The 72,089-nt window shown below is 43.9% G+C and overlaps 2 protein-coding genes across 2 annotated transcripts; both read left to right on the top strand.

Annotated features, from left to right (window-relative positions):
* Window positions 1-25,108: 25,108 nt before the first annotated feature.
* LOC142768272 (uncharacterized) lies at window positions 25,109-25,822 on the top strand. The gene has a single exon (XM_075870228.1). It carries the CDS (start codon window positions 25,109-25,111, stop codon window positions 25,820-25,822), a length of 714 nt encoding a protein of 237 aa, XP_075726343.1.
* A 4,461-nt stretch (window positions 25,823-30,283) lies between these two features.
* LOC142769109 (male-specific histamine-binding salivary protein-like) lies at window positions 30,284-49,610 on the top strand. Its single transcript, XM_075872047.1, has 5 exons — window positions 30,284-30,554; window positions 32,410-32,570; window positions 35,759-35,841; window positions 37,428-37,532; window positions 49,304-49,610. The coding sequence occupies exons 1-5, from the start codon at window positions 30,432-30,434 to the stop codon at window positions 49,495-49,497; spliced, it is 666 nt and encodes a 221-aa protein (XP_075728162.1). The 5' UTR covers window positions 30,284-30,431; the 3' UTR covers window positions 49,498-49,610.
* The last annotated feature ends 22,479 nt before the right edge of the window (window positions 49,611-72,089 follow it).

Raw genomic sequence — 72,089 nt, 5'->3', positions numbered from 1 at the left:
CCCGCAGTGGCCAGGTCGGATGCCACGACCACGGTAGCAGGAGCTACCGGAGAGTAGCTCCTGCTACCGCCATGGCTACTGGAGAGTGCGTCCGCTCCGTAGGACGGTTTCTTCACGCATACCGTCGCTCACAGGTTCGTTGAACGGCTGCGCCATTGTAATAAGCGAGACAGACACAACACCCGTTCGTCGGGCAAGCTGTTCTATTCTACCTCTTCTTTCTCGCTTTTCAGCCCATGGCCCACAGCTGCCGTGCCGCTCTTCGTTACATTGTGCATATATATATATATATATATATATATATATATATATATATATATATATATATATATATATATATATATATATATATATATATATATATATATATATATATATATATATATATATATATATATATATATATATATGTATATATATATATATATATATATATATATATATATATATTTACAAAAGTATTTACAAAAGGATATATACAAAAGGATCGTAGTAAATACGATCATTTTCTTATGTGCTATCTGCAAGTTAATTCAATATATATTTATGTATATATATATAGTTATGGAATATTGCACAACGGGAGCGTTGTCAACAAGGATAAATATATTTATTTCCCAACAGTTTCGGCAGGGGTCCTCCCTTCATCAGGGTATGAGTTATACTGACTTGAACTTCCAAACTTCGTTGCTGCCACGTACCTCTCGCCTTGAAAGATGTTTGCGAGAGTGAGAGGGAACTAAAAAAAGGAAAGAAAGAAAAAAAGGGGAAGAAAAAGACGAAAAAGAAAAAAGAAAAAGAAAGAAAAGAAAGAAAGTAAAAAAGAGGAAGAACCACTGTCAACACTGAGAACGAAACCAACTGTCCGTGTACGTCCACATACGGTTCTTATCACGTGCTGTTCAGTTCTCGACGTGTGTCGGGCCACCCAAGATTGTCGCCGCGGTGGCGGGAGGGTCTGTGATGGCGTGCGTAAAGAAAGGGTTTCCCCTTAATGGGTCAGTCAGCTCTTTACCTTTAATCTTCGTCCGTTTTCCTTCAATGGTCATCAAGTGGTAGGCGAACGTAAACACTTTGTATCTGCATGTGGAAAAAAGAAAAAAAGGGAAGAAAAAAAAGGAAAGAAATAAAAGAAGAAAAACAAAAACAAGAAAGGATAGTGTACACGTACGAGTCAGTCAGAAAAAAGCATGGTCTCCAGCTATAAATCTTTGTCACCTATTTCCTCCTGGCTTACTTCTCGGAGGCAGTTGAGTTTTCCGGGGTCCTCGTTGATGCCGGCTACTAATGTTCAAATTTGAAAATAAAATATGCCTCCCGCTGTTCGCGCTCGCGCCTGTTTGAGAAACCGGACTGCAAAAGAGTTACGCTGATATTTTCAAAACTGTGGTTTGGCAGGCGCAGATGTCTAGATAAAGGTAGCTTCAGCAGTGAAGTGGCGTGGTACCGGTGATCATTGAACCGCAGCCGAAATGGCGTGTCTGTTTGGCTGATATATTCTTGTCCGCAGATGTTGCAATGTAGCATGTATATTACGTTACTGGAGTCACAATTAAGGCTTTCAGTTATGCAGACTTTGAAATCCGAGAAGTTCGCTTTGGATTCACGTGTTGTGACCATCTGTGGGCACACCTTGCATCGAGCTTTTCCGCAGGGATGGCACCCTGATTGAAATTCGGGGGTGTTTGTTTTTGCTCTGACAAGAATTGCCTTCAGATTTTTATTCCTGCGGTACACGACGTGAGGTGGCTTCGCGAAAATAGAAGTTAGTCGTTTGCTTTGCCTTATTATGTTGAAATGGCGGGAAAGTATGTTGTTGATTCGTGGCGCTGATGAGGAGTAAGTTAGTACAAGGTTCGTTTGGGAAGTCGTTTTATATACTCTGTTTGGTCCCTTAATTATATCATTCCTGTTCACGTTGCGAGCACGTAGTATGGCATCGTCAATAATGTCTTCCGGATAATTTTGTTTCAATAAGGAATGCTTTAGGTGTTCCGCGTGTCTGTCAAATTCCCGCATATCGGTGCATATTCTTCGGTACCGGTAGGCCTGAGAATAATGAATACCCGTTTTGCAATGCTTTGGGTGGCTGCTTTTGAAATGTAGGTACATTTGACGGTATGTAGGCTTTTTGTAAAGGTTTGTTGACAAGCGGTCATTTTTGACCGTGACAGTGAGGTCCAAAAAGTTAATGCTAGTTTTGGAAATTTTGTGCGTGAATTTTATTGACGGGTGGCACTTGTTAAAATCCTCTATGAAGCGGAAAAGACTTCCCCCATCATGGTTCCATATCATAAAAATATCGTCTAAGTATCTTCTGTAGGGTGCGTCCCTCAATGAATGGGATTTCAAGTGAAGCCATAAAGGTGCTCGCGAAGTTTGGGGCCATTTTCGTGCCCATTGCAGTGCCACTGACCTGAAGGAACTGCTTGCCATTGAACTCAAAATGGTTATAATTTAGTACAAGTTCAAGAAGTGTAAACAGTACCTCGCCACTTACACTAGTTGATGAGTCAGATTTTACATAATCAGAAACCATAGCCGCTATTCCGTCATGGTGGGGTATGTTGGTGTACAGTGAGCAGACGTCCATGGTCACCAGAAAACTGCCGCCTGGGATGTTGAGACTTGAAGTTTTGCAGATGAAGTGGTTTGTGTCCTTTAGGTAATAAGGAAAATTTGGGGGGATGTTTTTTATTAAGGAATTGATGAATTCTGATAAATTTTCTGTTGATGTGCTGTTAGTGGATACTATCGGACGTCCCGGATTGCCTGCCTTGTGTATTTTGGGGAGCAAATAGAATCGACCTGGAACAGAACGGGCCGGTAACATTGCTTTTAACATTTTGCCGGTAATTTTCTCGTCCCGGCGGAGATTGTTTAGGGTTACTTTTATCTCCCTTTCAAATTCGGGATTAGGGTCCGTTGGAAGTTCTTTGTAGAATTTTGTGTCTGATAGTTGTCGTTCCCCTTCCTTTAAGTAGTCCGACGTGTTTAGAATTACTATGCAGCCCCTTTTATCAGCCGGTTTGATAGTAATTCCAGTGTTTTTTCGTAGTTCATCGAGTGCCCTTCGTTCTGACTTTGATATGTTGTTTCGAAATGGACAATTTGTTTCATACGCTCTGATGATATCTTTTTGAACTGCTGATATATACATATCGAGGTGTTTGTCCCTCTGCTTACCTGGACACCATGATTTGTCACCACCAGTCAATCTATTCTCGTCCGTACAGTCCTTGCGATCATGAAAGTATTCACGGAGGCGGAGATTACGCGCAAAGTTATCGAGGTCTTGGTACAGTTCAAATTCATTGAATCTACCGAATGATGGACAAAAGGTTAAGCCTCTCGACAAAAGTTGAAGCTGAGCGGGTGTGAGTATTGTGTTTGACAGATTGAGGACATTTTTCTCATAAGTTTTCAGCTGCTCTTGGCTACCACGTGGCACGGGAGTGTCAGCGTCATATTCGAGAGTAAGGATGTTTTGATTAGCATTGCACTGTAGTTTCGAGTTCCCATTTTTCTCCTCAAAGTTAGGTTGTGGTACGGGTGGTCCCTGGCGTTCTTGTACGGCCTCATTCCTATTTTCCTGTTGCAGAGCAGTGGAGCTTCTGCAGTCCCGCTAGAATGTTCTATCTTTTACTACTGAAAATTCGCCTCTCTTTTTTAATTCATATCTTTCCAGTTCTCTTGCCTCTTGCTCTCCGAGATTAGATACCAATTTCTGCGTGGCCTCCGTGACACTGTATTCGGCGGCCTTACGCTCACTATGGTCCGCAATGACCCGAGTCAGTTGCAAGGACGCTTCTAGTAATATTTTTCCCACTTCCCCCTTTCTGCTTCACTTAGTGTAGACATTGAGGTTGATTGATTGATATGTGGGGTTTAACGTCCCAAAACCACCATTTGATTATGAGAGACGCCGTAGTGGAGGGCTCCGGAAATTTTGACCACCTTGGGTTCTTTAGCGTGCACCCAAATCTGAGTACACGGGCGTACAACATTTCCGCCTCCATCGGAAATGCAGCCGCCGCAGCCGGGAATCGAACCTGCGACCTGCGGGTCAGCAGCCGAGTACCTTAGCCACTAGACAACCACGGCGGGGCAGTGTAGACATTGAGGGGTTGCAGGCTAGGCGGAGGCCCTTAGGTGCAATTTCGTGAGATAGATATTTGGTTAGTTGTTCTGCGCGTTCCGACACACGTGTTTCGACACACGCGTGTTCCGACACACGTCGAGAACTGAACAGCACGTGATAAGAACCGTATGTGGACGTACACGGACAGTTGGTTTCGTTCTCAGTGTTGACAGTGGTTCTTCCTCTTTTTTACTTTCTTTCTTTTCTTTCTTTTTCTTTTTTTCGTCTTTTTTCTTCACCTTTTTTTCTTTCTTTCTTTTTTTTAGTTCCCTCTCACTCTCGCAAACATCTTTCAAGGCGAGAGGGATGCGGCAGCAACGAAGTTTGGAAGTTCATGTCAGTATAACTCATCCCCTGATGAAGGGAGGACAACTCCCGAAACTGTTGGGAAATAAATATATTTATCCTTGTTGACAACGCTCCCGTTGTGCCATATCCCATACCTTCACGAACACTAACTGGCCCATTGAATTGTTACTTCCACTATATATATCTATATATATATATATATATATATATATATATATATATATAGATACATATATATAGATACATATATATATATATATATATATATATATATATATATATATATATATATATATATATATATATATATATATATATATATATATATATATATATATATATATATATATATTGTCACGCAGTTTTTCACGTACAGACCTACTGGAAGGCCGAGGAACGCCAGAAGAGCGAGGAACGCCAACAGGCCGAAAATACAAAACAAACGCAAGCTCGGGTCGCGCGTGCACCAACGCTGTGGCTTGCCGTTTCATGCTGCTTCTTCGTCGTTCGCATAGTTCCCTACATTGGCCCCCGGTGAATAGCGTAGCCAACCTGGCGACTCAAGGCGTAGTCACTATAGCGGGGTCGTAATACGGCTTCAGGCGACTCACATGCACAATTTCTCGGCCACGACGGCGTAAGTCATGAGACTGTGTCAATGGCTCAATCTCATAATTGACGGGTGACGTACGGGCGAGAATGCGGTAGGGCCCGTGGTATCGTGCCAGTAATTTCGACGAAAGGCCAGGAGTGCTCGGTGGAACCCAGAGCCAAACGAGAGCACCAGTCGTGAAAGTAGAGAGATGTCGGCCGGTGTCAAGCCGTAGCTTCTGGTGGCCTTGGTCCTCGGTTGTCAGAGAACGGGCCAATCGTCTGCAATCTTCTGCGTACCTGGCAACATCAGAAATTGCAGTGTACTCAGAGGAGTCGGGCGTGTATGGGAGGATAGTGTCTAGCGTGCACGATGGTTCGCGTCCGTACAACAGAAAGAAAGGGGAGAATCCTGTTGTCGCGTGAGTAGCGGTGTTATACGCATACGTGACGAATGGAAGGACAGTGTCCCAATTATTCTGGTCTGAAGCTGTGTACATCGTCAACATATCACCGAGAGTGCGATTAAATCGTTCTGTGAGGCCATTCGTCTGCGGGTGATATGCTGTCGTCAGGCGATGAACCATGTTGCACTGAGCGAGCAACGCTTGAATGGCGTCAGACAAGAAAACACGCCCCCGGTCACTCAAAAGTTCGCGGGGAGCACCATGGCGAAGAACAAAGTTGCGCAAGATGAAAAACGCAACTTCCCTCGCGGTTGCTGCGGGTAGTGCTGCTGTCTCCGCGTAACGCGTGAGGTGGTCCACGCCGACAATTATCCACCTATTTCCAGAAGACGACGTGGGAAGTGGTCCGTATAAGTCGATACCAACGCGGTCAAACGGACGCGCTGGACAAGGCAGAGGCTGAAGTGTACCGGCAGGGCGTTGAGGTGGGACTTTACGTCGCTGGCATGCAGTACAAGCACGTACGTACTTGCGGACAAATGTGTACAAGCCGCGCCAGTAGTACCGCTGACGTAGACGGTTGTACGTTTTGAGAGCGCCAGCGTGAGCGCTTTGCGGGTCGTTGTGGAAAGCAGTACAGATTTCCGAGCGCATGTGGTTGGGTATCACTAACAGCCACTTCCTACCTTCAGACGTGTAATTCCGCCGATAGAGTAGGTCGTCTCGAATAGCGAAATGTGTGGCTTGACGGCGGATAGTTCTTGACACTAAATTAGCTAACGGATCAGTCAAAAAGGCGAGGAGTTGGGAAATCCACACATCTTTGCGTTGTTCCGATGCCATGTCTGTGAAGTCGATTGGTGTTATGACAGCTGAAGAAGGTGACGAGGAGGCTGGGTCACCCGGTAGCGGCGAGCGGGATAGCGCATCAGCGTCGGAGTGCTTGCGGCCGGATCGGTATACAACACGAATGTCGTATTCCTGTAGGCGAAGCGCCCAACGACCAAGGCGCCCCGACGGGTCTTTGAGCGATGATAGCCAGCATAGAGCGTGGTGGTCCGTAACGACTTCGAAAGGGCGGCCATAAAGGTATGGGCGGAACTTCGTCAAAGCCCAGACAATTGCGAGGCACTCTTTCTCCGTGACGGAATAATTACACTCGGCTTTCTTGAGGGTTCGACTCGCGTAAGCGACCACGTATTCTTGGTGCCCTGGTTTTCGTTGAGCCAATACAGCACCAAGACCAATACCACTGGCGTCGGTGTGGACCTCCGTAGGCGCATCAGGGTCAAAATGTCGTAGAATTGGAGGTGATAATAATAACCGCCGAAGCGCGGTGAAGGATTCGTCGCACTCTTTTGACCAAGCAGAAATGCCTTTGGAAGTTGTCAACAGGTTGGTAAGAGGCGCGATGATGGAAGAGAAGTTGCGCACAAATCGACGAAAGTATGAGCACAGGCCAATAAAACTTCGAAGCGTCTTGATGGAATTGGGCTTCGGATAGTCGGCCACGGCGCGGAGTTTCGCCGGATCAGGGAGAACACCCTCTTTGCAGACGACGTGACCCAGTATGGTGAGCTGACGTGCGGCAAAATGGCACTTCTTGATGTTAAGTTGAAGGCCAGCAGAGGTGAGACACGTGAGAATAGCACGAAGACGAACAAGGTGAGTGGAAAAGTCGCGAGAAAAAACGACGATATCGTCTAGGTAGCAAAGGCACGTGTTCCACTTGTAGCCGCGAAGGATGGTGTCCATCATCCGTTCGAAGGTAGCTGGGGCGTTGCAGAGTCCAAACGGCATGACGTTAAACTCATACAGCCCATCAGGTGTTACAAATGCAGTCTTCGATCGGTCAGGATCAGCCATTGGAACTTGCCAATATCCTGAGCGTAAATCTAAGGAGGAGAAATATTCTGCCCCTTGCAAGCAATCGAGAGCGTCGTCGATGCGTGGCAACGGGTACACATCCTTCCGAGTTATCTTATTGAGCCGGCGGTAGTCGACACAGAATCGGATAGACCCATCCTTTTTGCGCACAAGTACAACAGGGGACGACCAAGGGCTCTGCGATGGCTGGATGACACCACGCTTGAGCATATCGTCGACTTGTTCGTTGATAATACGGCGCTCTTCCGCTGAAACTCGATATGGTCGTTGGCGTAAGGGAGCATGAGTACCGGTGTCAATGTGGTGCGTGATGTTCGCTGTGCGACCCAAAGATGGTTGAGCGCAATCGAAGACAGAACGGAACTCTCGAAGAAGGGACAAGAGGTCGCTTCTTTGTGTCGGCGATAGCTCAGCGGCAACAGAGGGCTGGAATGAGTCTGGCGCGGGCACTGTGGCCACAGGTGGCGTCATAGCATTGAGCTGGAGGTGAGGTGCGTGTTCGGCGAACTCTAGAGGGCGCAAGAGGTCAACGTCTTGTATGTTACCCAAACATTCTCCGCGAAGTAAGGTAACTGGCGACGATAGCGAGTTCGCGACGAGCATGGCGGTAGCACCGGATTCCACGGTGAGTACGGCAAAGGGCAGGTGTAGGCTACGGCGGCGGGTAAATACGTCAGACGGAGTGAACAAAACAGTTCCGGCTGGAGCGGCCGTACAGGTCAGGGCTACAAGGGCGGATGTTCTCGGTGCTATTTCCGTGTCTGCAACAACGACAAGTTTGTAAGGTTCAGGAAGAGAATCCACAAAACAAGAGGTTGGCAGCGGTGTAAGGGCAACTTCTGCACGTGAGCAATCTATGATGGCCCGATGACGCGAAAGAAAGTCCCATCCAAGAATGACTTCGTGGGAGCAGGATGCCAGCACAAAAAATTCAATGGCATAAAGTTCACCTTGGATAATGACACGTGCAGTGCACACAGCTGTAGGTTCTATGCACTGCGAGTTGGCCGTGTGGAGCATCAGGCCCGAAAGAGGCGTCGTCACCTTTTTCAACTTGCGGCATAAGGGCTCACAGATTATGGAAACGGCGGCCCCTGTGTCGATAAGCGCTTGTGCGGCGGTCCCTTCAACATTGACGTCAATAACGTTTTGCGGCGAGAAAGATGGAGGCCTTAAGCAGTTCGAATTGTATGCAGCTGTTGCCTCCGGAGCTGCAGCGATCAGTTTCCCTCTTCCGTAGCAGGTCGGCGACGCATAGGTGACAGGGAGCGTCGTCGTGGCGATGGTGACCGTTGGTTTGCGTAGTGTCGAGGACCGTCAGTGGTGTACCTTGATGGCGTCCTAGACGACGACGCCATTGGCCGGCCCACGGCGTCGACTGGAGGGGGATCTCGGCGACAGTGGCGGGCGACGTGTCCAGCGATACCACAGGTGAAACAGATGGGCCTATTATCTGGCGTCCTCCAAGCGTCTGAGCGACGATAAAATGGAGCTGGAGATCTCGCGTAGGGATACGGCGCCGCAATTGGGGTTGTAGGCACGACATAGGGTGGCGTGGCAGGTTGAGCATACGGCATACGCTGTTGCGTAGGCCGAGCAGCGACGGCGGCGTACGTGAGAGGCGTTGTGACTGGTGGTTGCTGATGCACCGGTGGAAGGGCTTCAGCGACTTGGGTCCGAATGACGTGTTGGAGGTCCGGTGCCAAAGCTTGCGTCGGCTCATGTGTCAGTGGCAGCAGTGACAGCTGGCGCGCTACCTCTTCGCGGACGAAGTCCTTGATTGTCGAAAGCAGCGGCTGCTGGTCGGTAGGATGGGCAGCTAGGTGCAAGCTTGCGAGCGTGTCTGGCGTCGTGAGGGCTTGACGAGCAATTGCGCGCTGCCTACGCAACTCATCGAAGCTTTGACAGAGGGAAACGAGGACTGCAATTGTGGGGGGATTTCTCGCGACCAACATCTGAAAGGCGCCGTCGTCAATGCCTTTCAATATGTGCCGAATTTTTTCTTCCTCAGGCATGGTAGAGTTGATGCGGTTGCATAGATGCAACACATCTTCAATGTAGCCCGTGTAGGTCTCGCCTGGTTGCTGTGCACGGTGACGTAGACGGTGCTCGGCTTGAAGCTTGCGTGCCGCAGGTCGTCCAAAGACGTCCGTAATAGCCGTCTTGAATGCAGACCACGTAGTAATGTCAGCTGCGTGGTTATTAAACCACAGCTGCGCGGTGTCCGCAAGGTAGAATGTGACGTAGCCAAGCTTACTTGGGTCGTCCCATTTGTTACTTGCGCCGACTTTGTCGTACCTCGCCAACCAATCTTCGACGTCCGACTCAGTGGAGCCCGTGAAGATAGGAGGGTCTCGTTGAGGATACACGGCACCGCAAGTGACATGGACGGTCGAAGGTCCCACCTGGAGAGGCGTCTCGGTGGCCATATTCGTGTCACGTAGAGGGGGAAGCTTACGGGAGCGAAGTTCCAGGTTTGTACGGGAGTCCACACACCTCCACCAGATGTCACGCAGTTTATTCACGTACAGACCTACTGGAAGGCCGAGGAACGCCAGAAGAGCGAGGAACGCCAACAGGCCGAAAATACAAAACAAACGCAAGCTCGGGTCGCGCGTGCACCAACGCTGTGGCTTGCCGTTTCATGCTGCTTCTTCGTCGTTCGCATAGTTCCCTACAATATATATATATATATATATATATATATATATATATATATATATCTTTCAGCAAAGTACGTATAATGCAACAAAACGTAATTGCGTTAATTTGTAAAGCATTTTAGAAGCAACAAGTAACAGCAATGCAAAAAGTCAATGAGCACAGCCAAACCACAGAAGTAACAAATGAAGAAACGATAACAAATGAGATTTTTTGCTTGCAACTATTATTATCTTTTCTGATTCAGAACCTGACAATGTGGCGCGTTGTTGGTGCTACATTCTGCTTGTAAATAATTTTCTTACTACAAACTGTATTAGCGTATAATAAATTGGTATGGCTTTAAAATTCCGTTGTTATTTTTCCACAACAAGGAACAAGGATATGGCGTTACTCTTTTGCAAAAAATTTATGTATGCTGTTGTGTTCTGTGTTGCCCTACTGTTATCATAATGCATGGCTGACATGGCCCCAGTCACGCAGACAATGTTCTGCCTTCAACCTGGCAGCCCAAGACTCACTCTGTGTCAAAAGTGAGCAACCATATCTAATAAGCAGACTGGAACTTAGACACACGCTGTATGGTAAAAATAACGATGTAGGAACAGCCGCAAATGAAAAGGCTGAAGTCAGAAACCTCCCGACTAGAAACTACGCAAAGAACAGACGATAGCTTACACAAAGACGTACAGAATAGTGCTATTGGCAACATGAACTACAGTGTGGGCGATGATATCTGAACATCAACACCTGTAAGGAGGTCCGAAATTAGCGCCATCATAAGGCACGCCATTTGTCAGGGGAGGCTGTCACCAATGGTGACCAGTTTTCGAAATTTTATCAACCATTTAAATTATATATGGTTGAATGGCTGTGGGAGTACTTTTAAAATTGCTATGAAAAAGACATGCGCACCGACTGCAAAGTTATAACTCAAAAGACAACAGCAACAATGAACAGACTTCCTTGGAGTAAACATTATTAGGCAGCAAAAACACTGCATGCTGGGCAAAAAACTAATCGTACCTATATTCCGCATTGCATTGATCACACATGCTCTTAAGAATTTGGAACATATGAAGGAAACGTCAGGCCTTTGAAGTACAGCATGGTATAGTTACAATCGCATGACTTTTTTTTTCCTGCCGAATAGCTAAAACTTGCACTTCCAAAAAAACAAGTAAAACGTATTCTTGGTACCACAGTATTTTTAGAAACTCTGGTCAGCCATTTTCAACATAATTTTCCTATATTTCGATGGGCATCTCGATAACATCTCATGAATTACCACATGTACACATCTAAATGTGAAAACTTGCCTCACAAACTCTAAGCGCTCTGTTCGAAGCATGTCTGTTCGAAATTGTTCACTATGGCCACAATATTTTTAAGCCACATTGGCCACAGCGCATCCTACTGATCAGTTGGTTAGAAGACTGCAGAACAATGCTTTTGCCAGCAACTTACTTATCTTGTATCGACAGTTTCAATTAACTCCAGTGACATACTTGAAGACGCCGTTTTTTTAAAACATTTTTGGAATTGCCAGGCTGATTTAGCAAAAACAAGTCTTGAAGCTCACAGCACCTGCAATGAGAGTAAATCCACGAAAAAGTTAGAAACAGGTTCTGCTAATGAGTCCTGCTAAAACATCATTAGTATATTGTCTGCGAACGTAACTGTACCATAAACGATGCTCTGTTAACCTATTCATAAGACAGTTTTTGTTCATAACCATGCAGCAGCAATACGTTCAAATGGCTTAAGAGCCGAACGCCGTTCTTCTTGAACAAACTATGGCGATAAACCACTACATTTTCAAAGGGCTTTAAGCATTTACTTGTTGTATCACGTGCTGCCACACTGGAGTCTGATTTTTGTTCGTTCATTTGTTTTCTTTGTACACAAACGCCAACGCTGGTCAGTAGCCTGATGGTAGCCTTCAGTGACACTGATCATTACTTGATCCACAGTGACACCAAACCAAACACAGCGAACGATGAGTGTACTTGTGTGTGACAGCCTTGTGGGACCACCGAAACAGATGAGTGGCTCAGCGCAAGTCACACCGACAAAGGAATGACTCGAATACTTGTGCTCAAAGGCATGCATCTCCATTGGTAGAACCAAAATTTCACTGCTGCTCCGCTCTCCTTTTTCCAACTACGTCGCGCTGAGCCCCTTAGATAGTGGTGGTGGTGGTTGAGATGTTGCAGAAGCGGGGTTAGCCTGGCCTCAAAGGCCGGCGTTTGTTCCACCTGGGCATCTCTTAAATTAAAGGGGTCAGTCATTGAATGTCACTCAGCCCAGTGTCTCGCGGGAAAGTGCAAGTATGGAGCAATAAAAGCGAGAGTGGACACTTCTGCACTTCTCCCGTCTGGTTGTGCACGTGTATGGCTGTGCCTGCCTGCCTTTTCATAATCGGCGTAAGTTTTACGAGCGGCTACATTCATTACTAGCACACTTCATAATTCGGCAGGCATGAATCCTTGCCTCATCGTAGTTTAATGGAGGAATGCTCTATTTCGCAAATTGTGTCCACGGTGTTCACCATGTCGACTACTAGTACGTGGCGTCAATGGCTTGATTTTTAAATAGTTCTCTATTGGATGATAGCAAGGGCGTTTCCTCAAGTTCTACTGCACTATAGGGTTAAAAAGCAAAGTTAGAGCTGTGTTTCTTTGCGAAGCACCAACTGCGAATAGAAAATTCGGTGATCCAGCTCACATTGCTTTCGATAGCACGTTTTCACTGCATGTATTGGCACGTGATAACTCGCATGCCGCTTCATTGCTACATGCTGTAAATATCTGCTCGTATTATATATACACTGACTCGATAATATACACTAGTATACACCGATTCATTTCGCAATTCATGCGCAGATATACATGCATGTAAATGTGTTGCTAGAAGTGTAGTGTTTAGGATTTATTTCTAGGAAGAAGCGGCGACATGTTTTTTTTCCTTGGATGTTCTCACGGCATGAACGAAAAGCGGGTGCAGTGGCGGGTCCAGAAGAAGCGGTAGTGTGATCGTCCCCCTCACAAAGGCTGTTAGCACCTCTTCTTTCTCTCTTCAGTGCTTGCTGTCTACCTGACATCACCAATTAAAACAAATGAGGGGGTAACGTTGATAATAAATAACAATATGGTATGACAAAGCTTTTGCGCTAGTAAGAACAAAAATGTATTGGCCAACCCCACATCCTCCAGTTAGTGACCCCCTTCCCACTCCCACCAAAGAAGTGCCTTTATCCACCCATGAGTTGGTGATGGTACATCCACCGCAGTCAACGTACACACTTTTTCCCTAGTGCTTTGCAAGCCCGTGGAGGGATCTGGGATTGCTTGAAAATGGCCTGTCGCGACAATAAGGTCATAAGCCCCACCCCGGTGGTCCAGTGGCTAAGGAATTCGGCTTCCTACCAGCAGGTTGCGGGTTCGAATTTCAGCTGCAGTAGCTGCATTTTCGATGGAGGAGAAAATGCTGTAGGTACAAGTGCTGAGATTTAGTTGCACGTTAAAGAGCCACATGTGATCGAAATTTCCGGAGGTCTCCACTACAGTGTATTTCATAACCATATGGTGCTTTTGGGACGTTAAACCAACAATAAATAAGACGATAGGATCACCTGCCGAGAGCAATACGAATCCTAATTCAGATATGCATAGCTCTATCCACGCTGACTCAATACTTCTTTGACTGTCAATGGTGCATATGCATCTTTTAGAGAATAGCAGAGTTAGCAGATAAAACAGTACATGCATGAGCTACACTGCAGTTCAGAATAGGCTAGAAACTACGTGCTGTAATAATATTGCTACATGCAATAATATTACATGTTGCTACATGCATTATTATTACATATTGATATTCTAGGCAGTGACGTGCGTGTGCGCCTGACGAGGAAGACGATGGGTTCTCTCCGCTCGATCGCTGGTGAACTTCTCAAGCCATCACCGCTGGTCTTTGAATACATCTAATCCCCAGCCTCGTCGATACGGCGTCTCTTCTTTTCCGTAACAATATATATGTATATTTATTTTCACTGAATACCTAACTTAACCGTCGAATGTGTGGGCACTCGTTATCATCATCACCATCATCATCATCGTCATCATCATTATCATCATCATCAGCCTGACTACGTCCACTGCAGAACAAAGGCTTCTCCCATGTCCCGGCCGTTAACTCCGTCCTGTGCTCATCTCATCTGCCCACCTAGCCTTCTGTCTCCCCCTCACTAACTTGCGTTCCCTGTTAACCAGTTAGTTACCCTTAATGACCAGCGGTTGTCCTGTCTACGCGTTCCATGCCCAGCCCATGTCCATTTTCTCTTCTTGATTTCAACTATTATATCCTTAACCCCCGTTTCTTCCCTAATCCACTCTGCTCTCTTCTTGTTTCTTAAGGTTACACCTGCCGTTTTTCTCTTTCCATTGCTCGCTGCGTCGTCCTCAATTCAAGCTGAACCCTCTATGTAAGTCTCCAGGTTTCTGCTCCGTAGCTAAGTACCAGCAAGATATAGCTGGTATATACGTTCCACTTGAGGGATAGTGGCAATCTACCTGTCATAATTTGAGAGTGCTTGCCAAATATGCTCCACCCCATTCCTATTCTTCTATTTACTTCAATCTCGTGGTTCGGCTCCGCGGTTATTACCTGCCCTAAGAATACATAGTCTTTTACAACTTGAAATGAACAATTACCTATCTCTAAGCGCTGCTCTCTTCCGAGGTTGTTGTACTTACTGTCGTTTTCTACAGATTAGTTTTAGGACCATCCTTTCTGCTCTCATTGTGCAACTCCGTAATCATGAGTTGCAATTCGTCCCCTGAGTTACTCAGCAATGCAATGTCATCGGGGAAGCGCAGGTAACTAAGGTACTCTCCATTAACTCTTATCCCTAACTATTCCCATTCTAGGCCTCTAAAAACCTCCTGCTAGCAGGCAGTAAATAGCAATCGGGAGATTGTAATCCCGTGCCTTACACGCTTCTTGATTGGTATTCTGTTGCTTTCTTTATGAAGCATTATGGTAGCTGTTGATCCCCCGTTGATTTCTTCCAGGATGATTATGTATGCTTCATCAACGTTCTGATTCCGCAGTTTCTGCATGACTGCTAATATTTCTACTGAATCAAACACCTTCTCGTAATCTATAGAGGATATGTATAGTGGTTGGTCATATTCTAAGCATTCGTCTATTACTTGAATGATAGTATAAATGTGGTCGATTGTTGAGTAACCTGTTCGAAATCCTGCTTGTTCCTTTGGTTGATTGAATTCTAACGTTTTTTTTTACTCTATTTGCAATTACTTTTGTAAATAGCTTGTATACTACAGAGAGCAAGCTAATCGGCCTGTAATTCTTCAAGTAATTGTCATCTCCTTTCTTATGTATTAAGATGATGTTAGCGTTCTTCCAAGACTCTAGTACTCTTCCCGTCAAGAGACACCTCGTAAACAGGGTGGTTAGTTTTTCAAACACAATCTGTCCTCCATCTTCCAGCAGATAAGATGTTACCTCATCCTCACCAGCAGCTTTGCCTCTTTCCATGCTCTTCAAAGCTTTTCTGACTTCTTCTATCATTACTGGTGGGGTGCCATCTGGGTTACTGCTAGTTCTTATAGTATTAAAGTCGTGGTTGTCCCGGCTACTGTACAGATCTCTGTAAAACTCCTGAGAACTGGCTAACCTCCCTGTCCTTCCTCATTTATTCCTCCTCCTCTGTAAAACTCCTCCGCTATTTTAACTATCCTATCAATATTGGTAGTTATTTAGCCTTTTTTGTCCCTTAGTGCATAAGTCCGATTTTTGCCTATCCCAAGTTTCCTCTTCACTGCTTTGACGCTTCCTCCGTTTTTCAGAGCGTGTTCAATTCTCTCCATGTTATACCTTCTTACGTCGGATACCTTACGCCTATTATTCAACTTCGAAAGCTGTGCCAGTTCTATTTTGTCTGCTGTACTCTAGACTTTCATGATTTGACGCTTCTTAATAAGATTATTTGTTTCCTGGGAAAGCTTGCCAGTGTCCTGTCTAACTACCCTGCCTCCAACTTCCACTGCACACTCCATGATGATACTCGTCAGATTATCATTCATTGTATCTATGCTAAGGTTGGTTTCCTCACTAAGAGCCGAGTACCTGTTCTGAAGCGAGACTCTGAATTCCTGTACTTTCCCTCTCAGTGCTAGCTCATTGATTGGCTTCTTGCGTGTCAGTTTCTGTCGTTCCTTTCTCAAGTCTAGGCGAATTCGAGACCGTATCATTCTATGGTCACTGCATCGTACCTTGCCAACCACTTCCACATTCTGCACGATGCCTGGGTGTGCACTCATTGTAAAGTCTATTTCGTTATTATTTTCGCCATTAGGGCTCCTCCATGTCCACTTACGGTTTCTTCGTTTTTGTTAGAAGGTATTCAAACTCCGTAAATTATTGCGTTCTGCAAATTTTACTAGTAGCTCTCCTCTGGCATTTCTAGTACCGATGCCATAATCTCCTACTGTCTGGTCTCCAGCCTGCATTTTCCCAATGTTTTCATGAAAGTCACCCATCAGTATAGTATACTGTGTTTTTACCTTACTCGTTGCCGATTTCAAGTCTTCATAGAAGCTTTCAACTGAAGCGTCCTCATGATTGTATGTAGGCGCTTAAGCCTGTATTACCTTCATCTTGTATCTCTTATTGCGTTTAATTACAATACCTACCACCCTTTCATTAATGCTATAGTATTCCTCTATGTTGCCATCTATGTTTCTGTGAATTAGGAACCCCCTTCCCAGTTCCCTTCAGTCAGCCAAGCCCCGATAGCAAAGGACGTGCCCATTCTGTAGCATCGTATGGGCCTCAATTGTCCTCCTGACCTCACTGAGCCCTATTACATCCCATTTAACGCCCTCTAGCTCATTGAATAGTACAGCTAGACTTGACTCACTAGATAAAGTTCTAGCATTAAACGTTGCCAAGTTGGGGTTCTATTGGCGGCCTGTCGGGATCCAGAGATTCTTAGCACCCTCTGCTGCGTTGGAGATCTGACCACCACCGTGGTCAGTTGCTTCGCAGCTGCTGGGGACTGAGAGCCATGAGTTTACTGACGTATACATGTGGCAGGTAGTGGCCAGATACTGCACCAGGGTGCCCAATCTTTCTCTGGTGAGAACACCCCCCCCCCCCCCCGTTATTTCGTGCCCATGGTGTCTCTACACTCCAAACGCCTGCTTACGCACACGCCCCTGCAGAACTGGGCACTATGTTATATATTTAGGTTTCGCCAATTCGTTTGCTTATATAGGTGCCTCGAGCGCTTATAATATTAACACGGGCACATTTATACATCACATTTCAAAACTGCAGTTGTGTGTCGAAGTTCCAGAATTTGAGCTGGAATAACATCATACGTACATAAATATAAATTCTTCTCCAAAAAAGTAAGTGACTCATTGCACCACTTTTTGTTTCGACCGCCCCGAAAATGACACCTTTTCATTGCTGTTCTATTCACGTCACGTGATATCAAATTGGATATATGGGGAGCTAGCGAAACGGTCATGAGCACGCTATGAGTCTAGCATGTAGTCATGTGTAAAAGGACACGCATAAAATGATTATCATGTTAAGACGTAATATTTACCTTCGTCATCCATTCACAACACGTAATACCAAATTTGGCATATCTTGAACTAGCGAAGTGGCAGCGAGCACGCTAACAGCACAGTATCGTCATGTTTTTCATGACACGCATATCATGATTCTCATGTTTGGACATCTCCTTTCTCCCTGTGTCTATTCGCGCCAGATGATGCCAAATTTAGTATAAATGGAGCTAGCGAAGTCGCCGCGAGCTTGCTATGAGTGTAGCATGTAGTTATGTTTTACATGACACGCATGTCATGATTATCATGCTTAGATTTGTCATTCACCTTCGTTGTCTAGTAACGTCAAAATGCCAAATGTGGTAGAGGTGAAGCTAGAAAAATGGCCACGAATATGCTATAAGCGTATCATGTAGTCGTCTTTTACATGAGAAGCAGTTCATGTTTATCATGTCTTTATGTGCAATTTGTCTTCCTCATCCGTTATTGCCACGTGATACCGAATTTAGCATATGTGGAGCTTGTGAAACGACCGTGAGCATGCTATGAGCGTAGCATGTAATCAAGTCTTGGATAACATGCATGCGATGATTATAAGGTTGGACGTGTCTTTTACCTTTGTCGTCCATTGACATCACGTAATACCAAATTTGGTGTATGAGAATCTAGCGAAACGGTCGCTACTGCACCATGACCGTAATATGATGCCATGTTCTTACATAACACGCATGTCATGATTGTCATGTTGAAACCAGTCATTGATTCACGCCCCATAATAATAAATTCGGTATATGCGAAGCTAGCGAAACGACTACGAGCGCACTATAAGTGTAGCCTGTAGTCCTTACTTATGGGACATTTGTATCATAATGTTCACGTTAGGCTCTGTCACTTACGTTCGCCGTTCAGTGACGTCATACCATACCAGTTTTTCAATATATCATGTGAAGGAAACCACCGCAAGAGCAGCAAGAACATGAAATGTAAATTATGGCGTTCATGATATACAGGTCATATTTTTTATGTTATGACTAGTCACTTAGGCTCGTCATAGAGCCATCTTATGTCATAGCAATATTGCTATCGATACAATTATCGAAACGGCTAGGATAGCTAAAAGTCATAGATAGATAGATAGATAGATAGATAGATAGATAGATAGATAGATAGATAGATAGATAGATAGATAGATAGATAGATAGATAGATAGATAGATAGATAGATAGATAGATAGATAGATAGATAGATAGATAGATAGATAGATAGATAGATAGATAGATAGATAGATAGATAGATAGATAGATAGATAGATAGATAGATAGATAGATAGATAGATAGATAGATAGATAGATAGATAGATAGATAGATAGATAGATAGATAGATAGATAGATAGATAGATAGATAGATAGATAGATAGATAGATAGATAGATAGATAGATAGATAGATAGATAGATAGATAGATAGATAGATAGATAGATAGACAGATACGCCCAAAGTCACCGAAGTTTCTTAAGAAATCATTTATTCTGCTTTGCGGTAACGTGCATCGGAATTTTCGCAAGATACATCGGAGGTTGTGCATTATTACGGGTGCCTACGAGAGCGATTGCATGAGCTTGAATATCGGTGCGCCACGCGTAATCTCAACAGAATGGTCTCAGAGTACTGTAGAACTTCCCGATAATTGAAACAGGGTGTACGCCGACCGTTGTTGACACGTTTTGTGGGTGTGAGTCATATACGTGAACATCAAGCAAGAAACGTGCTTGGGAACTCACCAGTCTAACCTTAAAATTCTTTGCCATAAAAAAGAATGTTAACAAGGAGCAACGAAAAAGTTATGTGTGCCATGTGGAAATCTGCAAGACTGACCACTTACCCTTCGGTTCTTAATCTCTCTTGTGAATGGCACCAGCAGTTTCCACTGTTGGCAGATCGCTGCCGATTGAAATTGAGGAACGAAAGCTTCAGTCAGCGTGTCTTTAAAAAGAAAAAAGCCTTTGGAAAGAAAGGTGACCTTATCTCATTGGACGCTTGTGAACTTTATAAGTATTTCACAGTGGTAAAAATAGCATCCCTGCTTCTTTTCCCATTCCTTGTTACTTATTATGCAGCTGGCTGCACCTCATTCATCTGTGCACGCGTAATGTGACTCCTCATTATCCACTCTGTTTATATTGATAAAGTTAGCATACTGACTGCAGTGGCTTCTCCAATCAATTTTGATATCTTGCCATTCTTTTTATGTTGCAACGAGTTATTTTCTTTTCTAGTTTGGTCGTTATCTTACTCGTGAGTTTCTGTGCTACCCTTCTTATTTCTGCTCTCTAGATAATACTCGCAGAATGAAATAGTTCTAATTTTTTATGCACTGACAGGTATAGCTAGATATCTGAAAGTTTCATCAGCCATCTTCTAAATTTCCCAACGCACAATATTTGTCTTGTAAGGAAAGCCTTCTCTCAGCACACCAAATATACCTTGACGGGGCTGTTTTTCTTGCAAGACAATCATGAATACTGTGCTAGATCTAGATTTTGGAAAAAAAAATATTCAACACCTTTGCTTACGACGAAGTAAAAAGTCTGCGCATCTTCACGGAGTGAACCATGACATGTTGGCCGAGCTCTGTGTGTCGCATGATTTAGTAATCTTACTGTACTCGAGTGTTGCCGCCCCTATTTTGTAAGTTGCCTGACAAATCATATGCAGATATTTTAGCCTATCTCGCTTTCCAGTCGTCTTATCTCGGTTTCCAGTCGTATTTCGCTTTCTATTTGTGTAAGAACACTTGGCGAATAGCTGGAGTGGAGGATATCCTTTCAAAGTGAATCCTAGAGCCCACCATGTTACTGGTGGCAAGGTATAGCAGTTTATTACGGGTAATTTGTTGGAACACATAGTGCTAGGCGCGTGTCTTTGGGTTACAGGTTTCCTTCCGAAACTTCAACATCCAGGCACATGTTAGTAGCGATCTACCCGTCAATACCTTTCTTGGTAGGTTATTTTCACCGGGAACACTGATCTCCTGCCTTGTTCCAAATCTGTCGACGTTCAAGTCTATTATAAATCTATTTTTATGTTTCACATACGTTTTGACTATCAGAATGGTTCTATATTGTGACAACCACAAAAAACAAGACTAGGTGCTATGGTGTTTTAGCCCTAAATGTCAGGTTATACACCTAATGACTTCTTTAGACCGCATCAGCGAAAATCTTCTTTATTTTACACAATTTATTTTCGGCTGATCAATATTTGTAAATCAGGCAGAGTGTCCATGGTCTCTTCAAATGAGAAGCCAACTGAGAAACACTAAAAGCAAGGACAAGTAAACGCATTTTTTTCCTACAAGTTTATGCTAAGGTTCTGGCTGGCAAAGGCGTAGCCTGTTTTAGCCAGTGTACTTTGTCACTCACCTTGCTGTGCTCAAAAGCGCTTGGAGTTTTTTTTTCAACTTGTCAAATTTATTGCAGCAGCGCTCAATCCATAATTGAAATTCCACAGCAACTTCTTGGAGTGAGGTAAAAACTCTTCAACAATCTTCTCGAGCTTCATAACTTCAAGTAATACCATAATGTAGGCGATCACCCGAGCGTGCAATAAACAAGTGTCTGACAATATACTGATTACCCATTGCCCACAAAAAACAACAAGACAGCTGTTGTCAGAGTCAAATGATGCAATGCTGCACTATACCCTCCAAAAAATAGAAAGGTTATTGAATATCTGGGATAGGAAATCGTATTTTTATGACAGGATAGCCTTGACAGTGTTTTTTTTTTTCCTACAAGAAACACTGCTGAAACGTTGTCATGTCATTCCTTCGCACATACATATTCATAAACGAGATGAACTTATTGCCAATTTTTTATGACGTGGAAGTCCTCTGTTATTTAGATATTTACACAATATTGTTTTTTTCTTCAATTTAGTAAAAATAGACACACACTGTTTGGGTTTATTACAAAGGTAAGGTCAGGGGTGTCACCACTCTACTACATAAAATATTTTGCTACAAAAAAGCCTGCTAGCGTTCCATGAAAACAGCCGATAAGTTATATTTGGGAGAGTTGTCCGCCAAACAACCTACGTAAGAAAGTTCGAGCATTCATTCAAACAATGCAAATGGCTTCATTGTTCATTTTTCGATGGCCACACTTTTTCACTGGATTCAACAGTGAGTTCGAAATGAAATTTACTTCCTAACTCACTCTTGAATTTACTTGCAAAGTGTGGCCATTGAACTGAATATAGAATGTGTCAACTCTTGAAAAAGCAAAACTGGACGGCTCTGATGTGACAATGCAATATAGAATGTGTCACAGCTGCAATAGCAGTGCTTCTGACATCCAAGCGCAGTGACCACTTTGTTAGAATGCACTATAAAATGTGTCACAGCTGCTATAGCAGCTGTGACCCAGGTTATATAGCAATGTAACAATGTGGTCACCGCTTTCGGTCGTCAAAAGCACACTGAATAAAAGTGAAATTCACAAACCACTGATGACTAGGCATTGCCTGCAGACCCATAAGCTCATGTTTTGATTCTACTGAAAGGCGTTGTACGATTGCATGTTTCAGACAGACAGACTCGCCCACGTTCCCACATGGGGCCTATGATGTTTGCCAAGTGCCTTGCTATCCTGTGACTTCCTCAGCTTTGGAATTCACAATACCATAGACCAACTTTTCAAAGCTCACCGAACTGCAGAAATTGAACGATTGCGCGGCAGTAGGACTGGAATATGTTTACGCCAACGTATCGCATTTTCTCGTCATCAAGTTTACAAGTTTACAAGACTTGATCTTGCTACCACCCCTCATCAGACAGCACTTCATTGTGCAGCCGTTGCCGAAGAACAAGCTGGCTGGCATTCATAATGATAAACAATCGGCCCTCGCGAGAAACCTTCACAGTACCTACGATACGAACAGTAAGGTGCTAACGTCGACGCTGCAAGAGACCCGGCCCACAGAGAAGCCTATACAGTCAAAATGTCATCGAAACGTACCCCAGCCGATAAAAAGCCTACCAGGATGTGCGCCTGCTCCATATGCATACATGACCATACCGAGGCCTAAGAAGCCGTCATAGCACTCGCCGCAATAGCCATATTTGAAAAAATCATTGGACACTACAAATCTGTCATCATCCGACTTGCCCCTGGCACCATCTCCCCAACCACAGTGCGCATACTCCGTCTTATGCCCCGAGCTGCACGCAACGCCTCAGGTGACACTGCTGCCAGCAGCACCGACGACGACGATCTCCGTTTAATCCAGCTCGTCTGGGTTCCAGCACACGCAGGAAACCCGAGTAACGAAGCCACCCACAAACAAGCTCAAGGTCTCGTACGCTGAGCGGTGGGCCAAGTTTCGGACCACGAAATTGTAGCAACCAAACCACTCATTACCTTTCACGATATCACGCAGTACTACAAGCTATCAAGGCAAACCAAACCGCCCTCGCACCCTCAACTAAAGAAAGATCAACAAATCACTTGTTGGTGGCTTCCAACCAACTCATTCCCTTCCCCGTACATATACAGACACATACGCCGCATTATTCCCATATACGCGCACCCTTTGCGAGATACAGACCGCAACGTCGGACCACGTCATCTAGGGTTGCAGCAAGGACCCTCTCCCACCCAACCTCCTAGGACAGTCACCTTCAAGTGAGGACTGGCAGAGAATCTTCATGACAACAAGCCTCCAAGCCCAGGTCAGGGCCATTAAATGCGCTGACGATGGGTTGGCCAGGCATGGTCTGACAGCCCTCGTTGCTTAAGAAACTGTCAGCTGCCTGAATAAAGTAGTTTACTACTACTACTTGTTATCCTGCGTTAGCTAGACTGAAAGGTGGCAGTGGATATACGTAAGCTCCCTGGTTGAGGTCTTACTCTTGCTATGTGGAGAACATAAAAATGGAACAAAAATAAGTGAAGCTATAACAAACCTCTCGAATTCCTCTTCTCCCACGAAAATAGATTAACTTGCACTGAGGGGCGCAACCTCGGAATCAGCAAAACTAGACAATTCTGAAGTGTCATCTGATAGCGTGTAGGTTGTTGCTAGGCTTTCACTTCGTGACGCTGTGTTTGTTCTATTTTCCTTGTAGGTCACTGTTAAGCTTTAGCTAAGTGAAGCTGCGATGTCTGAATGTTTATTCTCAGCACATATTCTTAGCAGCAGCGGCAGCAAGCCGTGAACATCGTCTCAAAAACTGCTCTTTTTGCAGTGTCGTCTACGTCCGGACCCGCAGTGAACGGAGTGCAAGAAGTGTTTCGCCGGACCGCTTCTGCGAATTTCACGTGGATCTGCCCTTGGGACGAGGATTCACCCGCAAGTCGTCTCTGCACATGCGCATCTAGCCAGCTCGGCACAAGAAAAGCGGAGCACGGTGACCCGCCCACCACTTAGCAGCAGCGGCAGCAAGCCGTGAACATCGTCTCAAAAACTGCTCTTTTTGCAGTGTCGTCTACGTCCGGACCCGCAGTGAACGGAGTGCAAGAAGTGTTTCGCCGGACCGCTTCTGCGAATTTCACGTGGATCTGCCCTTGGGACGAGGATTCACCCGCAAGTCGTCTCTGCACATGCGCATCTAGCCAGCTCGGCACAAGAAAAGCGGAGCACGGTGACCCGCCCACCACTTAGCAGCAGCGGCAGCAAGCCGTGAACATCGTCTCAAAAACTGCTCTTTTTGCAGTGTCGTCTACGTCCGGACCCGCAGTGAACGGAGTGCAAGAAGTGTTTCGCCGGACCGCTTCTGCGAATTTCACGTGGATCTGCCCTTGGGACGAGGATTCACCCGCAAGTCGTCTCTGCACATGCGCATCTAGCCAGCTCGGCACAAGAAAAGCGGAGCACGGTGACCCGCCCACCACTTAGCAGCAGCGGCAGCAAGCCGTGAACATCGTCTCAAAAACTGCTCTTTTTGCAGTGTCGTCTACGTCCGGACCCGCAGTGAACGGAGTGCAAGAAGTGTTTCGCCGGACCGCTTCTGCGAATTTCACGTGGATCTGCCCTTGGGACGAGGATTCACCCGCAAGTCGTCTCTGCACATGCGCATCTAGCCAGCTCGGCACAAGAAAAGCGGAGCACGGTGACCCGCCCACCACTTAGCAGCAGCGGCAGCAAGCCGTGAACATCGTCTCAAAAACTGCTCTTTTTGCAGGTTAGTGTTACTGTGTTCAATAATATTCAGTTGCAATAGTATTTCTACTGCTGCTGCTGTCGCTGCTGCTGCTATTGGTTTTGCTTGTGTACCGCTGGGCACCGTATTGTGGTTGCATAGCTACACTTGAAACAATGTCTCTTTCTTGTAACACATGTAATCTGCTCATCTCTCCTGACGAGCCCTTTGTGGAATGTTGTAAGTGCGAGAACGGTTATCACTTTGGAAAATGCGCTGGCCTAACAGAAAAGTCGTTCAAGGCAAAGAACGAGGCCGCAAAGAAATCATGGCAGTGTCCGTCGTGTAGAAGTGCTAGTGGTGGCAACATGTGCAGTAAAGACAGTAATGATTCTGAAACAGAAATTAAGCTTGCCCTCATGTCAATTAACCAGAAGTTAGAACGGCTGATGCCCCTGACAAAAAAAGTTGAAAGCATTGAAGAGTCTCTTACCTTCATATCTACAAAGTTCGATGAATTTGAGCAAAAGTTCTGCCATCAAGAAGCCGATTTAAAAGACATAAAAAAAAAGGTGTCTGAGCTTGAAAAAAAAGATGACCTAAATCAAGTAACCTGTGCCCAACTTGAAAAAGAGATGCATGACCTTGAATTTAGAAGCAGGCAGCTAAACTTGGAACTGCATGGTATTAGAGAAGTAGCAAATGAGAATCTTATGGTCACATTAAATGACGTAGCTGACAAACTTCAAGTGCCTCACTTAATGGAATCGGATGTTGCGAATGTTCATCGAATTCCTGCAAAACATGGCAAGGTGCCAGGCATCATTGTCCGCTTTACAAAGCAAGCGATAAGGGACCAGTGGATCAGGAATAAAAAGAACCTTAAGGATAGCCACCCACCAATTTTCATGCAAGAAAATCTGACACGCCGCAATAGAGAACTGCTCCAAGCAACGAAAGAATGCGCCAAAGATAAAGGCTACAAGTTTGTTTGGTATCTCAACGGAAAAGTTCTCGTTCGGAAAAGCGAGGGAGTGAATGCTGTGCATGTGAAGGGAAAGAGCGACTTAGAGCACCTATAGTGCTTCACGTTGAATGCTTTGTTTTCTTTTGAAATGTAATCACGATGGAGCACATGAGTTATTTTCTTCCGAGTGATCTTAATAAAATTACTTCATGTACTACTAAGCCAACATCGTTTAAAGCCATTCACTTAAATGTACGCTCTGTAAAAAACAAGACCATGTGTTTGGAGGAATTTTTCGGTGAATTTTCATTTACTTTTTCTTTGGTCATGCTCACTGAAACTTGGAGCACCAATGATTCTGACACCTTTACGATGACTCACTATAAAACTTATTCTCTGAACCGCTCCAGCCAGCGAGGAGGTGGAGTTGCTTTGCTGGTGTCTAACAATATAGAATGCGATAAGCTGGACTCGTACTCTCTGATTACTGATGATTTTGAAATCATATCAGTCTGTACTGGTCAGTTCGTGTTTTCGGTGTGCTATCGTCCCCCTAAGGGAAATGCGCTCAAGTTTTTCCAGTTTTACGATAATTTCCTTTCATTTATAACGGACAGTAAATACACATTAATAGCTGGTGGGGATTTTAATATTGATTTGTTGAAGGATAATTATTTTGCTATGAATTTTAACACAACTCTGGCTTCGAACGGATTCGTTAACCTTATAAAAATTCCAACAAGGGTTACACCAGAGGGTGCGTCTCTTCTTGATCTGCTTATTACGAACTCATCTCAACCAATAGCTGCAACAGGTGTAATAACATGCGCAATCAGCGACCACCTTCCGGTGTTCTTAAGTATAAATAAGATTCCAGCGGTAAAGTACTGGCAAGAAAAAGCTGCATATCAGCGTATAACAAACCAAACCCTGAGTTTATTTTACAACTCAATAACACAAGTTCAGTGGGATGGCACCGGCCTTTCAAATGATGCAAATGAGGCCTACGATAAGTTTCTCTACGTATTCAAGCAGCTTTATCATTCCTGCTTCCCACTAAAAGTGCGCGGATTAAAACGCAAAACGCGCAAACCTTGGGTAACTATTGAATTACGCGAAGAAATTAAAACGAAAGATAAGCTGTTCAAAGTATTCTTAAATACGCGTTCAGCTGATGACCTCAAGGTATTTAAGAAATACAGGAATAGGCTAACAAAAAAATTGCGTAAGGCACGAGCGGAATACTACTCTACTTTACTTGAAGTTAAAAACGGTCGCCATGATTTGCTGTGGTCAAGATTAAATCTCTTACTTAGACGGGAGCAACCACAGGCTTCCCTACGTATGTTAAAGCTAAATGATAAAGATATATCTGGAGTAGAACTGGCGGAAGTTTTCAACAACTTTTTTACAACTCTCGCCCATAACAGTCCGTCCGATGATTCTAATAAATACATTAATTCTTTTAATAATGATACAATATTCCTGAGCCCTGTTACAACAGAAGAAGTTATAGCAGTGTTACAAAACCTTAAAAACAGTCATAGCTGTGACATAGATGGCATTCAAGTGAGACCTGTGAAACATGTTGCCGCCGTCATTGCGCCTACTCTTGCAGACATATTTAACCTATGTTTAGATACCGGTACATTTCCTAAACAAATGCAAGTTGCTAAAGTAACGGTTCTATATAAGAAAGGAGATCGCAATGATTTAGGTAATTATAGACCAGTATCCATACTTCCAATATTTTCGAAAGTTTTTGAGAAAGTGTTATATACTAGGTTGTATGATTTTATTAATAAACATAGCCTACTATCACCAAATCAATTTGGGTTTTGTAAAAATAAATCTGCTGAACTAGCACTACTCGAACAAAAGGAATATATATTAACACAGTTTGAAAAGAAAGCCTTCGTTATTGGTATCTTCGTAGATTTCTCGAAGGCGTTTGATCTTGTCAATCACACTATACTCCTGCAAAACTTAGAATGTTATGGTATTCGTGGACAGGCGCAGTTGCTCCTGAAATCATATCTATCGCATAGAAAACAGGCTGTTTGCATTGACAACATAAAATCTGAACTAAAGTCTGTTACCTGTGGCGTTCCACAGGGCAGTATATTAGGACCATTGCTTTTTAATATGTATCTTAACGACATTTGCAATATCAACACCACTGCTAAATTTATCATCTATGCTGATGATACTAGCATCTTTTTTTCTGGAAATAATCTTGATATCCTTGTTCGGGATTGCAATGATACCATGAGTGAGCTACAAAAATGGTCAGAATCCAAGTGCATGCGTATCAATGAGAAGAAAACACAAGCTGTCGTATTCCGCCCTAAAAATAAACCAGTTCCTTTTTCCTTCGGCATTAAACTGAACTCACGATGTATAGATGTGGTTGAACAATTTAAGTGCCTCGGAGTGGTTTTTTCCTCCTCTATGTCTTGGGAACAGCATGTGGATCACATTTCAACGAAACTGGCTCAAATAACTGGGATCGTAGGCAGGCTCAAATACGTTCTCCCGAAACCAATAAAACTACTATTGTACAATTCCCTTTTTTACTCTTATTTAAACTATTGCCACTTAGTCTGGGGCACGACTACTCCTGGCTGTCTTCAGCGTATCTACATTCTGCAAAAGAGATTCCTTCGTCATGTTCATAATGTACCTTGGCACTCGCCCAGTGCAGATCTCTTTTTGCAAAGTAATGTAATAAAGATCGAGAACTTGTACAAATTCCGTTTGAGTGTCAGGTTTCAACTCGAAACTCTAAAAAATATAAACCATCTACGATACCTTGCCGATTTGCATGCACGAAAAATGACATTTATGACAAGGCATGGAGAGTCTTGGGTTGTGCCGACACCCAGAATAAACTTAGGTCGACAACGCCTGCAATTTACTCTTCCTTCCCTTCTAAATTCATATTTACATAGTGGTTTTGATCTCTTCAGTTCGTCAAAGAATACTTTGCGTGCCATGTACGTTAATATGTAAGCTTAGTTTTTTTTTTTTTTTTCTATTTTATAATATCTTTTAGAGTCTCTTTTGTATTTGTCGATTATTGTGTATTTGCCATTACACTATGTTAATACTGTTGTTTAATGAACATTGCTGTGAAGCTGCTGCTAAGCAAAAGGGTGTCGCGGCTTTGTCAAGCTGTCTCTGACAGCTTTTTCTGCGCCTCCACTGTCTGTACCCCTACAAGGCAGAAAAATAAAGAATTTGAATTTGAATTTGAATATAAGTCTGCTTTCAACCATACACTCTGATACAAGACACTGATTTCGAAACTCCAGAAAACCAAATTCTCGCTGAACCCGAACGTTTACACCTCTCGTAGTTCTACAGGCACGTCGTCTTTCGCCTAGTGCTTCGATCGCTTCGCAGTCTTCTCGCAATGACAAGTCCCTTTCGCGTTTTCTAGTATTCCCTCGCTGTACGTTCTCGTGGTTTCCGGCTCTGCACTGTCGCTTTGCTGGGATATTCAGAGGGTAACTGTTCTCAATGCCACGCACAGTTATAGTGCGTTTGATTTGTGCTGGAACCTTCATTCACATTCAGTTCTACGCATTTGCATTCAATATTACGGCAGACACGACGAAAGAAGATAGCAGCGTGACTCATTGTTGAGAGCCACGCGACACGATTGGAATGTGTCGGCCGCGGCTATGAAGTCACTTCTCTAAAATCCGTGCACCAGTGAGTCGCGCGAATTTGTGGTTTTTCTCCCGTGTGAATCGGCTCTCAGCGTAAGCCACGCGAAACTACTCAAGCTCGGCCAATGAACCCAATGCGTAAATAACGCCTGGCTTCACGTAACATGGACTCTTGGCGGAAGTAGACAATGCTGAAAGCAAGGCATTGCTTTTTATTAAGTGCAACATTCGCAAATATGCAATAATTACTAGATTGTCATCGCAAATCTTTGAAAACGTTTTTAACTTGCAAAGACTCAATAAATACACTAGGAGAATGTTTTTGGTTCTGCAGTTTTATGTAATAAATGCACTAGGAGAATGTTTTTGGTTCTGCAGGTTTATGTGACGTAAGTTTTATATAACACAGACTAACATGCCGAAAATAATATTTGATATTCATCTAATATTCTATGTTACTATACTTGTTCATGCAATAGGGGAACTTAGATTACTCAGTACCGCTGCAAGTGTGTCGGTTTTTTGTTTCCAGTTATAGTAGGCTTAAAATGTACTCAAATTCTAAAAAGAATTTCATAGAAACCAATTGGCTTCCGCAGCCATGTAAAAATAATCCATAACCTATGTTGACAATTCTGTTCTGCCAGGCAGCTTTTAAGAAACAAAATGTGCAGTCTATAAAAATAATAGTGGGATTATATTTTTGGGACCCCTTTGCACGCTAAACAAATGCTATGGCATAGAGAACAAATATATCAACATACCTGCGTTTGCATTTTATCCAAGGCTTTGTAGGCGTTCGTTGGAGCTTATTTATAAGCTCACAAAGAAGGAACAAAAATAGGAAAGAGCGTGCGTGTATTTCTGAATTGTTAGGAAAAATGCTAACCTATCGTCTCACTTTGAAAATACATTTTTAGAATGTGCTATTGCATATAGGCATTGGCGAGTTGCTATATTGTTAGCGCTAGAGGTGCGCAAATGTATAAATTAGGAAATTTCACATTTACGAACATTCAACCAACTTGCTGAACTTAGAAACCACTCACCATGAAAATAATCCTTCTCTTCTACATCCTTAGACTTGCTCTTTGCCAAAAAGGGATTCATCAAGCCAAGATTCCACGCTGGGCGAATGAAGTTACCTTGGGCCGGTTCCAAAACGTCCCAAGGGTAAGTGCCATGCTCCAGCTCTTTATAAATTGATTTTCACGTGCGAACCTATTATGTCGGCTGCTTGATTCAAATGAAGTTTACAGATTTGACTTTACTTCGAGCTGTCGTTTATTTTTGCTTGATTGCTCTATTTAGTAACTTATTTACTTATCTATTTATATATTTGATTGTTTGTTTATTTATTTGTTTCTTTTTCTTGACCACCAACTCTCGGCTGTCGCTATGCGCAATGCAGCATCGCCGCTATCGCTCTCTAAGAGGCCTCTCATTCACGTTTCATTTTGAGTTAACCTCTCCACGATATACTCTGGCAGTCCTTCAGCTCTCCTCTACAAGATGACTAAACTACTCGCGAAAATACCATTGAGGGTCTTTAAGGAACAACACACAAAATCAAGCGCACTTATTCACAGCATTCACAGCTCGCCACTAATTGCGTCAATTCTGGAAAATCATAATCTCCAAGCTTCTGGACAGGAATCTGCTGGCAGAGATTATAAAAGGCTAGTTTAAAGAATAAAGCTCTCAGATGTCTTATTGTTATAGAAGATGGGTTGATGCTCCACTCTGCAATGTTTTCAATAATTTAATTCTGCTGAAGAGTTTGTCCGTGGAGATGAGTGTGCATGCTAACACACACACACACACAAATATATATATATGCATATACATTTATATATATATATATATATATATATATATAAGTAACCTCACCACGGCGGTCTTGGTCTAATGCTAATGGTTAAAGTACTAGGCTGCTGACCCACAGGTCGTGGGATCAAATCCCAGCTGTGGCAGCTGCATTTCTGATGGAGGCGGAAATGTTGCAGGCCCGTGTACTCAGATTTGGGTGCCCGTTAAAGAACACCAGGTGGTCGAAATTTTCGGAGCCATCCACTATGGCGTCTCTTAATCATATCGTGGTTTTTTGGGACGTTAAACCTCACAAATCAATCAATCATATACGTAAAATAAATGGTAATTGCAAATTTCTGTGTTGCATCAAATAGAGTGACGATAGTCAAAGTGAAACAGAATCGAAGGTTTTTCACATGGTTTTTCACTAACCACAGACGAAAAATGAAGTTTGTCACGTATAGAAAAACAAGCTGTTTTGTAGAATAAAGTACTTATAAAACAGCACAGCGGGTAAATACCGAGAACCAGAAGTGTTAGTTTTTACATTGGTGTCATTACAGTCAGTATTGGTATGGTTTGACATTTTACATGTCGGATCAAATATAATATTGTGACTTGTTCAGTAGAAAAACATGTTCTGAATATTGTCTCAAGCTGGAAGTTTCTATACTTTCAACAGGGAAGTGTCATACTAATAAAAGAGAATGCCGAGCTACTCGAGTCGAATATTTTAAGATGACAGTATTTGCAGAACCCTAATACCTTAACCTCCTGTGAAAGAAGAACGGGTGCCTAATAAAGCAGTGTGTTTCATTGCAGCGTGTGTGTACAAGGACGCAGCACTTCCCAATCACACGAGGCAAACTGATATAGACACGAGTGTGTATTTTGTAACGCTTTGGAAGGGGTGCCATAAATCGTTTGATTGTCATGCAAAAGACCAACATTTGGAATAATTGCTTAAGCGGCACTATTTGCATTTGTGTAGGGGCAGGCTTGTATCGATGGGTGCTAAATTGGGCGAATTACGCACTTAAACGCTCCCAGCCAAATCATGTCCACCGGAAGAAAAATTGACATCGCATTCAGCCAGTTTATAGTGGGAGAATGCCAGTTTACACTTCCCAAAGTTTATTTCTCCAGCAGGTTTTCTGCAGCACTCAATTTCGTTCTTTTTAGCCCATTGATATAATACGTATAAATATTGTTTCAGAGCCTTTCCGCCAACCTGGGTACAGAGTCGTATCTGGTCCGAACGACCAGTAACAATTACGTATGGGCAAAAGGAATGACTTGTGTGAGAGCTACGACACGAAGAATGTACGATGACTTCTTCAATACTACAACCTCGTTTAAAGTGTCCCCCACTCACTGGTGAGTCCTTTGACTTTGATGAGAAGGATTTTCACAGAAGGACAGTATTGTCGTACAGGAGCGTTGCACTTACATACTTAACACACGGTGCTTCTGCACAATAGTTAGAGTCTGTCGTTATAACAATACCATCGCAAGTAAACCAAACAATAGGGTGTGCCTTTCGTATACGTATACGTGGAGAACGTATCTCCACACGTGTGGAGATACGTTTCCAAAATCCTTACTCCGCGTGCATCACCGGTATAAAGGAAGGGTTCGGCATTGCCGCAGTGCACACTGACACAACGGTCGGGTTTGTCGACTCAGGAACGCGGTGCACAAATGGCACTCTGGTAGGTTGTGAACACAAACCCAAAATGAATGAACCCAAATGAAAAAAAATGAAAAATGAACCCAAAATGAAAAACTTCGCGGCGCTCATCAGCTTCCAGGGCGAACAGACACACATCGTAGGACCGTTCTTGCTCACGCTTGCCGGTGCGCGCTACAACTAATAAACGGACTGTAGTCAAGTGCGTGAGAGAGAATCCACCTACCAGAGCTGCGCGCAAACCTCTCCGACAGGCCTGATTGAATTGGAGAAACTTTATTTGTGCCTGCATTTGGGCGCTCGCGCGTCCCGACAAAGCATACGTTGTCCTCGGTATTGCCGTTACTTGGGTTTTCGCTTGCCGTGGCCAGCTGCTTGGGTACTTGCCTTTTTAGTTCCCCGAGGACCTGCTGAACGGCCCAGAGCTGTTCTTCCTGGTCGTAGCTCTTCGCAGCCGCCTAGAACCACGATGGCATTGTTCTTGATCTTGCTTCCTCTGGGTGTTTGATGCAGTCCCACAAGATTTGCCTGTGATCTGCCGTCTACCTGCGGCAAACCTTGCACTTGTCGGTCGGGCATGTCTCGGAGTACATGCGGTGCATCAGTGCCGAGCTCGGTAGTGATAATGATACTGTCTCAGTATACCACCTCCGCTCGACCCAGCCGCTGTTGCGGGAATGCGAAAGTCCTACGAGCCATGCGGTAGGCTTTCGTGATGTCATTGTAGTCCATCATGCGGTCATTGGCTTCGAACCACGTTGCACGGTCCGTCGCTGGGGCGTGGTTGGTTAGCGCTCGCGTCACTGCATATGCCATCTCGTTGTGGTTGTCATTGCGTTCCGAAGGATCGCTCGCGTGCGCCGGGAACCACCTAATTTTTATTTTTCTGCCTCGAAGTTTGCCCGCATGCAATATACGCTCAGCCTCTCTACAGCTTTGTTTTTTGATGAAGTTTTGCACCGCCTCTCTAGAGTCAATCAGCACCGTGTGGTAGGCTGTGACGGCGATGTCCAGGGCGATGGCCACCTTCTCCGCTTGTTCCGCTCAGGAATTTTTCACGCTCGCAGCCGTTTTTGTTGCGCTGATCGACGCCTCGATGACGACCACTGCGAGCGCAATCTGTTTGTATTGCGAGCTTCTGATGCGGTGACCCAGCGCCAGACGGGAAGAATCTCACGAAATTGAAGAGGGCAGTGAATGGCGGCCAATTAGAACAGGGAAATCAGTAAGGTGTGCTTGAGTGACATGGGGCGAGCATTGCTGGGACATGTCTGAAAGGGTGCCTTCTTGCCAGGCCAGAAGTGTCGTCAGGGGGCTGCAAAAGGGGCACTTTCCCTCCTCAAGCTTCACCAGAACTTGCCCTCATCCAAGCTACATGAATTTCCTTCCCCTACTATAACTTCGTCACAGTTAGAAAAGAGGGGAACTCTGTCTACTGTGACGCAAGACTGGTTTTCACCCACCAAGAAAATATTTAGCTGGTGGCCTTGTGCCAGGAGGGCCTCCACATGGCCTTCACAAAACAAAGTGGCCTGAAGACGCCTCTATGGTCGTCATAATGCCCTTTACCCACAATTCTCGGTGCTCAAGCCACGTAGAGCGAGCCCACCTGCTAGTGCCAACGAGGTTCCAAAGGGCATGACGCTCTCAATTCTCACGCTACCTCCTCCATAGGACCAATGCCAGTTTTTGAAGAGCCTGTCTGAGGCGTCTGAGATGAGCTCGCTTAGTGCCCCACGGCGACTCCACGGGGCTCCGAGTGAGGCAAATTGTTACTGCACAATTCACAGCCTTCAACTGGCACGCCTTCACTAGCGAATGATGGAGGGGCCCTAAAATAAGCTCTTGTGGAAAATTTATTTTTGCAGTTCTATCTGTGTACGAGTTGATAGCCTATGCTACCGTTGTAGCAGCCCTTGGGCGGTAGACATTGGGACTTGCTAATTTTACTCTGGCGTCAGCTCGTCTCTCCCGCTTCCAAAGTGCTTTTCGTTGTCGTGCGTGGACAAATGACGAGTGGTGAGCTAACCTTTTGCTTTTAATACAAACTTGGAAATAATTAAACCTAAGCGCCCATTTTCTTCAAATATACGAGGAATCTGACAATCCGGCTTCTTCAAAGCTGCACACAGATATAAAATGACATAAACATGAGCTGCTAGGAAATGATAGTTTAACAAAACATTTATTTGTGATACTTTTAATCTCGGGAAACCAAACAAGTCGACAGAAGAAACTAGTGCCACCCTAACGCTCAGAACAATAACTTGACGCGCTGTTTCAGAAATAGCTTCCTGCAGTCCAATGTCTTTCTACTGCTATATGCCAATTGAATAGCTCCCTCTCACATCACGGAGATACTTTAACTCATCCAACTGTTTTATACCATTGAGAATTATCATTTACGATATCACCAACGGGCCGATGATTCGAGAAAATGATAAGAACCAACTCATGTGAAGACATTTAATAGGTGGTAAATACCTGCGCTGCAGAATTTTTTTTTCAGAATTACCCTGTGTGATAAGGTTAATGTATTCATAAAAAGCAACATAATACCAAATGGTTTCAATGAAGTTAAAATGCTATAGGCCCGTGCACTATGTGCTGTTAGCCCAATTTAGGGAACGCCACATGGTCCAAATATCTGAAGTCTTCCACTGCTACATTTTTTTTCTAATGATATGGTGGTTTCGACATGTGGGTGCCTGAGTATTATCATTCTGTAAACTCAATTCCGTTATTTTTCGCAGACGTCATGGTACCACAAACCAACCTGATATTTCTGAACATCGCTATATTATTCAACACCGAGGTATCTCATTGCACTGATAAGTGTAGAATGCTGTTTTAAATACACACACTACGTTTTCAGGAACAGTGTTCATGCAACAGTGTATCCAACTACAAACTACGGCTACGCATACACGAAGAATGGCATAATCAATACGGAGCAAGGTAACTGACATTTTTTGTGTGTCCTAGTTATTGTATCTTGAAGTTTCAACGTTGTTGTATTTATGAGGTTTTGTTCAGAAATACCTTACGTCTCGCAGCACTTTCCGCTTGCACTTCACTACGCCCCCAGAAGCGTGAAATCTGAAGGGTTGTATAGTGACTGCCTTAAGTTGTCAGAACTTCCCCTTGATAGAGGAAGCAGAGCTGCACGTTGATGTGATGCAAGAGCGTGTTCTCCTATGAAACATTAAGTCAATATATTACGTTTCATGGAATAACATTTGTGCGATGAATCTGATTGATACTATGAATACTCCACCCAACGTTAATAAATACTACAAGTTGCGTTGAGCGACCACCATCCAATATTTTGTGGAGTGGTGATCTTTTTCTGTCAGCTGATGCCATTCTGCTCTGCTTGCGAGTGAGCACAAGTGAGTGATAACACATAAGTGAGCAATCACGTTGGCAAAGCCATGGTAGGTTAGCTGCAGAAAGGCTCAAAGATTGCATTGGATGGTGTGGAATCAATGAACTGAATGATTTTACACATATAATCACATAGTTTAACCCTTTCAGCCCTGCATGTTTCATTTATTAGGAGGCTTCTTTTCTGCGTGGTATCCCAATATTCAGAAGTTTGAAAGACCAAAAATGAAAAGCTAAGATAGTGGTGCAGCTATGTATGAATTATTGAACATGGTGTCAAATGAGTTTGGGACTCAGGGAATATAAAGTTAAAAAGAAGCGTTTTTATTAATTCTGTGTCCTATATCGCACAGAATGTCAACTAACGTGTCATTTCTCACTCTTATACTTATATAAATAGGTTTGGTATGTCCTCCCTAAAATGGCACGCACCCTCACCTTACGCACCTTGGTTTCATCTAAGACATCGGACAAGCTTCCTCTTCATGCACCCCCAGCTTTTCAAACGTTGCACAATATTCATGTCAATCGCAGTGGGAATGATTTGAAAAGTATTCTACTGAGAATCAACACATTAAATTCCCTGTCCTTCCTCTTTCAATCCTCCTCTTGCTCCATCACTTTCAGGGTTCTAGAGAAAATATTGTGCAGTGGTGTCTGGGTCGACGATGTTAATGGGTAAAGCCTTTGAGTTTTGAACAGATACACGCCCTCATTGCCTCGCCAGGGCCAAAGCTTGTCACCCTCGGGCTGATTCTGTGGCTAACTCAGCACCAGCTTGAAACGCACAATAGCAGATATTGCACTGTCCTGGCAGCTGCTGGGGTGCTACAGTGGAGTGAGGCCTTACGCCTTATGCTTTGCTAGTGTTATAGTCCAGCACTCGCCACTGGCTGATCACTTCTATAATGCGAACGGACCCTTTCTCTGAACACTGGTCAAGCGTGAAAATCACGAAAAGCTTTGGCATTGTAAAACGCCTCATTCCGGCACAGGACCTCCTGTTCCGTCTGTGCTACTTGCCGTTACGGGCGTCTTCATGAGTTACGCCGGAACGCAGCATGTAGGCTGCGCGCGGTCCTGAGCTAGCATACCATATGCATTCTAGCCAAGGTGAACTATTGCTGATCTAACTAGTGTCTTTTTTTTATTTTCAGGTACTGGTACTACAACTTATTATGCCCTCGTGTTTTCTAACTACCGCAGCTGCAGTATCTACTACGGCCCGAACGGCGCACACTCACCCGCCCTTGACAGTGGAAGTAAGTATCGACGATGCATTTGTAGTAACAACATAGTCTTCATTGATGGGAAACAGTGGCCACGTTAGCACAATTGTTTATCACTCAGCTGTGTGCCCTTCTATGTCTGTCACTGCGCAATGGTCTTTTAATGCACAGTCCAAGCTAAATGGGTGTAAATCGACACTTATTAAGCTAAAGTCTCGTTGAATGGAAAATGAAGAGAAAGACAGCGAATCCTTTTTTATGCGTACTTATGTCAAATATGAGCAGCTTTCTTGACACAGAATGGTCGGTCCTTCAAAGAGTTGTCTATACCGGCTTTTATTGTTCTATACTTTTAGGCTGTTTCAATATAAAACTTAGGTGTGGTGTGCTTCATTTTTGCCCTAGTATTTGGCCGCGTTAAGGTAATTTTTTATGTCGCCTAAAGAAATACTTACCAGAACTAGTTAATAAGGATGCCAGTAAGTGTACATGCGATGGTTCAAAACTTTCCACTGGCCGAGACCGGACCTCGAGCCTTCAAAGAACACATCCGATGCCCTACCACTTGAGCTACAGTAGCCGTATTTTCAGTCTACTTTTAGGAGAATATCAGGCATGTAAACGTAGAATTCTTAGTGAGCACTATGAGTAGCCACGATGGCCTGTGTGGAAAACTTGTTCGGGCTGCTGTCGTCAAGAAGCATGGCATATTTTTGTGAGCTGGCTGCTGAATCAGGCGCACAGTAGTTAGGCATCAGTCAGCAAGAATGAAACGCTCGCTCTGAGAGAGCGAAAAGAAATTTTATATGCCTTCTTTGTTTGCTAGACAAAAGGTAATTAACCTCGCCGACGCGCAGTTAGGGAAAGAATAAGGCATGTTCTTTCTAGGAAGAGAAGTAAAAGAGACGTAAAGATATCTCGCTGCCTGTGGGGACCAAACCTGCAAACTTGAAATAGATGTAACCATACCTTTACCCAAAGCGAGTTGGTAGAATTGCAGTCATTGTCTTAATGAGCAAATAGCTTGCCAACTGGAGGCACCACCGATGCCAATGGTAGATTGATACTGCTCGGGTGCTGACCCAAAAAACCCAGGCCCCCAGTACATAAAATCTTTGGTGCCATGGACTTTATATAGCTTGTATTATATTGGTATTGGGATCTCGACAGGTTTTAATGATGATGTGAGGCTTTTTGTGGCACAAGGGTTGTTTGATGGCCAAAGAGTGCCAGGTCATTCGTCAAGAGATGCGAACAATGATCACAGTTAGATGGCTCTAAACAATTGCCTAAAGTTCCCAGTGCTAACGCGGGTAGAAATGTAGAAGCATTGAAATCATCACAGCGATGTGAATTGTGTAGTGGGAATGAATAGCGAAAGGCAGCAACCTCAGGAGGAACCTCTCTTCGGAGGTCGTGCTCAGGAGTGCTTAGATATATGACATAAAAGTAACCTACCTTTACTAAACGTGATAACAATGTTTCATGGGTTTAAACAAGTTCCCTACCAACGAATATTGCGGGGTAAAGTGGCAACTGTTGTCGGTCACCCCGCCGCGGTGGTCTAGTGGCTAAGGTACTCGGCTGCTGACCCGCAGGTCGAAGGATCGAATTCCGGCTGCGGCTGCTGTATTTCCGATGGAGGTGGAAATGCTGTAGGCTCGTGTACTCAGATTTGGGTGCACGTTAAAGAACCCCAGGTGGTCTAAATTTCCGTTGCCCTCCACTACTGCGTCTCTTATAATCATATGGTGGTTTTGGAATGTTAAATCACACATATCAATCAATCAACTGTTGTCGGTCGGGTAGTGAAAAGTGTTGTCTTCTTATCGCACTGGGTTAAAAGGCGAGGTAGTGTTAGTGCTTCGATGCATCTCTCACACAATGATGGGTTGCCGCCGCACAAAGGGTATGACTGTGTAATGTGTGAACACCCTCTTCTTAGCTTAGTGAGTGTTACTTCTGTGCCTCGTGATTATGATATTGCCGGCGACTGATCAAGTTGCGGAATAATAACATGTAGTTTATTATGTGCACCTCAATCCGACGTGTTTTGCCAATAGGCCCTGAGCTTTTGTTTAGGATAAGGCTTCAAGTCATGCGCAGCAATTTCTTTTGATGTACTAGCACCGGTTACGTTGGCAGATGCAGCTGATGTGGTCCGCCAAAACATTTCCGTGTATCTGACGTTTCCCTGGCACCCATCAGCCTACGACATGCTGTTGGAAAGAGTTTACTGTGCATGGCAGTGAGTAAAGCGTGACAAAGACAGGGTTATTTTGCTTCTTAAGAGTTTTCAGTTCTTTTAACACGCTTAGGCAATCAATAAATACTAAAGTCTTTTGTATTTTATTTTTTATGCATATAAATGCTACAAGTATCGAATCAGCTTCTCCTGTGAAAATGCTTATATAAAAATGCAGAACGCCAGACGCCCCGCCGCGGTGGTCTAGTGGCTAAGGTACTCGGTTGCTGACCCGCAGGTTGCGGGATCAAATCCCGGCTGCGGCGGCTGCATTTCCGATGGAGGCGGAAATGTTGTAGGCCCGTGTGCTCACATTCGGGTGCACGGTAAAGAACCCCAGGTGGTTGAAATTTCCGGAGCCCTTCACTACGGCGTCTCTTATAATCATATGGTGGTTTTGGGACGTTAAACCCCACTTATCAATCAATCAGAAAGCCAGCATCCGTAACGGATGTCCCGATCACTGCATACGACATGGAAGTGTTCGACTTTGAGGTACCTGCAAATAACTTAGGACATGTGATTTTTGTTGTAATTCCAGGAAGTTTGTGCGAATATGTACAATGACCGCATGCCTTGTAAACTCTAACATAGACACATCGCAATTTATAGCTTGCCCCTGCAACGATGGCAGACATGCTGCGGGAGCCATCAAACGATGTTCAAGTGGCACACCAATTTTCTAAGAAAGGCCCCTCACATGAAGTGAGTAGGCTTTTCTCAGCGAAGGCCGAATTTCAAACAAAACAGAATTGGACATGTCATTATTTGTGGAATGTGAAGGGTGTTCCTTTTCTGCCTTCACTTTGACATAATGTAGAAAGCAGATGCAACATCACTGTAGGTGGAGTGAGTATTTGTTTGATTCCACGTACAGGCTTTCCACGGGGCAAATGTTAAAGACACCCGTAGAGAGGCGGATGCCCAGATGCTAAACTGGGTCATACGCATTTAGAGTGGTAGGCATCGCAGAATGCTCGCCCATCGCGGTGGTCTAGTGGCTAAGGTACTCGGCTGCTGACCAGCAGGTCGTGGGATTAAATCGCGGCTGCGGCGGCTGCACTTTCGATGGAAACGAAAATGCGGTAGGCCCGTGTTCTCACATTTAGGTCACGATAAAGAACCCCAGGGGGTCGAAATATCTGGAGCCCTTCTCTACGGCTTCTATGTAATTATATTGTGATGAAGTTTATTCAATCATGGAAGTCGCAAGGAGGTCACACCGAAAAATGGCCGTACTGTAAGTTTGGCAAAGGTGGCACAGGGTCTCACGCAATCAGGAGGAGGAGGAATAAACGTTTATTTTTGAAATGGTGTAGCGGTGTAGGTGCCGCGTTCACCTTAGGTGGGAGGTCAGCTCATTCCAGGAATCCTCTGGCCTTCGCTGCCTCCTTGGCTTTGGCGACGAGACGTCATTGTTGGTCCAGGTCCTTCAAGGCAAGCTTGGCCTCCCACGATTCAAGAAGGTGTTCGTTTTTTTTTACCTGCGCCACAGGTGTTTCGTGGAGGCGATAGATCTGTATTTGTATTGCATAGACACTCGAGGATCAGGTGGGCGAACGTGTCAGATACGGCGCAAATCAGGCAAACATATTCGTGCAATGTTGGGTACAATCGGTGCATTAGTATGCCGCGTGTGTACGTGCTGCTCTGCAGTCTTCTCAATTTGGTGCTGTCCTCTTTGTTGAGCTTCGAATGTCCAGCCTCCAGCCCTTCGTGCCCAGGAACCCATGTCACACAGGTGAACTGCATGGGAGTGCTTCGGTGCATCAATAGCTGAATTTCTTGGGTAGACACACGACTTTGCTGTAGTTTCGCATGGCTGCTTGAGAGTGTAAATACCACAGCTGCATTCAACCACGTTGTGGAAGCTAGGGCCATCAGAGCGCGGGGTTCTTTGTTCTCTTCCGAAGTCGCATACGCGTTAGTGCGTATGCTCCACTACAATACCCCCGGGGTCAAGAGTAGCCATACTGGTGATTCAGAGAGTAGGCACAATAGGGGGTCGTAGTAGGGCTTGAGACGGTCGACGTGTGTGGTCTGGCGTCCTCGACGGTGCAAATATGGTGATTGTGTTAGTGGCTCTATGATGTAATTCACCGGACTTGTCGCGATAATGACACGGTACAGACCATGGTACCGGGCCAGAAGCTTAGAAGACTGGCCAGGAACGTGCGGGTGCACCCAAAGCCACACAAGGGGGCCAGCACGAAACGTGGGAGCTATATGGTGAACGTCGTCGTGTCAAGTCTTTTGTAGACCTTGAGCCTCACTTGTTAGAGACCGAGCCAACTTACGGCAGTCTTCAGCGTATCTGGCGGCTCCCGAAAGTGGGGAGCAATCAGATGCATCAGGGCGCTATGGGAGTATAGTGTCGAGTGGGTGGGAAGGTTCGCTACCGTACAACAGAAAGAACGGGGAAAACCCCGTAGTCGCTTGCGTCACGGTGCTATAAGCGAAGGTAACAAAAGATAATACAGCGTCCCACTTAGTGTGGTCGGAGGAGGTGTACATGCTAAGCACGTCGCCAAGTGTGCGATTGAACCGCTCAGTGACACCATTTGTCTTTGGATGGTATGCAGTAGATTTCCGGTGGATGATACTGCATTCAGCGGGGATAGCTTGGATGACCTCCGACAGGAACACTCGACCCCTATCACTGAGTAATTCCTGTGGAGCACCATGGCGTAGAATAAAGCGGCGGAGAATGAAGAGTGACTTTGTGGGCGGTCGCTGCCGGTAGAGCTGCAGCCTCAGCGTAGCGTGTCAGATGATCGACTCCGACTATAATCCACCGGTTTCCAGAGCCACTATATGAGAGGGGCCCATAGAGTTCAATACCCACGCAGTCGAATGGGCGTGCCGGGCATGGGAGCGGCTGTAACATGCCAGTAAGGTGTCGCGGAGGTGTCTTGTTCTGTTGGCAAGTGGTGCAAGACGGAACGTATTTCTGCACAAAGTGATACATTTCTCGCCAGTAATATTGTTGGTATGTAAATTCATGCAGATGTCAGAGTGCATATGAGTAGGGACAGCAAGGAGCTACTTCTGACCACCAGGCATGTAGTTGAGGAGGTACAGAATGTTGTCTCGCATGAAAAAGTGGACTGCTTGCCAGCGTAGTGCTCTCGTGGAAGGGACAGCAGACGGATCGGTAAGATAGTCGAGTAAAAAGGCAAGGTATGGGTCCTTACGCTGCTCCAAAAGCATGTCAGTGGTGTCGAGTGGTGACATAGTGCTGAAAATAAGTGACAGAGAAGCCACATCTGGTGTTAATGGTGATCGGGAAAGTGCATCGGCATCCGCATGCTTGCGACCGGAACGACATACGACACACGTGGCGTATTCCTGAAATCGAAGTGCTCAAGGACCCAGGTGTCCGGACGGGTCTTTCAAGGTGAACAGCCAACATAGAGCGTGGTGGTCTGTCACCACGTCAAAAGGACGGCCGTAAATGTACTGGCGAAACTTCGTCAGCGCCCAGATTATGGCCAAACACTCCTTTTCTGTCCCGGAGTAATTCAATTCAGCCTTCTTGAAAGCGCGACTTGCATAAGCGACTACATATTCGGTTTGGGTGCCTTCTCCATTGTGCCAAAACTGCACCAAGACCAACGCCACTTGCATTGGTGCGAATGTCTGTGGCAGCAGTGGATTCGTAGTGCCGAAGAATAGGTGGTGAGGTCAGCAGGTTGCGCAGCTGGCAAAATGCGTCGTCACATGCATGTGACCATGCAGGTATACTTTTGCTGTTGGAAAGCAGACTCATCAGAGGGGCGATGATGGACGCGAAGCTGCGCCCGAAATAATGAAAGTAGGAGCAGAGGCCAACGAAACTTCTTAGGGCTTTCAGTGATGTGGGCATTGGGAAGTCAGCGACAGCTCAAAGCTTATAGGGATCCGGAAGAACACCGTCTCTTGTGATGACATGTCTCAAAATTGTTAGTTTTCGTGCTGCGAAGTGGCACTTCTTGGTGTTAAGTTGTAGGCCCGCAGAAGTTAGACACGTCAGAATCTCGTGGAGACAACCAAGACGTGTCGGGAAATCAGCTGAAGAGACTGCGATGTCATCCAGGTAACACAAGCAAGTTTTCAACTTGTGGGCACTCAAGATGGTATCGATCATACGCTCAAATATCGCAGGTGCGTTGCAGAGCCCGATGGCATGACTTTAAACTCATATAGGCCATCCGGCGTTACAAAGGCTGTTTTGAGGCAATCACAATCAGCCATTGGCACCTGACAATATCCACAACGTAGATCCAAGGATGTAAAGTACTCGGCAACGTATAAACATTCAAGAGCATCATCTATTTGTGGTAGCTGGTAGTCATCTTTCTTCGTATTCTTATTTAAGCGGTGATAGTCCACGCAAAATTGAACGGTGCCATTTTTTTACCAGAACCACAGGTGATGACCAAGCGCTTTGCGAAGGCTGTATGACTCTACGTTTAAGAATGTCATCTACTTGCTCCGTAATGACGCGGCGCTCTTCGGCGGAAACGCGGTAAGGACGCTGTCGCAGAGGCCGGCGTCAATAGTATGAGTGACAGTCGTGGTGCGGCACAAAGCATGTTCTTGAAAGTCGAAAGAAGAGCGACAGTTGTTAAGGAGAGCAACAAGTTGGCGGCGATGCCAGGGAGGAAGGTCTGCGTCAATAGCATTGCCGAAGGCTGACGAACTTGATGGCTCAGACGCATGAGTGATTTCGGCAATGTGACTAGGGGTTTGGTTGAAAAGAATAACATCATCGATATGGTCTACAGGTCGTACATATCCAAAGGTTTCACCAGAGAGTAAGCCGATGTGGTAGTTGCAGTGGTAGTTGCAGCATCACGGTTAAACCAGACGCAATTGTAAGAACGGCAAATGGGAGAACGATGCCCTTGCGTTCAGTAAAAACCAGAGATGGCGTAAACACCACCGTGGCGTCAGATTGCGCCACACATGAAAGGGTAATAGCGAGTGAAGCTTCCTGAGACAAGGTGATGTCGTCGTCAGAGATAAGTTTGCAGAGCAGAAGAGAACGGTCGGGCGATGGAAATTCACATAATGCCTTAAGGGATACTTCCGTACGGGAACAATCGATGATAGCTTCATGACGTGATAGGAAATCCCAACCCAAGATGAGGATAGTTATAGCGCGAGAACAAAACGACGACACAGAGACAAGAAGGACACGAAAGACACGAGCGCCAACTTCCAACTGAGTTTATTGCGCAGAGCACGAAAATATATAGGAGAGACAGTAGCCATGTGGTCAAAACCATATGGCACAAAAAGCAGAACATGAGTAAGCGATAAACACAGACAAAAACAAAAGCACAGAAAAATTGCAAAGAAAAATTTATAACAAAACGAAACAGAAAAGTAAAGATAATATGACTACTTGCTCGCACCGAAACCTTCGAGGAACCTGAGTTCTTTCTCGGACAGAGCCACGGAGGGCTTGCTAATACAAGGCACCTGTTCGCGTGCCATCTGCGCGACCTCGACAATGACTCGGGTGCGCTCATCTCTGTGCTTGTACAGCGTCGCTGTGTCTTTAAAAAGGGGCGCACAGTTGCGGACAAAGCGACGCTGTACAAGCACAGAGATTAGCGCACCCGAGTCATTGTCGAGGCCGCGCAGATGGCACGCAACAATGGTTCACATACCAGTTTTGCAACATGCCATGAGAACGAAATCACCGAAAGAGCAGCAGGACTATGAAATGTAAATCATGATATTTATGACTTATAAGTCATGATTTTCATGTTACTAGTCAATTATGTTCTTCATACAGTCATGTTATGCTATACCACGTTTGGTATTGATACCATTATCCAAACGGCCAGGAGAGCTGAATGTCGTTGGCGGATAGATAGATAGATAGATAGATAGATAGATAGATAGATAGATAGACAGACAGACAGACAGACAGACAGACAGACAGACAGACAGACAGACAGACAGACAGACAGACAGACAGACAGACAGACAGACAGACAGACAGACAGACAGACAGACAGACAGACAGACAGACAGACAGACAGACAGACAGACAGACAGACAGACAGACAGACAGACAGACAGACAGACAGACAGACAGACAGACAGACAGACAGACAGACAGACAGACAGACAGACAGACAGACAGACAGACAGACAGACAGACAGACAGACAGACAGACAGACAGACAGACAGACAGACAGACAGACAGACAGACAGACAGACAGACAGACAGACAGACAGACAGACAGACAGACAGACAGACAGACAGACAGACAGACAGACAGACAGACAGACAGACAGACAGACAGACAGACAGACAGACAGACAGACAGACAGACAGACAGACAGACAGACAGACAGACAGACAGACAGACAGACAGACAGACAGACAGACAGACAGACAGACAGACAGACAGACAGACAGACAGACAGACAGACAGACAGACAGACAGACAGACAGACAGACAGACAGACAGACAGACAGACAGACAGACAGACAGACAGACAGACAGACAGACAGACAGACAGACAGACAGACAGACAGACAGACAGACAGACAGACAGACAGACAGACAGACAGACAGACAGACAGACAGACAGACAGACAGACAGACAGACAGACAGACAGACAGACAGACAGACAGACAGACAGACAGATAGACAGATAGACAGACAGACAGACAGACAGACAGACAGACAGACAGACAGACAGACAGACAGACAGACAGACAGACAGACAGACAGACAGACAGACAGACAGACAGACAGACAGACAGACAGACAGACAGACAGACAGACAGACAGACAGACAGACAGACAGACAGACAGACAGACAGACAGACAGACAGACAGACAGACAGACAGACAGACAGACAGACAGACAGACAGACAGACAGACAGACAGATAGACAGATAGACAGATAGACAGATAGACAGACAGACAGATAGACAGACAGACAGATAGACAGACAGACAGATAGACAGATAGACAGATAGATAGATAGGCACGCTCAACGTCGCTGAAGTTCGCTAAGAAATGCTTCGCATTTCAAACTTTCTCCCACTATCCTACGTACTGCATGACAACACTTTGAGAATACTCATCTCTGATGCACTTGTTTTCTCGATACTTGATGTGTGGTACGTAGGTTAGCTTGTTGTACAAAACTAGGCCTTAAATTTTATGTTCAGCATTAACAGGCACACGCAGACCATGTAGTTCAATGTGGGGTTGAGATGAGTGCCTCTATTTTTGGAAAACAAGAAACACGCACTTTTTGGTGGATTCACTCGGAGCCTGTTTTGCTCTGTCCATTTTGAGCCCATCTGGAAACCATTTTCAAACCAAGCTCCACTTGCCGCTCACTCATTACCAGGTTACAGAACAAAGCCGAGCTATGCAGCTTGGCTTTGTCATATGGACATATGACTGTTTGTATGTCCCCGACATAGGAACATAAAACGCCGTTGCGGGGGATACACAGGTACAAGAAATTCATCTTGGTAAGAAAAAAAGTACAACTAACTGCAGCTTCTTGCGGTCTCTCTGTTTATTGAACAAATGGTTAGAGAAAACGCTGCCCACTCAGACGCTGGACGCACGATTTTACATTTAGCTTTCGATAATATAAACTATATATCTTGCACCCCAAGATGGCACACGCTTCTTAGTATTCCATAGTGTCATCTTGTATTGTAAGCCTTTTCGATATTGATCAACACAGAAAGGAAGTGTTGTTTGTGGACGAAGGCATCTTAGACCTGTGCTTCGATAGATACCAGGTGGCCGGTAGTGGATTCGCCCTCGTATACCCACACTTCAATCGCTCGCACCGACTGTTTGTTTAAGCCCTATCGGGGAGTTGCTGAGGAACTACCTCGTATCATTTTGCTTCCTGCGTGAATTTCATCACACATTTTTCCCCCATGGAACACATGGTTGGCTAGACAGTCTGGTCGTCTGTGCGATTCATTTCATTGCATCGGCAGTCATAAAGGTGGAAAAGTACTGCACAGCTGCACACAAGCTTAGACAAGTTAAATCAGTTCAAAGTGAACGGGGCATCTTGGAGAAGGGTTTCCGATCGGCCCGCGCATTCTGCGATTTTGGCTCTTCAGGGGAGAACTCATTTGTTATTTGTGCCCTCAGAACTACAGGGAAGCGGCCACTCTCAAAGGATTAACAATGACTTTTCATTTAGGTAGAAGCAGGAGTGATAGAGATGTTATTCTGAGGTCTATCGACGGGTCTGTATTGTTAGTGAGGCTATATATTGTTGGCTCTTTTCAATTTAGGAGACATGCACTGGTTTGCCAAATGAGTATATATGAAAACAAATATGGCAATAAATGAGCACTGCACAATTTAAAGAATAGGTCATGATGACAGTATCCAATACAGAATGTACGTATCATTGGCGTGGTGTATATAAGACTCTACATGAATGAATACATGGCAAACGAGCGATAAGTAACTGCGTGTCATGATATGAATCAACGACAAATGGTGCATGTATGCGCTTCTGAAAAGCTGCTTGGTGTTGCTTCGATTGCGTGGGATCTGTCTGATTTGATTTGGGCGGTTTTTTTTTATTTAGGGCTCCAGATTTTATTTAGGCCGCTGAGCAGCGTCGTTGAAATATATAGACCGAAGGCAGACGAGACAGACTTAACGTGGAGCGCAGCGAGCCGTTGCGTTTGGGGTTGCAATACCTCGCGCCTGCTCGCGCTTTCCGTGACAGCGCAACGCGTACTTCTTTAACAGCGGCAGGAGAATATCGCTTCATATGCTGGGCTTGGGAGAAGAAGCTGTGGTAGTTTACCCATGAAAAAATTTGAGCGCACAACGAAAATGCTCGTTTCTGGGTTGAGTGGCAGCGCCGTCGGCATAACAAACAGAGTGAACAAGCAAAAATATAAGCGAACATAGAGTTCCGTGGAGCGAAAAAGATGGCGGTAGTGAAGACAATGCAAGGAGAGAACGACAGTGCAAGACGACCGTTTGCGTGGCAGTGCCTCCGCAGTGTCACAGCAATGCACGCAGTTACACGGTGATCGATGACGTTGTCATTAGGGTTTGCTGTGAGGGCGTTGATCGATACCATGTATGGAAATAAAACGCTTCTTGAATGAAGACCTATGTGCGGTGGCTGTGGTGTAACGCGCCTACACTCTGCATACCATCTGTGGTCTTCCAGTTAGTAAAGTGGTGATGTTTCATCTTTTCTCAAAATGAAAACACCTTAAGAGTCACGCTCAGAATTTCCATTAGGTAATAGCTTAGTCATTGGTTAAGTTTTCTATCATTGGAGTGATACAAATAGTGGCAAGCTGAAAAAGATACCATGCGAGAAAACAATAGAAACATTTGTGTGTTTCTGTCATTCCAATAAAACTAAGTCAAGAAGAAGGAAAGTATGTGCAGAAAATAAGGCAAAGTAGAAATTTCTTGATACCCATTTCAGTCTATAAACTTCTCTATGTGCTGCCAACATCCTAATTAACGCATGATACGCAACCTAAGAAGCTTTCATTGGGAAATAATTACTGCATTTTCCGTTACAGATTACGAACTGTGGGTGACTCGAGAGAAAGTAAAGAGCGTTCCACTTTGCTGCGATTTCATGTTTAGATATCTGACATTAGGCAAGTTAATACGTGAGGTGTATACGAGTGACTGCGACGGTGGACATGCCGGAGGATGGAATCCAAATCCCCCTCAAGAAAAACAGAATGACAACAATGGCATCAAAGGATAAGTAAAGTGTTGCAAAACGTAAGGTGTGACAATTTCCGGTTGCAGCATGTCTCGCTGCAACAGAAAAAAAAGATGTAAGCGTTGCACACTGCTAATTAAGCATAGCAAGTGGAAGTCTAAGAATGATTGTTTTCATTAAAAACTGAAAAGCGTTATAAACAATATGTTTCATTCATCACAAAAAACTGGGATTTGAAAATTTTCCTACAGAACCGAAAGATGGCATGATTTATTTATTTTTAGGACAGTGAAAAACAATGCCACACTCTTCCGTCTGCGCCAACTGAAAACTCACGAAACAGATCCCCAAAAATTTACCCAAATATTTATTATACGCTTTCTCTCGCACTACATTTAGGACGTGGCATTAGCAAAAAAGGTACCGCTATGAGGCGATCAGCACTGTTATATTTTAAATATTGTAATTATAACAGTAATGAAAGTGTTTCGATCATCACAAATAAAGCGCAGCTGGTGGTCGATTCACTCGACTTTAATGCATGACAGCATCCTTACGGTACCGAGACCTAATTGATCTGCAGTTTCCTGTAGTAGCAGAAATTCTTGCGAGAACTGAAGCCACGTCTTTTGTTTCGATATGCTGCCATAATTACAGGTTTGGCATTCATAATGTATGGCTATTTTGTTAATAGGCATAGGGCGTAGCCTGAAAACATTCTCATTTTCATTTGACCAAAGCCACAGGTTTGCCCTGCCTTCCCAGGACGCTTGTTTTTACACCATCGTACCCCTGAATGCTTACACGTGACCATAAAATAAAATAAAGTGTGCTGGCATTAGGGCGTGGGATACAATTGAAATGAAACTCCCTAAATGTGCTTTTTCTGGAGGCTACTCTGAGTCAGGCAGTGCGTATATAGGCCTGTAGTTTAGAGAGCACTGCTCCATACGGCAATTTACGTTCGAGTTTTGAAACCCCCGCAGGGGCGTCTGCGTAAGTAGGCGTTTGGTGTGTAGCAACACCACGGACCCGAGCTAACGGGGGGAAGGGGGGGGGGGGTCGACTTTTTCCCACGCCTATCCGTGCGTGGCTTTGCCATGTCCGGGGAAAAGGGGATCCTGGGGTTGAGCCGACGCCGGGTGATTGGACCATTAAGGCCCCCCGCCCTACTGAAACGTTCCGCATATACGGATCCGTACATACGCAATTATTGGACTACGGAAAGCCGCATCATGCGGAAAGATGCGAACATCCGCAGCTTACGGAAAGCGCCATATCATGCGAAAAGATGCGGACATCCGCAGCTTACGGAAAGCGCCTTATCGTGCAGAAAGTTGCGGACATCCGCAGCTTACGGAAAGTGCCATATCATGCTAAATTACCCGATAAGCAGCTTACGGAAATTAGCATAATGCAGAAACTATGCAGCGATCTGCTGCATCTTGCAAAGATCAAATGGACATCCTAGATCTCGAGTAAACGCAATTGGCCATTCACGTTGTTTGCAAAAGCAAGTACTGTGTAGAAATATATATGAATATTTCATTCTTAATATGTTGCATGAAGGTGAAATATGTTTGCTATCTGAAACAGCCTTGATGAGTAAACAAAGGCTTGAAAGAAACAAATGTGTTAAGAAGCTACTTAATGAGGGATTGAATCATCGGCATTTTTCTAATTGTCGTGATGCGGAAGCAAAATTACCTTTCAAATAAAATACATTACAAAACTACTAAATTAACATGCTAGCGATCATAAATGGTGGTTACATTGCAACACATTAATGCAGTGTTCTATGCAAGAACTAAAGAACTTATAAAGTTATTATTATCAATAGAGAAGCATTATTATACACACCAGCCCTGCTACAATCAATATATTTTTTTATTTGTCTGTATGCTCCAGCTGTGAATGGTGACATTGCAGTGTTGATGGTACACAAATGAGGTGACTACACCGTAATTTCACGAGCTCCACCTAAGCCACAGGATGGTGGCACAAAACACAATGTAACAGCAATTTTAGAACGAAATGTTTAAACATAAATAATAATCATAGCACTGTGAAAGTGTGGCGCTGTGTTTGTATCATGAACGCCTTGTGGAGATCGGCGAAATGCTGCTTGAGGCTCCGGCACCACTGTAAATTTGGAAGGTCACTGCCATAGAACTTATGTGTCCTTCATAGGCACCTGGAAATGAAAATAATTGGCACAAATAATGTCAGAGACACATGTTAGCACATTAGTTCACATGCACAAGAAATATAACACACAGAATGAAACTGAAAATGTAAGGCACACAATCCTTCATGTTATGCATATGTGAATAATAGAAGGAATGAGTGTATAAATTAGTTCTGCCACATCAAAGAAAACAGCATGCTTATCACAGTGAAAATAACTAGGTTGTCATGCTTTTCAATGGTAGAGATAATCGATTAATATGTCCTTATGAAATTATGATTTAAATGCTTCCTGCACAGTAAAACTTTAGAAACTGCAAGTGAAAGCTCTCAATGTACATTTAATAGTGTGTGCATGTATATCTGCTGCCTTTATACTATACAGTTTGTGCACAAAATTGGCATCTTGAACAATTTTGAGAGTTAAACCTATGTAACTTATGAAGGTTAAAATCACCATGAAAGCAAGCAGGACAAGGCAGGTGCCATTAAAAATCTGTGCAAGCCAGATAACTATAACCGAACTGCACACATATAGGGGAGCAAGAGTACCAGAAATTCGGCTGCTGACCCGCAGGTCGCGGTATCAAATCCCGGCTCCATTTCCGATGGAGGCAGAAATGCTGTAGGCACATGTGCTGATTTGGGTGTACGTTAAAGAACCCCAAGTGGTCGAAGTTTCCAGTGCCCTCCACTACGGCGTCTCTCATAATCATATCGTGGTTTACGGACGTGAAACCCCACATGTAAATCAAGAATAACAGAAATAAACTGCCAACAGAAAAGTTGGGTGCATGTGCTATCTGTAAGTGCTTACACCTTACTACATACAGCATGCTCATTCCATTTTAAATACCAATATTGAAAATAACTGCTCTATTAGGAATATAAAAGGTAAGGTAGAACTGAACGACCCTACAAAAAGTGACCCTATTATGACATCACGTTTTCTTATAACAAAATTGACTAAGACTCTGAAATATCATTATGCAAGAAAACATCTTCAAAAGAACAATCAAGTTTGAAGTCATATATTTTTAATATGGCTACTATGACTATCACCAAGAAATCGACCTCAACATGGCTAATGTTAGTTTTTAAGGCCTCTGTTCACTAGACAATGAACTATACCACAAAAAGCACAGCGTTCAGGCAAAGCACCACACAAAAAAAGAAAGCAGTCCTTTTTGTTATTACCTACAATGCCTTTAAAATGGTAGTTTTACCTCTACTTTCCGCTTTTTATCTAAGTAACTGGTGTGAAACAAGTTAGCTGAAAATGCACTGTGCCTCCAAAACCTGTTGGTTGAATCTGAATTTTTAAAAAATGGTGAAGCTTGCACTAAATTAGGCTCCACAAGCCGTGGAACAGTGAGACTACATGACTCTTAGGACTACTTTGGTTACTTGTGTTTTGTTTCTGGGCCTAAGCGTAAAGACAAGGGCTTAACTGAATTGCTGCTAACAAACAAATGCTTTCGAAATTGCCCGAGCGTCAAAGGATGCTCAGACATTTGTTGTTTTTCGCACTGGGCTATTCTACACCAAACATACAAACCATACTGCCTGGCGACCATCACAGATGTATAGTTTAAAAAATGATGGTAATTTACTCTTCTGAAAATAGCTATTTGCAGAAATGTTTTGAAGAGAAAAAAGTAGTGGTCACGTGGGTACCATCAGAATTTCGCAGAATGTCGTGCGGGTGTCATTTGTGAGAAAAATTTTGAAGTACCGCTTTTTCTTGCCATATCAAATTTGATCTACATATTAAGTAAAGGTGCTTCTTAAAGTATTTGAAGCCGAGTAACATTAGTGCAATTTTTCCGCTACATAGGCTTTGAAGAATTCAGCCAAACTGTTTATCGTTTGCATTTCTTGTATGGCAATACTGCACTTTGTATGAATATTTGAGCTACAAATACTCACTGCACAGAAGTTATATTTCACGAAAAGAAATAATGTTAGGTCCAGATTACAAATATCACTATATAATTGTTTTTGTCCACATTGAGATGCAACTTGAGCTGTGTGTTTGTCTAATTGAAAATTACTTTTATGTGTAAGTTGAAAGCAAATAAACAGTTCTTGTTATATGGCAAGTGTTATCATTACAATTTTTGTTTAAATGAGGGAAATGATTTTTGAAGTCTCCTATTGAGGGCCATGGAGAACTTCGGAATGGAAGCTGTCGTATATCAAATGCAGAAAACAGCCATCATAAGAAAACTTCAAAAATTCATGTCTACTTTAAGACAAAGTGTAATCATATAACTTGCCATATAAACAGAACTGCTTCCCTGCTTTTGATGTGGCAAAAAAATTGCACTAATATTACTGAGCTTCATGCACTACACACAATCACCTTTACTTAATACCTAGACTGAATTTGGTGTAGAAGAGGCAGTATTTTTGAAACACTTTTTACTTTTTACAAACAACACCCAGACGACATCCTGGGAAGTCCAGAAGGCACCAACGTGGCCTAATATTTTGTTCTCTGCGATATATTTTAGCATTTTGCTGTTTTCAATACAGTAACCGAGCACAATATTTTTTTTTTAAACACATTTAGTACGGTTGGCGAAATGGCTGGGATGTTTGATGTGTAATTGCTTCACTGCCAGCATTTATTCTTCCGAAGCTCAAGCTATCACCTCTCTGTTACTGCCTCCCTCACATACAATGCCTGCATAGGAAAGAAAAAGAAAGGCACGTTCGACAAAGTTCGCAAGGCAAGATATTTTCATGTTGGATAAATTCATTACCATAAACAGCAGCAAAACAACATTCATTTTGAGTAGTCCAAGACACAAGCTATATACCAGCATACTAAGAGCCAAGCACAAACTTTTCATTTGAACATGTGTGGTGATAGACAGGAAGCACTTACTGCAAGACTGATCAGTCTGTAATTAACTGAATGAAGTACAATGCACTGTTCAATCCAACACCACATAGGCATCTTTGCTATAGCAAAGCCATGTGTCATTGATTCATGCACTAGATGGGACAATGCAAATGTAACAAAAAAGGTGAAAAAAGAAAACAAGGGAAAAAAAAGAAAAGGGGGATGCAAAGTAGGAGCAGTGTAGCACTACTTTTACTTTGCATCCCCATTTTCTTTCTTCTTTTTTCTTCTTTTCTATCATTTATCTTTTTTTGCTTCCCTTACCCCCAACCTCCGACAGGAGAACACTTTGTATCAGCGCAACCTAACTTGAAAAGAAGCAAGGGCTGCACTCTTCTGCGTTATAGGTTTTTTTTTTTCAGACAAACATTTCCAACAGGCACACACGCCTACACCAAAAGATGATGTCATTACTGACCTTATTTAAACTAACACGCCAAGGATGACAAGGTGACTTCTAAAAATTAGGTCCTCCTATCGCAACATCGGCCAGCCTGTCTGAGGCACTTCCACTGTTCACCCTGATTACTATATGTTTCCATCTGTCGACTCACATCTTCATTTTGGATAACACTAAGACGAGCTTACATTGATGAATACCCACGAAAGTTTAGTGATGTATCATGTATGAGATTAAGCAACTCTGTTAAAAAATTATTGATAGCTTGCTTCCAGGCTTTTTATACTGTAGCCTAAAACTTCGTAATGTCTTCTATGCACACGAACCAGATTGACAACGTAATGCACAACATGCTTAAGAATACTACGAGGAACATGATAACGACAAAACGACCGGCCACCCAAATTTTTCGCTGTACATGTTTATAAAATGTTCATGTACACCCAAACTAGGTGCTTATGATACAAGCCGAAAAAACCTACAAGTAGGGCCTTGGAGCCTTCTGGAAGTAGACGTGTTGCATTTTTTCTGTGGAGGACTTTACACCCATAAGTGAGGGACAAAACTCCTATATAATGAAGAATGTTGGCAGCTATCAGTTATAGAAAAACCTAATGCAGCTAATCTTCCCCAACACATCTGTACATTTAGAGAGGTGACGTAGCTTCTGTGATTGTGGCAGTAACTCCAACAGGACCAGTGCGAAAATTGGCACTACTTGGCTAGACAAATGTCCAAACATGCCTGCCCGACTCCCTCTAGCCATCCCGGCTGAATCTGACACATGATTTCTTAACTGCTGGCTGGACAAAAACAAAACCACTGAAGCACTCGCAATACACAGCGTGAAGTTCCTCTGGAGTGGTCAACTTCGTCTTCTGCGGTGAAGGAGCAGCACAGTGTACTGATAAGGCACTCCTTGCAATGGCTTTCAATGCCACACAGTGACCTTGCTGTTCCTGTCGAAGAGAGCTTCGGGAGTTTGGAGGGTGCTTGCTCTTTTCTGGGGGCTGCTGCTGCTCCTCGTTTTCTGCTCAAGGTCAACCTGCACAAAGTTGTAGACGAGGCTTTAAGAGTTGTATATAATGATATGCAAATTTTCGCTGAACACACATTTCCTCGTGGCACACTGAGCAATTTCTTATAAAACTTAAGGCCTCGCATATGCAAACATTTACAATCGATCCGAAGATGCACTCGACTCTAAAGGAGCAAGTTTGTTATGTAGTGTATATAAAGAAAGGTCATTCAGCACAACCACAACTACAGTTGCACACGAAAACAACATTTTACACGATCCTGTTTATTTACATGGTCCATTTTATTTTATTTACACGGTCCATTTTACACGGTCCTGTTTTACACGATCTGGTCTGCATGAACTCTTGAACCGGGCACCATATAGATTGAAAGACACACACAGAGTTTGAGACAAACCTAGTTTCCCGTGGAGCATCTTCTTGCACTATTACAACACATCTCAATTTAGTTAGTTGGTCAGAACGAGGTGAAAACAGCTCGCACTTGAAAAGCACGGGCAGAAGGAATGACGCCTGCACCCTGTGCTCCCTGTACATTCTCGTTGAGGGTGCAGTTTTCACCTTATCCTTATGCAATTTCGCATTTATAACATCGTTCGCTGCATAATCTTTGTGGCATTAAAGTGTGTGATACTGCCATGTGAATCCCATGTAATTTATAAAAATAGAATACAAGGTAGCTTGATTCAAAAATAACAAAGTGCATCCAGTGCCATGTCCTGTAGCCATTCTTTAGACAAGTGGCAGAATGATTTATTCTTCAAAACATATCTTACTTGTAACCACTACAAGAGCTAACTCGTGCACTGGCACATTCTGTTTGCCTCTTCAGATTATAAGGTACCTTTTTTACACCAGAAAGTCTTCAAGAAGAATAGAAGTGTTGTAATTGTGAAGAAAGAAAAGTAGAAGGAAAAAAAGATAACCTGCCCTGTACAGGGACCGAGCCTGCGAACTTCGAATAACATGTCCGATGCTCTATCAACTGAGCTACCATGGCGGCTATCCCTCTTCCATTTTGTACGGTATATATGTGCATTTATACATGGAAGAGTCAGTCAGCGCTGCTTGTTACCATTATGGCGAGTGTGGGACACCTTTTTTTTGCCTACTGGCAATTACATTACGATTGCAATTACGTTACGATTACTTCCAATATCCCTATACTTCTTTGGCAGCATTATGCATCTGTCAGTTCTCAGAAAATCTGCTAGTCACAGGAGGTGGCAATGGTTCACCCTCCCACCTAAATGCATGTACTTGAACACATGCACAACTGATCAAAAAAAAAAAAACAAGTCACACACCACTAAGATTACTGAGATTCACTGTTTCAGATTCATGAGTGAAGAAAAGAATTATAAATTTAAGGGTTTGTTGTCTTTGCTGAACACATTATAATGAGAACTAGTAGAAAATGATGCCAAACAAACTCTAGGGGATGTTATCAAAAGTAACTTTAACAAAATTATGAAAAGAAAAGTGAACAAAAACGTAACTTGGCAACGTTTCTTGACAATTGAATTGACATTACTTTTTATAACATCCCTATATTTTACTGGGTAATGTTGTCGGGTAGTTCTCATTATTAGAGTGGTGAGTAGGCTGACAAAGAAAGCATATGGCATTGATACTTCTTTTGAACACCTAATAGTTTGAGGACCTTAAAAGAGCGGAAGCTATTTTGAGTAGACCAGAATATTTAGTTGGAGCGAAAAAAAAAAACGTACACACATTTTTACCAGGCTTTTTAACACATTTTGAGACATAAAAGTGTATGCTGCCAGTAATGTTAAGTACCATTACTTTTGTCACACTATGCACTGTAGCAGGTGTAGTTAGAGTGGTGATAGTGAAGGATTAATCAAGCACGCCACCAACTGTGTTCACATCAATGGTCGCGTATTTTAAAAATAAACCTGCTGTATAATAAAAAAAAGTTTAGAGCATTCATGTTTTTATCCAAATCAAGTTAAACCGACTGGGTAAGCAAACCATTTGCATAAAATCAAAAGGCATAAAGTGATTCATGTATTATAACTATGTGAACAATTTCAGCAACGCAGGTCAAAGTTACAACAGTTCTATTAAAAACCCCTCTCATTATAACATGCATGAAAAGCACCACACCAGAATATTTTATAGTGCATGTAATATCGAGACTACTAGACTGTCTATTGACCTTTTAGAAGAAGGGTATCTCCTTCACGTTCAAGGGGCAACCACTTAGCCTTTTCCTGAGCTTTTCTGTGAATATTTCCTCAATTTCAGATATCATTAGGATTGATTTAGAGTGAACAGATTTTGCTTACGCATTGAAACCTAGTTCTGTATGTAACTGCAATTATGGGTGCCAAACCACCTCCAATTAATTTTTAACATTTAACTCATTTTTTAACTGCAGCAGCACAACTAGCTGTGGGTGCCCAAAAAGTAGCTAGAAACAATACCTTTACCTCTTTGAGCCTTTCGGAAGTGTTCAGCTTCTCAGTGCTCACCTTACAACATTTTTTTTAAATACGTGTTTGTGTGCCCACTACTCTTGCTCCTTGTACAGTGAGGAGGAGCACATGGCAAGAAGAGACAAGAAAGAAGCATTGCGGAAAAAAGCGAAATAAGCGAGGACCTCTTTTGTATCGTACAATGTGTGTAACATTACTATTGCGACAACATATAGACAAATTATCACGGCTATGCATCCATTGTAGAGTCATACACAGCTGCAACACCACGACTAAATTTCAACCTTGTGTTGGTTTAGTATCCCTTTATAGTGGCAAGCTAATGATATCTGCATTTGTTTGGCACACATTGAGATGCAGCGAAATGTGATATGGTAATCTCATTTAGAATGCACGTCATGTGGCTTCATTGTATATGTGGCCACAAGTAACTCTGGTTGCAAAGCAATATGGCAGAGCCTAAACAGACGTCACCGACCACTCCAATCTGAACTTGCCTTTGCTACTTGCCCATTATCATCCCAGCAAAAAATGAATAATTGAATCTGCTACAGGTATGTGCTAGCTTATGCTAAGGACCAAGTATGAAGGGTGTTTTGTCATTATTGAGATCAGTTATTTGTTCAAGAACACTTGCTGTCAAACACAAATACATTGCTGTCAAATCATCAAGACTCAAATATAAAGCAAAAAGAAGTGTCTCTTTAAAAATTACAGGCCACAAGGTGCAAGATAAATATTTGATATACTTGGGATGTAAGGCACGCACAAGAGGTGCTGCCATATTATACTTTTTCTTGTGTTGAAACCTGCTTGCTTTACTCACCCAACACATCTGTAAAGATGCCGTGAAAACACCAAGGAGCTGATGCAGCAAGGTTGAACACATGTCCAGGGATTCAACCATTCCTAAGCAGCCCTACAGCCTCCACAGTCCTGCAACCATTTGTAAGAAAAATATAGTTCTACCCAAAGTTCTTGGTTTACAGACACACATGCAAGACGCATAACCACTCTATAGGAATTTTGCATGATAATGCGCTGGGTAGCAAAACGGATGCCAATATCAAGTATCCCGGCCTGCCGCTTCTTTCTTTCCGTTCTTAATTAATCAATCCATGGTTAATAAATGTTCCCCCAATGTGAAGTGTACTGGCAGTCCGGTGAAGAATTGCAATGTATTTCAAACACAGTCCAATTCATGGCAAGTAAGCATCCAATAGCGTTTTGTCAGCTGTTCAAGAAAAGAGCATGAAGTTTAGCTAAAACCCATGTTTTTTATAAACACCATTCAATTTGATATAAAAGTTGTGAGCATTATGTGAAGGAACACGGATTAATGTTTAATCAATGATTTCTTATAATGTACTGATATGAATGCAACTAACTGAATATGAAACGATAATTTTTGCTTGAGAATTTAGTTATGAACACTATCGCACTTGCCAGCTGCATCTTGTCCAAAACAGCAGCAAGATAGGCTAGTTTCTGTAGGTGAGCAGTAATGAGCAGTGCAAAGTAACAACAAGAAACACCAGTAACAACAGTATGGAGCAAGCACAGACTGCCAACTGTATAGTTTATTGCACAAAAGTTCGCCTGAATATCAGTCAGACAACTCGTGCAAATGAAGGTCCAGTTGGGAATGAACAAGTTACAAAATCAACAATGCCTGCTTTCACTAACAGAACCCTCATTCACATAAAGTATGCAGCGATAGGCCCCTACCGAGGTACGTCACAGCATGATGTCACTGGCACATGTAAAAGGTGTGGCTGGAAAAACACTCCCGCTGGTGGCTCAGCCCGGTACAGTCGTGCGGTGTTTGGGGCAAGTTTTAATTTTTCAAAGCTTACACTTCACGTTACAATGTCGACATTAGCTGTAGTATGTGTCAGCAAACATCTAGCTGTGTGGTAAAATATTTGCCACGCTGTCTGTTTATCTTGAAGAAGTGAACACACGTGGTGACCTGTGCGAGGAACAGTGGCATAGTCTTCAAAAATGTGCACTGTTGATTGCGGCATGTAGTGTGCATTGAAAGGTATTGAGAATATTGGTTCAACTGAGAATATTGTGCGTGGTGTGTGCAGTGTCAATAACAATGTGTCTTGTTTGCGAAGACGTTAGCACTCATGGCAGGGACCGGTCGATGAAAAAACTTGATTCGACATTTTAGTCAAGGTAAATATGCACTTGACGCGACCATCTGCGAGTGGGTACATCTCGGTGTTTGCGCTATGTGCAGAAAAAAATTGCATGGTCACCGGGCTGGAAGATACCATTTGCTGAAGCTGCATGTATGAATCGCCCCGACGAGTACGCAAGCCCAATAAAGGTATAACTCGTTTTATCGAAGGCCTCATATGTCTTCATGTAATAAGCAGAGATTCTTGTTTCACATATACTCAGTACCTTTACCGCTCGATATTCATGAAGTGACGATGCAAACAACAAGTTTGTGTCTTAGGTTCTAAGGGAGCAATGTAAATATGCAAATAAGTTGTAGGTGTCAGATGCAGCGATGTAACTGCGCAAAAGATTACGTATATATTAGGCTACAGGTTTAGAATCGCATACATCTCAGTGGTCTATCAGGAACGTCACAAACAACTTCCTTGCCAACCAGCCCTTGCACAGAGGGAGGGAATGGCTGGCACGGCGCTCGAAGTGACGTCACACTATTTGCAAACATAGAGAGGTTTCTTACTTAGGCAACATTTTGCACAATATATTTTTTAGATGCAACAATATATTTTTAGATGCAATATATTTTTTAGATTAATGTGGACTGTACTCGTCCACATTAATCATACTGATGTCTTTTGTTGTTACTTTGTGCTGTGAATTACTAGGCATTTAGTCACCATGATCTTTAAAAGCTAATTTCAGTGTTCTCTCTCATATTGCTGACAACTGTGTTGTTGCATAAATTGGGCAAAAAAGCAACACAGAAAGGCTGTCACAATAAATACACCAACATGGGTATTCTCCTGCAAACAAAAGTCGGCACTCGTCCTGTCATTACCCGTCTTCCTTCTCTCTTTGGCTTGTTTGTGCTGAAACAGCCAAACACCTGATGAGTTAGATGAGAAATATTAACGCATCAAAACTATAAGTGCTTGCATCAGCAACTTCACAACAGCGTGATAACCGCACCCCTGCCACACAGCAGCGAAACATATTTTGAACATGCTGGCAGTGTATTATTTTATAAAAAGCAACTCTGGCAGATTACAAAATCTCACATTGTGCATGCAAGTTTTCTTCAAAGTCAGGCGTACAATGTAGGTGCTGGCCGGTACATTATTAGTTACAAGCAAAAGCGTCTTGCAGGTACATATGCAGATTGCACGAACACCTCTCTCTCTACTCTAGGCACACACATTATATCTTTTAACAAGCACATGCCACTGTTTAGGGGCATAATAACGCTCTACCGTGAACGTATGCTAATCAACCCACTTAGGCGGTTGGCTAGGTGAATCGAGCCAAGTTACGAATTGTATCGCCCGCGAACGTAAACAAAATGCTGCTTTCCATCAAATGGCACTGCAGGCTTCGTTTAATCAACAACGTAGCAAGCGCCGTGTGCGTCTTCCTCACTACATTGCACATGTGAAAAAATCGATCACCATACACATGCATGTTGCCGCAGTTGTCTCGAATTAGCTCCAGTAAGGCCGCGCCGATGCGCCATGGCTCTGCTGGCGTTAGCATTGTCAAAGCGAATCGGCAACCGCACTCGCAAAGGCGCGTAAGGTTGCCGTTTCACGACGCCTCGTTCGAGTGCAGCAACACACACTTGCACTGAGTGGCATATTTGGTCTACATAAAAAAGTGTCCCCCTTACCTTTAGTTTCTTTCACACTGTCCTGAGGGAAGCAACCACAGGCGTCAGCCGTCACCTCGGAGTCCTTCGAGCGCCCGCCCAACCCGCCGATTCCTTGGACGACTCGCACTTTATCCACACTCGAACAACCGCGGGAATAGGGCGCCATCTTAGCACATCACACAAACGAGGAACGGCGCTTCCTTGCGTAAATTTAACATTTCGTGCTCTCGTGTGTAGCAGCGCGAACACAGGAGAGAGCTACCCACGGAGACAAAGACAAACAACATGTGGCTTTAGCTGTGAATGGATTTGGCTTGGATATCTGTGTGAGGAAAAAAAAAACATCTGTCGCTGCTATAAACTGAAAAAAAAAATGTATGTTATCTGGCAAAATAACTTTAAAAGTGATAAACGGTTATTCAAAAAACAAGGTACAACTTATGAATATTTTCGCAGGTTTTTGTTTTGTTTTTGTTCTAGCAGACGACAGCCTCCTACTGCTTCTACGACAGACGTAGTGCGGTTTCACGTTCGGTGCGTGTCGCCGACGCAAAGCTCTACAGTAGTGATATCAGAGTTATCAATTCTCAATGAATAATAGGATGGCTACAAAGCAGTAACATTTTGACATAGTGCAGTACGCAATCTTTCAAGGTATGACATTTCTTTGCTCTGAAGCAAATCGAAGCAAGCGGGCCGGCGCAATCAGCTGATGTCGCCACTACGCGAGGCATGGTCGTGCGCAATAGCGTCGCGCCCCGCGCTCGATTTGTCATCAAGCGATAGAGCTACTAAGTGGAATACAGCTAGATGCAGGGATTAATGGCGTATCACTCTAATTCCCTGTGGTGGCCGACTCAATCGCAAGAGAGCCCCGGGAAACAACCTTCAACTGCTCAAGCTTGTGTGTGGGTGTAAAAATACTTGTTTTCATCCGCGGCGGGGCAGCAATCTATAGTTGAAAGACATGCGAAAAGCATGTGACGTATATACAATCACAAAACATATGCACACAACAATAGATACGATCGCATATCGTACATAAATATGCCAACACATAGCGTGTGAAAAGCAAATTTATATGCATAACTTAAACAATAGTTCACTGTTCTGCGCGAATAGCTTAGCTAGTTAACGCACTCGGTTCACTAAGTGGCGCAGGTTCGAGTCCCGCCAAAATTAAATTTTTTTTTGTTTTTTTTTTTCAACGTTTTTATTGTACTGCTATTTTTTCTAATGCCTTAGGTTATAAAACAAAATAAAAGCAATATTGCGTTCAAGTAGGTATGTGGGACTGTGTTTTTTGCACAACAGTTATTAGTATTTTTATTTTCATTATTAATTTTTTTATTTATTTCATAATATAACAAAATTAAGGACTAAGGGGAACATTGGGTCTGCTTTATTGTGAAGGGACTCGAGAACTGAGAAAACTCAAACCAAAAAGTTTATTTGAGAAAAAAGTGAGCATTTCACAGCCGGACCAGTTTCTTCAAGGGTAGGCCCTAGGTACGCGCGAGACTTGCTATATGACTCATCTCAAGCTGTGGCAGTTGAGGGAAGGCAATATCACCGAGGAGCAGTTCCAAAATATATTTTGGTTGATGTTTTTTGATTCCTCCAAAATAAGGGCTGCACAATTGTGATCGAGCGAAACCAAGAATTGCGGGCACGAAGTCATGAGACAGAAAATGAATAATGTTGATTGTTTGAAAAATTGCCCTTAATAAAAGGAAGAGTTATGGAGTGCTACGTAGCTTAACCCGCAGTAGGAATTTTATATATACATATAGATAGTTTAAAATGGACAATGTTGCACACACAGACATTGGTTAAATTTCTTTGCAGCACAGTTGAAGCATCTATGTAGAACTGAAGCATCAAGAGAAGCTCATGCGTCCTCACTTTATTGCGCTTTACATAGCTTGTATGCGTCCATGCAGCCATGATATGATATATTTTAAAGCATCTGTTTAACCTATAATCTTCTTATTCATTAAAGCTGGCCCATAAGTTGTGTCTTATGTAGCACTACAATTGAAGCGTAATCTGCATGGTGGTCTGAAACAATGCTTTTGAAGATCTCAAAACGACCCAGCTCTATACACGACCATCCGTGCATCAATGATAAGCACCATTATGTGTCCGTACATATCAGTTGTGCTCTCATACTTAATTATTTTTCTGACCACTCCCTCTGCCCCTACCTCGTTTCTGTCGTGAACCTGTGGCAAGTTGTGTATAGCTGTATCTATATTGTAGGAGCACATATACTATCATTAAAAAATTATTTTTAGGCTACATGCAATTAGTTTTCATAGATTTTCATTTCTTTTGTCGGTGCTCAGGAGAGCTAAGCTCATGGTCGATATTTTAAAATGACATTTCTCTTTGCCAATGTTAATGAGAACAGTTTCATTAATATTGACAAGTTCATTCACATTGAATTCAGTTCTCATTATTATTGTTTCTACCAAAAAAAGAGCCCTTGAAGTTATGCTTTGCTTGCTTGATTTGTTTTCGTGTGACAGCATGCAAGTAAAATGACAGTTATTGTCATTCCTTGTGAATGACACATTTTCCGTGTGACAGACTTTAGCACCTGGTCATCTGCAGAAGTTGTATTCATTCTGAAAAAGGGCGAACAGTGGTGACTGACAACACAGACTAGCCTGCGTTATTCTTTTGTACTATATATGTCGCTGTGCATTCATTTATAACTTTATAGAGCTCGGATTTCCTGCTGAAAATGTGACAACAACCGCGGCAGAGGCAACAGACCCCTTTGGCCCCGGCTTCACGTAGACGGCACCCCTGGACTGACCCACCCAGGGGAAATCGGCAGTCGCCTTTTCCTATCTCTCCCTCCCTACATCTTCGTCTTTGTCTCTCACTTTTTATTTATCCCGTCATCTTCTCTCTTCTGTTTACTTCTGATATTTCCTGGTGGCAAGGATTAACCTTGTGTATATGCTCTGTCTTGAGCACAATTTATTTGGTTATAGCGGCTCTGTACAGCTGGCGTTGACATGCCTCATACAATTTTAGGGCCTGTCACGTCCCCGTGTTGGGCTCCATGGTGGGCGGCTGGCATGGCTGCTGAATTTAGACCTATTTTATAGGTTCTACGTCTCTTCCTTCACTGCACCGTCGTCCTCTCTCGGCGAGAGGGCACACCGAAAACATTTTCAAATATTTCAAAAAACCAAAAGAAACTTTCCCCTGCTACTATGTTTTTCACTGCGAAACTGCTGAAAAGAACACCAGAACAATCTCGCCTTTTGTTGCCTCCAAATGCCTCACCACTGCACTTTGTGCAGGTTACCATACTACAAGAATCGCCAGTGGGGATCTCTTACTCGAGTAAAAATACAGGCCCAGCGTGTGAACCTCTCGAAACTAAACTAGTTGGGAAACATACCTATCTGAATTTTACCACACTGTTCCCTCAACATTTCACGAAGCGCTGTGCCCGATCAAGACTTGCTTGGCCTGACTGAAGGTGAGCTCCTTGAGGGTTGGAAGGACCAGCAGCTGACACAAAAAGCAAAGAATAAAAATCAGGCGTGATAAGATGGAAGTGCCAACAAAACATATATTCGTGACATTTTGCACCAGTATCCTTCCTGAACATCTCGAAACAGGATACTTGAAGTTTATTGTGCAACCCTACATCCCCAATCCACGGCGTTGCTTTAAATGCTAGCGTTTTGTTCAGGGCTCTCAGGGTTGCCGCGGCCAACTCACCTGTGCAAAGTGTGCCACTACAGGACACGCCACGGACGATTGTAAGGTCGAGGATGGTGCCCACTGCGCAAACTGCGATAGTGCCCACCCCTAATACTCCCGAACGTGCCCAACATGGAAAAAGGAAAAAAATAATCACAATCAAAGTCACACAAAACCTAACTTTCCGAGAAGTCCGACAACAGGTATCTGGATTTTTCACAAATAAACTATTGTTCACCAATGTAGTGCAACAGGAGACAGCACTAAAACGGCATGCGGCAGCTGCTCATACCAGGCACAGTGGGCCCAGGCGATTGCCAATGCCCCCACCCACGGTGGGAGCAGCCAAGGCTGCCCTGCCCACGGCCATACCCACGGCCACTGCAAGCTTATGCAGCAGCCAGGATAACCCAGCAGCAAGGGAGGTCCCCTCGACCTGTAGCCCGATGGGACCAAAGGTTTCACCTCTCGAAGTGAAGGAGAGAAACCCCAGCTTTGGCCGATATAAAGGCCTCGTCTCACCAGGCGAAGCCCCAAGCTCGAAACACCAGCTCGCAAGTGCAGGCACGCAGTCCCTCTGAGGAGGCGATGGACACCACGGTACCCCTGGTGCCGAAATATTGGCTTAGCTCCCTGGAGCACGCCAAGAGAAACAAAAATCCAATAACGGGGCCTGATGATGGCTCTGTTACTTGTGTCTTAACGTCCAGGTGAGAGAGTAGAAACAACCATTTTGAACACACAGCAGTACATTACCCCTAATGTGGCAACGCAAATAATACATTGGAACGTCAGAGGACTGCTTAGAAACTTCGACGATGTCCAAGAGATCATATGCAAACATTCGCCAAAACTGCTGTGTGTACAGCAAAAACATTTAAAATCCAAAAACACCAATTTTTGCGTCACCATGTTCTCTTCCTAAAGAACAGAGAAGATGCTGCGGGTCATCTGGCGATGTAGCCATTATTGATAATAAAAAAATAGGATGTACACATTTACCACTACAAACAACTCTAGAGGCAGTGACTGTTCGAGCAGTTTTTTAAACAAACTCGTCCCCATCCGCTCTCTGTACATACCCCCCTCCACCGTCTTGAAAAACGAGAATTCCGGTCCTTAATAGATGAACTGCCTCAACCCTATCTGGTCCTTGGTTACCTGAATGCTCATAGCAGTGTGTGGGGTGATTCTCACTGCGACGCACGAGGTCATCTCATGGAACAGTTTTTTTTTTTCCTCTTCTGGCGCCTGTCTGTTAAATACGAAAGAGGCAGCATATTATAACATTGCCATCAAAACATAATCTGTGGCACTATCCCTAATTCCTGGAAAGTCGCGATTGTCATTCTCATTTTGAAACAAGGCGAGGACCGTTTTTCACTTTCCAGTTATAGGCCTATTGCACTTACAAGCTGCCTTTGCAAACTTTTCGAAAAAAATATAAACTGCCAACTTGCACATTTCCTAGAAACAAACAATTTGCTAGATCAATTCCAGCGCGGGTTTCTAAACAGTAGGTCCACCACCGGCGCTAACCTACCTGTCCTTCCTCTTTCAATCCTCCTCCTCCTCCACCACCGACCAACCGGCTTTTATCGAGGCAATGATCAGATATGCTTTCGTCCACAAGCATTACTTTCTTTCTGTCTTCTTCAATATCGAAAAGGCATATGATACAGCATGGTGCTTTAAATATTAAGAGACCTGTTCAACCTTGGTGCATGTGGCAGAATGTTTACCATATTTGAAAGTAACTTGTCAAACCGGACATTCCGTGTTCGAGTGAGCAGCATTATTTGCCAAACATTTGTCCAAAAACCAGGTGTGCCGCAAGGTGGTGTACTTAGTTGCAGACAAAAAGAGAATGAAAGAGAGTCTGATGAATTCGCATAGAATACTCATACCTACTCGCCTAGACTCTGGCTCAATAGCGTATCAGTCTGCGACGCCTATCCTGCCCTTAAAATGCTTGATCCTGTTCATCATCTAGGCATCCACTTTCTTACGGACGCTTTTTGCACTATCCCCGTGGAAAGCCTGTACGTGGAATCTAACGAATGTTCCCACCACCTACAAATGTGTTACGTGTCTTTTAAATATTATTTTAAAGTGAACGCAGACATCCTTCATATTCTACAATTAATGACATGTCAAGTTCTGCTGTGTTTGAAAAACGGCCTTCCATGAGACTGCCCTACTAACTTCATGTTAGGGGTCTAGCGAAGGAAACCGTTGTGTCACTTGAAAACCGCTTGATGGCTCCCACAGTACGCCTGCCACCATGGCAGTGGCAGGCGATCGATTTCGACGTGTCCTTCTTGGAGGTAGTGAACCACGCACCAATTGCACACACCCAGACATACTTCCTAGAGCTACAACAGAAATACACATGTTCTGAGTTCTTTACGGATGCCTCAAACTCCAAAACTTCTGTGTCGTACGCAGCCGTCGGCCCATCCTTTTCGGAAGCCGGCATTCTGCATTGTCATACAAGCATTTTCACCAGCGAAGCTTATGCGATACTTGCGGCTGTTAAACACAATAAACAAATGATACCACAGAAGGCAAAAATATACACAGAATCCCCAAGCGCAGTGAAAGCTCTCAAAACTCTTAAAAAGCACGAAAACCCCACCCTTGTCTCGCTTTATTCGCTCTTGTGCACCGTATACTCATATAAGCAGCGTGCTATAGTCTGCTGGGTGTCAAGACACCGCAAAATACAAGGCGATGTTCTAGTGGACCACATAGCTGGATCCACCAATGAAAGCGCTACAAATATATCAATACCAACTCCTGCACCTCACTTGAAACATTTTATAAAACAAAAGCTCAGGGTTTATTGGTAGAGCGTATGAGAAACGCACACAGGTAATAAACTGTATGTTATCAAGCCGCAACTTGGTCACTGGCCTCCAGTATTAAAGTCACGCCACACAGAATTAATACTTACAAGGTTAGGAACTAGACATACACACACAACACATTCACTTCTTTTGACTGGGGGCGATCCACCGTTGTGTGATTGATGTGGAGAAGCACTCACCGTACTTCACATTCTAATCCAGCGTAAAGAATTAGACACGCTGAGAAGACAATATTTTCCATTACCCTACCGACAACAGATACCACTTTATACTTCAAAGTTCATCGGTATGAAACCCCTTTTCACACATAAATCATTGTTGGCTTTCTTGAAAGACTTCCATACCTTTCACGTCATATATCTGTGCATTCCGTAGCACGACCTCTCCAGAGAGGTCTCTGAACGCTGAACAAAGCACTTGCCTCGCAGCCTTTGGAAGCAAGGATGTGAATCATCGAGGCACTTGTGCCAATGCCACACATGGCCCGCACGGTTTTTACTATCACAAACTTTCATCACCCATTGGCACTACACATAGTTCACGACATGATCATGATTTTATTACTTCTATGTTTTACCCGCCTTAGCGCGAGGAATATTAAGGCCCTTATACATCCGCTAATCACTATCATTGTCCACATCTCTTGTTCTATGAACTGGCACTCTTTGGCCATTAAATTGCCCTTGCACCACAGAACACGAAACATCATCATCAAGAATGACAAAAAATAGCATAGCGAATGCCGGCCAACTGCTCAAAAGTTTATTGTTAATGCCCTAGTGGGTATTCAGCATGTGGGCTTGCAGTACTTACCCAATGGGTGTTTTGAAGAAGCTCTGAAAGGCCGCTCTTCTAGCATTCGCTGTGACTGTGCTGTGCCTTTCGCGCAGGCTTGGCGTTTTTGAAACGCGCGAGCGTTAAGATATACCCAACATCGGTAGTGTCGACCCGATGAATGCAGAGAATAATTGTCAGGGTCCCAACTGAAGTCGAACCCAAGCATAAGGCGTGGCAATAAATTATTTTATCACTAAACTACGCCACGTTTCGGAACTACTTTTCAAATAGATGCTAATCTTTGTGAGATGTCAATTGTGGTTGCAGTGCTGCCTACCCAATTTCATAAACATTAGATATGCACTTCTTTGATACAGCCATCACGTCAGGTTAACGTCAATATTGGTTAGTTGCCATGCGCTTAGGTTGGTTAATGTAGCAGTGTCCAGGGCCACCCTCATCGCGAGCATCAGCGCTTCATATAAGCTTCTGGCGTTTCTAATTTGCATGTTCCAGTTGGCATCGTTGCGTATGTGCAAACAACCAGTTGTATAAACATCTGCAACTCTTCAACATATGTCTGTGCACGCCACATTTGCACATATATTTAGCGTCATTTCATGACATGTCGCTCAATCAACTAATTGCACCACGGTCACCTTTCCTCCGTGCTTAGCATAACGTCGAATACAGGGTACGCGGGATCTACTGATTTTTTTTCTTGTTTTAGCTTGCGATACTGGTTACAGACACCGGCGGGGGCGGCGGAGGACAACTACGATAGCCCACGTGACCTGGGTTCTGATCTCATTAATGTTGTAAAAAATGGTCCTGCGCGTTCGAGCACTCATTCTGCTCATCTATTCTGCGGCGTCTAAGCCAGCGTTTCCAAACGAGCGCGCAGTAAGGCATTCATCCGACAGAAACAGGCAGTAGACCAGAAAATAACGCTGGTCAACAACACTATGCCGATCGCGTGCTCCGGGATAGGGCATGCTCGGGCACGTCATGTGCACGTGACCTCTTGCTCGGTGTGCGTGGGGAAGAGATTCGTCTTGCGAAGGTTGCGCGGGGCGAGCGGCATAAGTTTAGAGCGTGCGACTTCGCGCCCTCGTTTCGCACCGCTTGAAGATACTGCTTTGTTAGCTCGTAATGAATCTATTGAAAGAAGCCTTGTGACGTAATGCTCTTCTTCTTCTGTGATTCTTAAAAATAAAAGAAAAGTGAGCTCCGTAACTGCCTCCATCAGCGTGCGACACCTCAACAGTAGCTCACGAGGGATGTGGCTAAAGGAGGGATTAAAAAGATAGGATTAAACGGTAAAAGAGATAGAGAGAGGAAGAAGAGAGTGAGGCGCAGGGATAGTGAACGACAGAAAACGACAGAAGTAAACAGGAAATTAGAAAGATGAACACGGTCGCAGAAGTCCGAGGACGGGTCTGCACTCGGCGAGAGCTCTTGTCGGCGTCAGGAGATGGCGTAGGGCGAGCCCAGTCGGCGAGAGTGCGCTGTCTTCGGAGATCGCGGGGGCTCAACCTGTCGGCACGAAATCCAGAGAGCGAGTCCCTGCTCTTCTTCAGACACATATCTGATAGTGTCTAACTAGAATATATAGGGCCTGGTGAGCGGCTCTTTAATGGTTCGTATGCAAGCGATTATTGATCAGATGCCGTCTAGTAAGATTATCACGTACTACGTGACGCTAAACAGGCAACAATAATGTTCCTAAACTCGCCCTGATGGCTGCAAAGGGAAGCTGTTGACCACCATCGCATCTCAGTGGTGCGACATTGAACGCGTTATTCGATGGTCGCAGATGGGGATCCTGCTGATAGCAAACTACCTTTTCTTCCAACTTTCTTTATTCACTTTGACATTAGAGTCGGTTCTAATAACATCCCACAAACATTGCTTGGTATTATATTCTGCTATATTTCAATACGTATTTATATAATATAACACTTACCTTGAACCATTATCAATCATTTCGCTGTTGTTTCATGTTATAAGTACGTTTGCGTAACATTCAAAAAACCGGAAGTGATCGAAAGTGCTGGGAAGAAATTTCAGTGTCACTAGCCGCCCGTTCCACTTAAAACTCGATAGCCAACTCTGTTTCCTTCTGCAGTATCTTTCTGTATAGATGATCAGGTAGCGTTATTCGCAATGTTTATAGACTGTCGCAGCGCCTATGGAATTTCAGGAGCATCCTCTGAAGGATGATCACTAGGCAGACGCTCCCAGCGCTCGCTTGTTCGGCGATGCTAGCCTCAGTGTTAACGTGTTAGCAAGAAACGAACACAAACCACTTTGTATGTTGCGTGCATCAGTGAACATACCGGACCATCCGTGACACGATAAATCTGATTCGTTCTTGCGAGAGGCGGAGTTTTCGTGAAAATACGTGGCAACTCCCACTTTTG

This window comes from Rhipicephalus microplus, chromosome 8 (genome assembly GCF_043290135.1).
Source record: "Rhipicephalus microplus isolate Deutch F79 chromosome 8, USDA_Rmic, whole genome shotgun sequence".
NCBI lineage: Eukaryota > Metazoa > Arthropoda > Arachnida > Ixodida > Ixodidae > Rhipicephalus > Rhipicephalus microplus.
This window is presented reverse-complemented; position numbering and strand designations above follow the sequence as displayed.

What these genes read in the sequence shown, in the direction of transcription:
- LOC142768272 (XM_075870228.1), top strand. Translation starts at nt 25,109, where the DNA reads ATGTGCAGTAAAGACAGTAATGATTCTGAAACAGAAATTAAGCTTGCC.
- LOC142769109 (XM_075872047.1), top strand. Translation starts at nt 30,432, where the DNA reads ATGAAAATAATCCTTCTCTTCTACATCCTTAGACTTGCTCTTTGCCAA. An exon ending in GGTTCCAAAACGTCCCAAGG is followed by an intron (nt 30,555 to 32,409) that starts GTAAGTGCCATG and finishes ATATTGTTTCAG; the next exon opens with AGCCTTTCCGCCAACCTGGG. An exon ending in AAAGTGTCCCCCACTCACTG is followed by an intron (nt 32,571 to 35,758) that starts GTGAGTCCTTTG and finishes CTACGTTTTCAG; the next exon opens with GAACAGTGTTCATGCAACAG.